Source organism: Phragmites australis, chromosome 3 (genome assembly GCF_958298935.1).
Source record: "Phragmites australis chromosome 3, lpPhrAust1.1, whole genome shotgun sequence".
NCBI classification, from domain to species: domain Eukaryota; kingdom Viridiplantae; phylum Streptophyta; class Magnoliopsida; order Poales; family Poaceae; genus Phragmites; species Phragmites australis.
Window position 1 is genome coordinate 24,622,795 of NC_084923.1, and position 69,899 is coordinate 24,692,693.

The following is a 69,899-nucleotide window of genomic DNA, read 5'->3' on the forward strand; positions in this document are numbered from 1 at the left end:
TCTATATAGAAGACAATATATGTCAATTGTTGTAAAAGTTTAACGTTTATTTAATAAAAGTATTGTTTTTGTTACTTCATTTGTGACGTCCTTATGTGTGTTGAACATCCTAGGCACACATAAGTTGTATCTGGTTTTGTCCGTTAAAACTGGGTGTGACAGCAAATGCGAAAAGAAACCTAAGTAGAAGAAAGACAGCAGTCTGCCTGAGCTATAAGTAACATCATTCTCTAATATTGTGAAAATTGAGAATTTGATCAGAGCTTCATCTCTAAGCCTATCCAAGCTACACATATTTGAATATATAACTTTTCATCACTGGTGCTACTGCTAGAGCAATGTGATATTATCACTCATTAACTATAGTGGCTGAGTAATCCATTAGAAGTTACTACAATGTAGCTAGATTAGAAGTACATGACCACACTAACAAGCTATCACCAACCCTAAATACAACATTGCTGCTACTACCAAGGAGCATCTCAATTAGGAGAGCTATTAAGCATACAGAAACATGACATGTCCTTGATCCCTTTGGCAGATAGCAAAATGATTCTGTGGCTTCTTCTTTCATATTGATCAGATCACTAAGCCAAAATCAAGTACTTCTTTCATATTGATCAGATCACTAAGCCAAAATCAATTACTTCAAATAGGACTAAGATGTTCATACTAAAATTATCAGAACTACTGAAATATTTACAAATCATTTTGATTTAGGTATCAAAACTTTGGATGAATAGAAACAAACAACACTAGAGATTCACCAGGATTTTACCTATGTAATTCCAGAAGTCCATAAACACAAACCATCTCAAGCAAAAACAAGTGCAGCCGGTTACAGAAGGAATGTAATTAATGATAAGAAGATAACTAGAAGAAAACACAAAACATGAAATAATCCTTTCCACTTACTATTTTTTATTAGCCAAATTAATCGTGAGGTAGCTTCTGCATCCATGAATATCTCTCTATTTTGGGTATCCCTGAAAACATCAAAAGCATCAACCTTCTCATCAGTTGACAATCCTTGCATTGTGTTCATAATGGCAATGCAAGCTTCGATAGAGAAATCATCCTCTTGTGACTTAGCTTTAGCCCTAGCTTGTTCTACAGCCTACTCCTCTACTTGTTTTGTATTAGATTCTAGGTACTTTCCCATCATATTAGCCATATTTGCAGTTTGCTTGCGTTTTTGTCCAACCTTTCCCCCTTTCTCTCTTGGGGCAGCATCCCCTCTCTCTCTCTCTTGGAGTAGGCCTTCTTGAAGTGGAACTTCTGAATTCTGATTGATATAGTACCATCACCTCCTCCTCATCATCATTATCATGTACACCATGAGAAGGGTCATTCTTCGTGTCTTGTGCCTCATTATCATTGACTTGTGTGATACTAGGTTGGGTTAGCTCAACAAAGGTAAAATTCATGGTTCCCTCAGTAGTATGGGCAGCACCAAAAATTTAACAATAGAGAAGGGTCATTCTCAGTTCTTTGCTTCATCATTATTGGTAAGAATATTTAAAGATTCAATATTATTATGTTACCATCATACAATTCTCTCAAAGCATCAAAGAGAGGAAAAAGCTTAGTCTGAAACTTCTTAACTTTAGGGAAGGACTGTTTAATATAAGAAATGCAATGGCTAATTAGCAAAAGAGGTTAATATAAAGTTCACATATAACAAGAATCAACATCTCTAATATCATGATTTAAAACAAGAATTAGATAAATAATTAATTTACCATGATGATATTATCACAGATGGGTTGTTCTACTTCTATCATGCACTTGTGCTCATTCCAATGTGCCCCACTTTGTTTCTTGGCCTCCTTAAGCATCTTATATTCTCTCTTGAGCTCCTTCTCTTTATCTTGAATTTGGGACTTTGAAAAAGAGACAGATGAGAACATCTCTTGGAAAAATCTAACAATTATGTTCCATGCTTCTAATGACCATCCATTTTGACCCATGTAGTAGTCATTATTGTGTTGATGAAGCAATTCAACAAAACCCTTTTCGAGTCCAATGTTCCAAGATGCTCTAGAACGGTCTACGGGACACAATATTGCACTAAATTTAGAATGATTCAAATAATACTTATGAAAAACACGGAAGGACTTTCAAGCAAAAGGAAAAAACAAAAGCAAATACCTTTTGTTGACAACACCTTCTTCTTCTGTATGGTTGCCAGTTTCGGTGATGCTCCCTTCTTATGTTGGCTACCACTACGTGGCGATAGCTTCTTTTTGCATAAATGCAGCTTGCATCATGTTGAATCTTGGAGAACCTCTTCCAAATGTCATGGTTGTACTATTTCATTGAATGCATTGAAAACAAAATTACATCTGATTGTTTATCACAATTATATAAGCATCTGAAACCTAAATTGGGGGCAATTTGCTAGGTACCATCGTAAAAGTTACAAAAGTTAGAAAATACCATCGGTGTGAGGATGACATGTGGGTTATGGACTCATATGTCATCCTTACAACCGATGGTATTTTTCAATATGAGCATTTTTTGATGGTATCCACCTATTTTTTCCTAAATTTAAACATCCAAACGAATGGAAAAAGTGCAAATATTTCTTACACCCATCTATCATGACTAGTTATGACTATAATCGTCCCACATTTGCATGGCAATCATATCTCTAATAGAATTTCCATATCTATTTGACTGCTAAGTGACAACACATCATTGTTGTAGTCATTGTCTCCTCCGGGAAAATCAACACATTCTTCAAGTGATAATTTGTCCGGTTGGTCATTGAGCCACCCATCATCCCCATTGTGCATTCGGATAAGATTGTGGAACACCACTGCTGCCATTGGTATCTTCACTTGGTTCTTAATAGGATGTAGTGTTCTTACTTTTAAGATAGGGAAGCGTTCTCCAGAACTCCAATCTCCCTCTCTATGTAATTCTGCAATATAGAATGACGATGATTGAACAACTCCTTGTAGTTTCTTGGTCATTGGTGACCACAACCAAACTCTTTCAAGTGGTATTGGACACCACAATAGGGTGCAAGGAAGGATGGTGTATTAGCATAGCCACCATTGACAAGAACGAATTTTTCTTGAGGAACATTAAAACCTCCAAGTAGTGCAGACCTAAGTACCCTAGAATCTATGGTGAATCCATCCCAACCACATGATACGAAGTGAATTTCAAGTCAAAATCGCAAGCTAGCATGACATTTTGGCTCAATGTACCCTTTCTATTCCTATAAGGAGCAGCCTTTTCTTGAGAAATGGTAATAGGAATGTGTGTGCCATCGATAGCTCCAATGCAATTCTGAAAGACCAAAACATGCATATGACTAAGCTGAATTATTTAGGAGAAATAGAAAAATATCTAACGCAAGAGTGTGAAAATGTTCACCTCAAAGTAAGGGAAGAATCGTAGATCACTGCTAATCTTTCAGTGAGTTGCGATTGCAGCATTAGGCTTTAAAAATCTATTGGTAAGAGCTCGGATTATATCAAACACTACCTTAATATACCAGTGGATAGTTTCTTCGCTGTGCTAAAATTCATATTGCAGGTCCTCATAACTTGCATTATGGGACAACATGAACATGATGAAACCTAATTTCTCCTCAACTCGAACTCCTCTTGTGTCATGTAAGAGATTCTCTGTTCTAAGGAAGTTTGCAATCGCTAAGATATTAAGTTCCATACAGAATGCAACAAGACAATTCTTCTCATGTCCCTCAAGTATTTCCTTTAGACGCTCCTTGCCAGGTAACCTAGATGTATGCCTTCGTCTTTTCTCTCTCCCTCCACTAGTACCCAACAGATGGAAAGCAGGAAAAAGAAAGAATATTATCTCATCACCGTCCTAGTTAGATGATCTATCATCGAACCCATTTTTCTACAAAATAAATATTAATTACAATTTAACCCAATCAAGATTGCTCAAGATAGAGCAACATATTGGCAATAAGTAGTAATATGCGTGATGGGGTTGATGTGGGGTGGGACGACGACGTGCTGGGAGAGGGGTGGGGTAGGGACGACGACGTGCGAGACGGTAGTGTGCTAGACAGCAGGATCTACTGCTCACCACGCAAACCCATAGCAGTACCAGTAGGTGCGGGAGGAGGAGAAGAGTTGGGGAGGAGAGAGGATCTCACCGGCTAACTTCGCTAGGGGCAGAGGGAAGGGCGTCGCCGGAGTCCAGAGTCGAGGAGAGGAGTAGCGCCGCAGTCACTGGATCGAGGAGGAGAGTAGCTGGCGCTGCGGCCTCCAGCACTAGATGCGAGAGCTGTCCTGTTCCATGCCTCGATGGAGATTTTTTTTCCCTCGGTTCGGTGTGGATTGTCCCGATCCATGATCCAACCAATTACAATTTTTAGACACCCCCTAGTCTAGGCCATACGTGTATAAAATTTTCTAGCAGTCCAAGATGAGGGCTCGATCCACGCCAATACACGGGCTTCCAAACGAGGCCTAAGGGGTGGGGTTGCTTGTTTCGCTTGTCATGTAGGTGCCCGATAAGGATTTTTTTAATATATATTTAGCAACTATTAATATAAAATAGACCATCGTTTCAGAAAATAATAAAAAATAGGTGCCTGTAACTCCAAAAAAATTAGTTTTGTGATTTTTTTGAACCGGCTGGCTAATTTTAATTATTAAAAGGTACATTTTAAACAAATTTCCTGATAGACTCCTCCGTTTTGATAAGTCCGGTGGGCTGGGCCTGTGGTTCACCAAATGTGCCCTGAAAATTAGTCACTGCTGGGAATGCCTTGGCCCATGCCAGTCGCCAAAATATGATATCTGCAAGAACCAAAAACATGGAAGTGAAAATATGTAGAATACCAAAACAGCCATGTTGCTGGAAGCAACATAACAATATTATTGAATTGAAGGGGAAAGTCACACTTACTTTAAATGCATCAATTTTAAGAATTTTGTAGGGTGCACAAGTCATAATCCAAAATTTGCCACTATAGTCCAAAACTGATTTTGGTAAGGTCATGCATGGTGTACAAATTGCCACTATAATACAAAACTGATTTTGATCTAAGTCACCGAGACAAAGATTTCCAGAATGGCCCTCACCATTTCCACAAGCAGATAGAAGAAGATTTAGTGACCTCCACAGAGAAATCATCTCATCTTCACGAAGTGTGTATTCTTCGGGAACAATGACAGGGCAATGAAACATCATTCAGGCGCACAGGCATGTGATTCAAGCTCAGTTTAAGCGCCAGCATAATTCCACTGTGTGTCTTCTCCATGTCCCATAGCTCATTTTCCAAGACTTCTGACCATCCTTCCTGATTTGCTTTGTAACGCAACATACTTCCTACTTTCCTGGTGTCCTAACTGCTTATAGTAAGCCTTTGCACTTCTCAAAAAACCCTTCTACCAATTTTGAACAGATCTTTTTGGAGGATGTTTTCCTAACCTTCAGATGCTATTTGTCTGATCAGCGATGAACCAACAATATGAGATAATTAGTCTGATGCAATCATCACTGCATCACCGGATAATCCAGAGTTAAACTTCAATTTTTTCTAGCAATCCCCCTTCTGCTAAAAATAAACTGATGCTCTCACCACACTATCATCGGACTATCCGGTGTAACACTCCGGCCTATAGGTTCAACGATTGGAACTATCAGCAAGATTCGTGCTCCTCACTCGTTGCCGGATCCATGCATGAAGAGATGCACGAGAGGTGTGTGGCGGTCTAGGCGATGGAGATAAGGAATTGACCACCATCGAGGTGCACAATCACCCTTCCATGTACCCAAATGTGGATAAGATGCATATGGCGCTGGAGGAGGAAAGGCAACGCGGATGCAGCAGTACTATGACAATGGAGAGGGAGCAAACTTTTCCCAATTTTGGCTGCAATCTTGTGTTGTTCTTTGCTCCAATTTCTGGTGTGATTGTTGTCCATATTTGTACCAATTACACAGCAATATGTGTTCCAGTTTGTAGAAATTTGTTGTATCCTTTTTGTTTTCCGCTCATCCCTTTTCCTCCTCAACTCCACCATTGTGCATTGCTGATGTTGTGAGCTTCGTCATCATCTTCGCCCCCGTTGTGTTGTTGTGGATGCAGATGCCAGAGAGATGCAAGAAGGCAGCAGGATGTGTTCCGGCGTGAAAGCCGCCCATCTCTCTCTTAGTTGCCAGGCCTTGCACCGGCGCGTCGGGCCTGCGTGTACCCCTCTGCGTCATCGGGGCCTCGCACTGCGCCAAGCCGCCCCGCCCTCCAGTCCGGACCGCTCCTGCCTGAGCTTGGGTTGTTGGAGGAAGATGGAATATGCATGGGTTATTCTGCGAAAAGGGAGGCGAGTTGCAGGTTGTTTCTTGCAAATGTGCATGGACACAGTTGGGAGGGTGATCCAGTTCAATCCTAGACGTCAGTGCATAATCCAGCAGCTGAGAATGGAATTTCCAAGTTTCCAACACTTGACATTTTTGCACCTGATATGCTCCCTTTATCTCAAGATGTCCACTATTTGCAAACTTCGTTTAAAAAAAAAAAAGAACGTGGAGAAGATAATGTAGCCTCAAAAGTCTGTCCCATAATATGATGTTAGCCAGAGATTTCTCGACCAAGATTGCAACGATTCAAACTGAAATTAATTCGTTTGAAAAATTCACATGGATTGTATCGAGTTACCATGAGTCCACTGTACATGCACAAGAGAAGAGAAAACCACATGTAACTGTTCTTGACTGACTCATACAAGACGCGTCACTACCTTCGGACTTTCCTTGAGCTTTTCATGCAATCCAGCCAGCAGTTGCCTGTCATGGCATACAACTGATGCACTTTACCAAGATGGCAGCTTGTACATCTATAGCTGTCAAAATTGGAGCAGGAACAATAGTTAAGCTCTCTTATTTCCTCCTTTCGAAGTCAACCTCCTGTTAGGCTCATCGTTTTCATCAAGTACACTAGACATGGTTACATAGCAATATAATGGTTACGACTCAAAACAAGGCTGAAATCTGCTAACAGAATAACAGAGTACATCATAAACTCCAAAGTAACCATGACAAACCTGAGGAGAAAGGATACTTGCCTTGTATAGAATTGAGAAACGCAGTTTGGACATTGGAGATCCTGAGAAGAAGTCTGCTCATCAGCTCAACGATTTGTTCAGTCATGGCAACCTTCTTTTCCATCCTGCAGGTCCTACCACTGCTTCCTCTCCTCTCGATCGCCGCATCTCACGACATTTTACCGCTGAGATCCTCACTCTCCATCGACAAGCATGAAACCAACATCCTGAGGTCGACGGACAAGACAAGACCATTGTCTGGACCGCAAACCGTGGCCGCCCTGTGCACGACAGAGGGTCGGCAGTCACCCTGCGGGAGGGCGGCACCATGGTTCTCACAGACTATGATGGCACGGTGGTGTGGCAAGCAGAAGGAAACTTGGCAGGCGTGCAGTACGCTCAGCTCCTGGACACTGGAAACCTTGTCATGAAGAATTCCAGTGGCATGCTTGTGTGGCAGAGCTTTGATTCACCCACACACACTATGCTTCCCACCCAGCGCATCACTGCAACTACAAAGCTGGTCTCCAGCACTGGGTTGCATGCCCCAGGTCACTACATATTTCATTTCACAGATTCATCTATACTGTCGCTTATATATAACGATGCTTAGGTTCATGAAATATATTGGCCAGACCTTGACATAGGAGAGTATCAGAATAACAGAAATCGGAATAACAGTACAAGGCTTGGGGGTGTTGATGATACCGGCAAAAAAATTTCGAGTGATTTCGCCAACCAGCAAGCACTTGTTGCTTCTGGTGAAGGTCTTGGGATCAAACGAAGGCTTACTCTGGATCCTGATGGTAATCTCCGACTCTAAAGCTTGAACAGCTCAGATGGGAGATGGTTGGTTTCCTGGGTTGCAATGTCTCAGCCTTGCAATATTCGTGGTTTGTACGTCCAAATGGGATCTGCCACTACTTGCCTGCGCCTGCATGCTCTTGCCCACCGGGCTATGTGATGAGCAACCCTGGCAATTGGAGCGAAGGCTGTAGGCCTGTAGTGGACATCACCTGTGCTGCTGAGCAAGCACAATCTTTCAAGTTCTTGCGACTTACGGGCACCGACTTTTGGGGATCTGATCAAAAGCTTGTCGAGCATGTATCCTTGCAGGCCTGCAAGAACATATGCATGAGTGATTGCACCTGTACGGGCTTTCAGTACCAGCAAGGATCAGGGACATGCTATCCAAAGGCTTTCCTTTTCAACGGGAAGGCGTACATGACTCCTACAAAATCATCACTGATAATGTATCTCAAGCTCCCCGCGAGCGTTAATATTTCAGGTATCTCAATTCCCCAAACCAATGTTCTTGTTTCAAGAAAGCGCCATCCTGACTGGCCAGATGAGCACAACGACGATGGAACTATTTCCAGATGTTCACAAGACAAGACAGGGAGAAGCAAAATGGTTTTACTTCTATGGTTTGTGGGTGCAATTTTCGTCCTTGAAATTTTCTTCATTGCATTCATATGGTTCTCTGTTTTGAAAAGGGAGTTGGGAGCATCAGAAATACAAGCAGTTGAGGAAGGCTACAAGGTGATGACTAGTAATTTCAGAAGATACAGTTATACAGAGTTGGTTAAGGCAATCAGAAAGTTCAAAGATGAGGTTGGAAGAGGAGGCTCAGGAACCATCTACAACGGAATTTTGGATGACAATCGAGTGGTGGCTGTTAAGATGCTGGAAAATGTAAGGCAATGTGAGGAGTTTCAAGCGGAGCTGCGCATAATTGGGAGGATTAACCATATGAATCTGGTAAGAATATGGGGCTTTTGCTCAGAAAGCTCCTACAGGATGTTGGTCACTGAGTATATTGAGAATGGATCATTAGCTAATATCCTATTCAGAGACAGCATTTTGCTAGAGTGGAAGCAGCGGTTTAATATCGCGTTAGGTGTCGCAAAGGGTTTGGCTTATCTTCACCATAAATTTCTCGAGTGGGTCATCCACTCGAGAACATACTGTTGGGCCAATCAGAATGTGTCGCGAGTACGAGGAACCATAGGTTACATTGCTCCAGAGTGGATAAGCAGCCTGCAAATCACGTCCAAAGTTGACGTGTACAGTTACGGAGTTGTGCTTCTTGAACTGGTGTTGGGAAAACAAGTTCTGGACCTGAATATTGTGGCAACATTCCCTTAGTCACGCTTAAGTTGTGGTGGCGTTTTTGTTCGCCACAACTTAGGCAAGATAGGCATGAATGTTTGGCATAACTTGGCAACTTTTGGTTGCAAACCAAACAGGAATATCTAACTCATACATTACTAACTATTTTCCAAGGATACGGATTTATTATTTGGTATCTTATATCTGGTAGGTTTTACCCCTGCACTATTTTATATATTATGCTTCAATATGCGCAACCTTTTTTCTGATGGAGCACAAAACACATCCCTTGATAAATTAAAAAGAATGAAACAATCACAGGCATTATAAAACAAGTACATTGAAACGGTTCCAGTGCTATTCATTTCACTTTTGTACCAATATAAAAAACGAGAGAGAATTCATGACCCAATGTGATAATACATCAGACATGCTAATAATGAAATATGTACAGGCATATAACATACATATGTGCTTGTAGGCAATAGACACAAGAAACTTCTGAATTCTGATCAAGTGAGATCGCAAACAATTAGTCGGAAAACATATATGTAGTGGAATCATATGGATGGAGAACACTTGCCCCTTATCAATTTATTTGCATTATTTCGAGTTCATTTTAGTAAAATGACCTTAATGTAAACCAAGGTTTATGAACAAGAAATGAATGGCCGTATAAATGAAGTTAACATGAAAAGGAACTTAGGAGGAAGATTGGTAGAATATCCAGACAATTAAAATGAAAACAAGCATACAAATATAGAGGTCAAACAAAGAACCTTGTGAGCTATGATTGCAAATATAGGATTAAAAAGCGAATTATACTGAGCAAATAGGCCATTGGCCATTTCAACACAGAATCTAGTATTCATGCCGGTTGAAGAGTAAGGGGGCGTACCATGCAAGTTGCTAATGGAATGCATCTACTAAATGCTTGCATAGTTGACAGCACTGAAAGTAAGTTTGGACTCCTGTTGCAGAGGAAAGGGAGACATATACAGTACGATATCTGCAAGAACCAAAAACATGGAAGTGAAAATATGTAGAAGTTAAGTAACAAAACAGCCATGTTGCTGGAAGCAATATAACAATATTATTGAATTAAAGGGGAAAGTCACACTTACTTTACATGCATCATTTTTAAGAATTTTGTAGGGTGCACAAGTCATAATCTAAAATTTGCCACTATAGACCAAAACTGATTTTGGTAAGGTCATGCATCGTGTACAAATTGACACTATAATCCAAAACTGATTTGTCTGACCAGCGACTAAACAGCAATCTGAGATGCCCATTCCCGGTGACTAAGGTAAGGTCAAATGCAGGCATTGTTTCCACACTCTTGCCACTTCCTCATGGCAAGCAGTAACTATGATCATACAAACACCTGCAGTGAACAATGCTGAACACTACGACTGCAAACAGTCTGAGATGCTTATTCCAAATATTGTCCAGTACAAGCTGAACACTCTTTCTATCAATATGATTCATGCACCCTGAAGATCGACAAATCCTGTTATATCAGACCACTCTATCAAACAAGTATGGATGCTACCTGTCATGTTATCAACATCCAAACGAACTGATACACAGACCCAAGAATTTGTTCTTAAAGATTGGCATACCCCAGAATCATTGGAGGACAGTTGTGCTAGTTTTGTCTTGTCAACCCCCCCCCCCCCCCCTTCCGATTACGGCTGAAACGGACATAGGGCTAGCTTTAGTTCTGCCTCCTGACAAGAACATTTCTACCGTGTTGTGCCTGCCCAGTTCTCTTCCAACAATGCTCGGCTCAATACAGCTGAACTTGTATGCCCCACTCTATGGTTATCAGGATCAACCGGGCGCAGTTTCAAAAAAACTGAGGTCATCAAAGTCCTAAATAATCTCATCAAACCTCTCCCTAATTTACCTTGCACCATCAGACAGTTCTTTTCCCCCATTTTTTGAGATGGTCAGACAAAGTCCTGTGGAACAACAGGTATTGCAGCAGCATCAGAGTTGGTGTGACCTTTTAATCCCAAGAAGTTATTATCTATTGCATTCAAAATCACTGATTTGTCTTTACCTCATGACCTGCGTCAAGTCCCTGAGCCGCAGCCTCACGGTTGTCTCTAGCGTCGTGCAGCGGCGCGTTGATCCGGTTCATCGTCGTCTCAAGCTTCTTGAGGTGGTCGTGCAGGGGCCGCCTCGACTAGGCCCGTGGGGATGTCTTGCTGGCCGGCAGCAGCAGGTAGCACCAGGGGGTCGCCTCCCCTCCTCCAAATCCTCCTCCGGGCTCCGGCGAACACCACCACCTCGCCCGGGAAGCGCATACGACCGCCACGACCATGGCATCCACGTAGATTGTCATCCTCGGCCGCAGCTGTTCGCCGGAATCGGGGATCCGAGCACCAGAGACTCTCGTGAGCCACGACGTCGCTTGCATCTTCGGAACCCCTCATCCAATCTCTCGTGAACCAGCATTCCGCCGTCGGAGCTGCTCATCCCGCCGGGAGGCGCTGCCGGTGAGTTCCCTCTCCCCTCCGGCCATGGAAACCTCGATGGCGGCCGGCATGGCGGCGGGAGGCGAGGCAGCGAGGGTGCCGCCAGCTGCGGGTTAGCCGGCGGGTGTTGGGAGGGGATGGAGCGGGCGCGGCGGAGGCGGAGAAGCGGAAGCGCGGGAGCCGGCGGTGGGTGGCAGCGGCAGCGAGGATGGCCAGCGGGCGGTGGACGGGGTTGAGGCGGCGGCGCTGCAGGCGGAGGGCTGTGGGGAGGCGTCGGTGGAGCGGGGGCGGTGTTGGTCTGGATGGGGGTGCGTCGGGAGCGCCGATGGGGGAGCGGCGGCGCCGGGAAGAAGGCAGTCAGGGTGGGCGTTACGAGTGCTAAACCCAAATACGCGGCTTGTACGCGTATAGCTACGAACCGACATACCGCTACGTACGCTCTACGCTACCGTATACGCGAATAAAAGGGAGGAGGCGGGCCCGAGGCGCAGTCACATCAAACTCTCGGGCGGTTGGAGTCGGCGCTTCAGACTGCAACTTAACGGTTCGCACTCTCTTCCTCTCTTTCTTTGATTTCGATTCCGTCTTCTTCCGTTTGTTTTTCCGTTCGCTTTCTGTTTCCGTTTCCGTCCGTCGAATAGCCTGTTGTACGTTCCCGTTTGCGTGCGCGTGGTTCGGCAACCATGGCCGCCGCCTGCACGGCCGCCACAGCGGCTGCTCCGCCGCTGCTCCTGACCCCGCGACGACTGAACGCGATCGAGCGGCAGACCTGGGGCAGAAAGAAGCCCGACCGCGCGTCGTCAAGCGAGAGCTGGACGAGAGACAAGCTCCTCGCCCGCGCCTCGTCCAGCATTCCCGGCCGCGCGTCCTTGAGCGAGAACTGGACAAAGGACAAGGTCGAGCGCGCCGGGCGCTCGCCGTCGAGGGAGACCACTCGGATCGGGTGCAAGAGGTCCCCGAGCCGAGCACCCTCCGCTGACCGGACCGAGAAGAAGGCGAGGCCCAAGGACAATGGCGCGGACTCGGCGGCGTACTACTACGCAGGCCCGGCGTTCATCAAGTCCCCGGACCCGAGCGAGTTGCCGGTTCCTGCGTTCATCAAGTCGCCGGACCCCAGCGAGGTTCCTGTGCCGAGGTTCTTGAAGGCAGCTGACAACAACTGAAGAGCAATCATGCATGTTAAGATAGCCTAGCTGAATTAGCCTATCGCTCATTGTAATACCCGAAGCTGTGTAACGAAACGAATAAAGGAATAAACGATGGATTAAAGCCTGAGCTGAGCTCATTCCTTTCTGTTAAAGAACTAGCTAGTGTGACCGAACGATCCAATTAAACGCCATAAGCGCGCGAGGTCGCTGTCAAGTGCGTAGACCGTCTCTGCCTCGCGCCAAGCCCAGACGCCGGAGCACGCGGCGCATCAGAAAGGGGCTTGAACTGCTCGGCGAGGGGGCCGGCGCATCAGAAGCGTTGGAATGTCGGACGCCCGCGAAGCGCCATTCCCCTCCCCGTCCCTGGTGCCTCCCCCTCCAGCAGCAGTCCAGCCGCGCCTTGGCCATGTCCAGTCCCTGGTCTACGCAGAAATGATTACGGCCCGCTCCATCTTCTAGAATCTATACCATTATTCGTGGCTCCCGCCCAGCACGTACCCATAGGCCACGTCACCCCGTGCCCTTCTATCGTCCAATCCCGATCGTGAGCATGTGTGCGCTCGGGCTGGCGATGCGCGGGTTTTACTAAGCCTCTGCTGGTGTGTGCCAGGTGCTGCATTCCCATTCGAAGAAGGCAAGAAAATATCGTCGTTGTGCTCTCCTCCTCCTCTCTCGTTTGCATCGTCCCCTTCCATATCTCCCTCAGTCCCTCTCCCTTACCACACCGCCGCGCCCCTCCCCACCTCGTCGCCTCCCCTCCCAAAGATCCGGCTGGCCGTCCTGCACCGCCGCCTCCTCTCCACGAGATTCGGGTCACGGTAGTGCCTCCTTGCTTCGATCGCGTGCTGCTGCTACTGCTGCTAGGTGAGCCTCCTTGCCTTCACTTTTCGGTTCTTATCCCCATTCCTTCAATTGGTGTCACGTGTGCCTGCGGTAGAGCCTCTTTTTCTTGCCTTTCTTAGTTTTCTTTGGCCTTCTTTGATATGTTCTTTGGACGCAGCGCAGGTACGTGTTGTGCCTTTTGTTTTGGTGGCGGTGAGTGGATCTCTTTCTTATTATTTTTCATATGGATTTTGGGATATGTATTTAGTGCTCCCCACGTTGTCCCCCTCACCTCCTCCTCAATGGTATGGACGGATCGGACGAGGCCGCGGTCACCGGAGAGTAAGCCAGCGGGAGGCCTCCGGCGTCAGCATCTGTCTCTCCTAGTGATGAGACCCTCCGTGGGGTTCTCTGTATCTTCATCGGCGACATCCACTCCTCCGCATCTGCAGGGAGCCACCGCGCCGGATGCTTCAGATGAGTACTGCGAGAGTGCATCGTGCCTACGCGAGGTGCCCAGAAACTCAGTGCGGGGCTTGCTCGTGTGTGCAAGCCAAGGCAGCAGCCTCTGCACCATCCTCGTCATCTTGGTGAGCCCACGATGCTCATTCTCTCTTTTCTTAATTCATCAGTTAGATTAAATATTCATGTCTTGATTTTTTTAATAAACTTCCTTACCTTCAGTATTATGGTTAGAGTAGATGCTTGCCTAGCGACATGCTTGGTGCAGATTTTGGTTCATTATCAGTAGAATAACGGCAATAGTTACATGTTGTAGCACTCTCCCTGGAACCTATTTGTTTTAAGATAAATGCCTAGAGGTGCTAAATATTACTTAGATGCAGCAAACTTTTAGTATTTTCCTAAGTTGGCATATTAAAAATTTCGCTAATAGTTGGCATGTCTCCTTTTGCTAGGATGTTAGCTATGGTGTTTTTCCATCTTTGGAATGTGCTCAAAACATCCAGTAATTTCTTATACTCAATTATTTGCATCATTGTTGGTCTTATTCACCAATTAGATAAAAGATCAAGCATGGTTCCATGTTGAGTATTTTTCTAGCATGTATATTGTTGTCTCTGTCAGCTTTGCTTATCTCCAATTTATATCCTAGGCAATGGAAACACAAATCTGATATGGCATATTTAAGATTATCATATGTGGTTCCTTCCCAGATTAGGTTAGTAAATTGAAATGGATTTGATTTATCATGGGTTTATAGTTTGGTTATGCTCAGTTGAAATCTGGCAAAAAGATGTTGATCGAATTATTTTAATCTTATACTTAACTATTTGCAATAGGATTATAAGATTCCCATCATTTCATCTTTGGACCTTGAGTTCAAATACCAAGTTCTCACCTATGCAGGGTGCTGGCAGAGCTCAAGCATAGTATATGTTAATGGCTAGATCAGCTCTTATAACCCAGGCTTGCCAACTTTTTCCCTTTCTTGTTGTTTTGGTTTCCTCCTGCACATATATAACCCTTGATTTTTAATGAAAAATGCACTATAGGAACTACCTAGCAGTTTTGTGTCAAAAGATTATAAGATTGCCCCCCTTTGGATTGTTGCAGTGTCTTGTCATTGTGCACAAATTCAGTAGCTTTACATAATGAAGTCATTCATTTCTGATAAGAATAGGAGTGTAGGGAATTAGAAAATTTGTGGTCTATATTTATTTGAATTCATCCTGATTTGGGTTGGTCCTTGGTTAAGACAAGACCAGAAAGGCCAATAAAAAAGGCCAGTTAACCGATATGGTGTGAAACCAGATTTTTTTTGTGTGTCATCTTATTGTACCAATATTGTCCTTCATATCATCTTGAGTTCATTTGTGCCATGTTATTGTACCAACATCATCTGGTTGTTAGATATTATTTGGATTTTGAGCTGTAGAAGGAGCTTACAAGGTTTTTTTTTTTTTCACATGGAACCAGAGATATACCCTCAGTAATATGCATTTTGCTTGGGACATCTAAGCTTGCTGCTAGCTAAAACTGGTCAATGATCCTCTTCATGCCTGTGAGGAACTTCTTTGTTCATTCCCGTCGGTTGTTTCATCCACTTTTTGCTTCATAGCATAGTGATGTTTGTACGTTATCAAGGAGGTACAGGGCTTCATGGAGCCCATGTAATCAAGTAACTATCTCGTCTGGCATCTTAGAGGAATTGTTTTTGTTACATGATAATATCTTTTTTATATGTAGACCATGGTCAAGTTTGGTGAATGTTATTTCCTGAAGCCTCATTTGTTTATTCAGGAATGGGCATTTTGCTCATTTTTAGCAATGCTAAAGATAGTATTGAGTTCTCATAATTGTTTCTAAACTATGTGATGTGATGAAGATTGTAGCTACCAGTTTTGTCTGACAATTAAGATTTTTGGCTGTGCCAAGGTTTTTTGCTTTATGTAGAGCCAATGCTTGGTTTGCAACTATTTTTTTTGAAAGAAATGCTAAACTTCCAGAACAAATGTCAAGATCAATATTTGTGTAGAGATGTGTACCTATTTGTTTCTTTGCACAAAGATTTGCTCAGTTTCTGGAGAATGCGCTCATCATAGTTGTTATGGCTGCTGCAGGTATCCTCAATGCATTATGTCTTGACCTCCTCCAGAGTACATGCATCAATTCAATATGGATGGCTTTAATGTCCTTAATGCACGAAAGCAATGTAAGTGTTTCTTTTGTTGGAGGAATTGGTTTGGCTTTGGTGTGAGGTGAGATTTGGTTCTACCATTTTTTTTGTTTCTTTTGGTTAGATTCTTTCATCTGAGATCATGCTGAGTTGTAGCAAGACCCCTTTGTCCTTTTGGCCATATTCGTAGTAAATATGAACTCAATTATTAGTGCAGCGAATAACCATAATTATCTATTGAATGTCGTTTCTTTTACATAAGTGCAATCCATTATTTCTCAATTTTTGCATAGGGCAAGTACATAGCTTAGATTATTGAAAGCAAATAAATTTTATATTGAACAAAATAAATGTGGACTATCACATGATTTTTGACAGATGATTGTGTCCCTCATTTTTGGAGCTTAGGAGTTTGGGAGCAGTACCTATTGTGGTATGTGACTATATAAAAATTTGGTCTATCCTAAACCATAATTCACCGAATCTAGATGGCAGATAAAGTTAATCCATCTGCTATAATATATTATTTGTTCTGGGAGTTAATTTACACCCGCCCATAGTGAGAAGCAATTATTATAGATGTGTTTTTCTTTGTTTATCTGCTATTGAAAACTCATATGTTCGCATTAAAACTATCAAACCCATTGGTTCTCGTGACTAGACATTGTCTTTCTAAAGAGTACAAACTACGTTCTGTTTGGGTTGCTGAATTAAATTTGAAAACAGTTTTTTATTGTGTATTTTGCACAGGAATGCAAGTAATCATTCCTGCACACTATTTTGGGACAACCACCAAAGATCTAATGAGATTACAAAGGTAAGCCGTTACTGCTCATTCTTCTTAGTTGTTTGTCGTACAAGTTAAGGATCATACAGATTAATGGATAATAAACTACTAAATATTAGCCATTAATTTAGTATGTGCTACTTAGCTATCTCCCCGCCAGACTTGTTCAGTCAATTTAGCTTCATGATTCCATTTGAAGGAGAATTGTGGTTCTTGAAGGTGCGTAAATTTGACGCGTTTAAGCATGTGAGCCTAGAAGCCTTGTGTGAGGTATTGTTTGCAACATGTGGATCTTACCATATGTCCTTGAATGTTAAACCACTATTGAGTACGAGGAGTATGGGAGAGACTAACTTCGAAAAAACCATCAATTTTATAGTAGGATGCCTGAAAGATCATGAAATTTATAAATAGATGTGAACTAACCATGTAAATGTCAGATAGCTGTACATTGCAGAAAAGAAGTAAAGTAACAGAAATTACAGATGTCATGTAACCTTAGATGTTTGCCTGCCACCTTATACATTCTTAGTTACCTATACTACCTTTGATTCCCGATTCTTTTTATGTGCCAACACTGTATTTTTCTCAAGTGAGGTAATGAACGTTGTGTTTTTGGGTTCACGTGCACAAGGTTAAAAATTGGGGCCAGTACTTAGATAAGGACACATGTGGGCATGAGAATTCAGAACTGAAAACAACGATCACTCTGTCTAAGGAGGAGATGCACGAGGGTTTTCTCTTTCCAACTATTCTTCCTGTTTCTGTTTTAGCATGAACAAGTTCGATATAAGTTCTCTATCCTCAAATGTATTTTTTATGATTGAGACGTCCTAAGTTTCTAATTATGTGCGCAGACTATTTTTAGTCTTAGAACTCTGCAGATTTGCGACCTATCTGCATGAGGCATTTGTTTTATCATGCTATATATCATATAATTAAGTAGATGCTTGCCAAGGGATAAAAGGTGGCTCCAAGCTGCTGTAATACAGGGAAATTAACTTTGGTCTACATATGCCAATTGTGGTTTCCTAGAGGTAGTTACAGCTTGCTTCATGCTCATATGATGTCTTACATTGTTAAAGTTACTTCTTATAGGTATCTACTCGTTACATATATGTCCATGTTTTAAAATTGTTTGAACGCATTGTGCTCTGTTTACTAGACAGCTGCCCCCAACCTATAGAACCTTCTACATTTCTATCTTATAGATAACCATGAGCTTAGTCTGAGAACAGAGAGCCCAGTTACATTTTAGTATCTCGTTATGGATTCAAGATGTTTTTCTCCTCTCATCTTTGTCAGCTATCTCACCATCAGAGGATCTTATGTTCTATAGGTATGCTTCTTTATCTTTGTTCCTTCGATTCATCATTGCTTCCCTTTTTTATGTTGTTTGGTTTTGTGCAGCGCTTGTTCTAGCTTCCTTGGAGCTTTCATGGAGGGTGTAAAATTTACCACTTTTTTGGTTTAGGTGCCCACTATCATCTTATGGTCAATGTTGGTCGACCACCCCACGAATCAGCCATAAAGCCTTGTACGGTGTGTGTACTGGCATATCTGAACGGCATGTCAAGAATGCTTGCGTGGCTACCTTGTCTTGGTCGTTGATTGCATAAATCACAAGAGTAAAAAAGCTCTTATGCAGTTATACTTGGGAAAATCTGTTCCAAGAGGCAGTTGTTGTTCAAAAGAATTTTGTTACATCCGTTGAACCTCTGCTCGAGAGTTATTTGCTCAGGTTTCTCATGCTTGTGCTAATGAGCTGCATGTTGTGCTTGACCCAGGCTCATTTGAAGGTACGTGAGTTTACATGCGATATCAAGGGATTGGGCTGATGCCAGCGCAGGCTAGCACAGAGAATTTGGGAGCCTCTATTGTTGATACATATTGCAAAATTGTCTAGCCTAAGATCTGTACATAGGTGGTGTTTTTGTGGTAGATGACAAATATCTATATGTAGTGCCTTTGGCTTTTGGTTGTACCGTAGTATCCAATAGCTCTATCAAACCGTCATTCGTTTTATCCCATGTTCTGCTATTCGTGTAATATACATAAAACTCGGATGTACAGACTATTAATTATCTTATTCTTTGTAATGTCATTGTTTCCTCTTAACTTCTCTATATACTCCAGTACATTAATTCACATATTTGCTCCATCCTCAACATACGAAGGTTCATAGCCAATCCACAAGGGTGCCCCATATAGTGTTCCTGCTTTAATCTCACTTCGCATTCAGCAGTTTATTAGCAACATTTCTATTCATATCGCAGACAGAGCTTAGACCCTTCATGGATACCACTCTATGCTCAAGGCCTGGCTTTGTAGCATGTTTTCTCTCACAGAGCTCAAGATCTGGCCTTATTGTATGTTGCCTATCGTGGGCGGCGCGCAAGGCGTGCCGATCTCCACTAGTAACATAATAACGACAACGTAACAGGTAGCATGACAAGTCCTGAGATTTGTGAGCGAGCAGTCCAGTGATACGATGCAATTCATCAGAGCCTTTCACCTGGAATTCTCCCATTTTGCACTCTTCACAACTCGATGACATGTTCGACAACACATTTTGCAGGCCTGTCGACACCTTCTCTTTTGACCAGAGTTTCTCAGACTCTACGTCTTATTTTATATTTTCTGTCGCTTGGTCTTCTCTGTCTTGCACCGCTTCTCGCCGAAAACACAGGCAGCAAATTGATGCAGAAGTAGCTCACCAGTTGCACCTTGCGGCTGCAGGTTTCAGCAACCAGCTCACTGGAAAAATAAAACAAAACAAGAAAGGATGCAAGTAAGAGCACAGTTTGATCTACAACAAACTAAGGGCATTTTCTTGCTCGTCAACTAATATATTTGGAGGATAGAAAAGATGACCCATCAAAAATTTGCACCAGAACATAATACATCCTAACTAGCAATACACTGCAATAAGCATGGTCAGTCTGCCCTCAGACATCAGAAGTTGTCATCATTCTTTACCGTTCTTCAGAACATTCAAATGACAAAAAGTATCACAAGTTCTCGAAGCAATTGGAAGCTTACCTGTGAGTTAAGCAAATGAATGATCGAGAACAAGCTAGACATGCAACTCAAATATTGGCTAACCAATCGAACAACCGGGAACATTACTTCAAGAACCAGTTTATATACAGGTATTAGTCACTCGTGCTACATTTTCAATCTTGGTTGGGTCCTGGTGATAATAACTGTTATTTGAGTAGAGTGAATTTGCCAGAAATATTTGGCGCGATACAACAGATAATATGGCTTGTCAAGGTTTGAGAAAGTGTTCAGAATGGTCTTTTGTGCGCAGAAATGCATACCATCTCACTTCATAGTAGAACTTGCATTTGGGTTCTGTACGGCTGCAATGGCTCAACTGAAGACAAAAATCTTTGCATTTGGGGATACCTGCATGGTGATCCCTCATCCAAGGATGTCTCATCAGTTATCACGAGCAGACTCCAGTTCCGAATCTTCAAGCGGGCGCGGCGACTATGACGGAATAAAGACCACCAGGATGGCGGTGGCAGCACTAAGATCCAGACACCTCTCATAGGCCCGTATATTTGGAAGACCTTCAAAATGGAAAACTTACATCAGAAACATTCTCAAGAACAATTTCTATAGCCTCGTTATCATCCATTAATAGCATGCTCACACTCAATTCTGAATTGGTCATGAATTGGATCTCTTCCCGTACCACAGAAATATATAACCTTTATAAGAGAACCACGATAATTCTTTATTGAATGAAACTTCTCTTAGCTAATCAAATAACATGCTATCAAAAGTACTTATAACTAGTTAACTAATCTAAGGGTTCAGCATCAATAAGTGCTAGGCGACAGCATGAAGAAAACTGAAGGCACTTCGATGCACATCCATGAAATCAAACATCGGCCATAACCAGTGAGGCAACATGAGTAATTTCCCAAGTAACATCAAAGATGATAGATAAGTTACATACAAAATGAATACAGAAATGTGTATCCCCAGGTCTCCTCCCAAATATTTGTTGGCAAAGAGTTCAAGGTCTTCTATCAAACGATTGAAACCTGAGGCAATACCTACTAATAAAAAGGGAACAACAATAAGAAGATTTCATCTGACAAGTGAAATCACTTGAAAATTTCAGTAATCATTAAGGAAAGAAAAAAAAGCAAAATTTATTCTCGATACATATCAATATGGTACATGCAGATATTACATCAAAATATGGTCAACAGATAAACTAATTAGCACCTTCCTAGAAGCTCTACCATCTTATTTAACTGAACATAAAGTTTGTAAAAGAGGTGTATTGTCTGAAATGTATGACACTAACGCAGAATGTGCTGAAGGGGGACCATGGTTCATCCAAGCATCAATGTGTAGAAGCATTCACCCTCTCTAAATAGCACACACGGCACCTCACTTTTCTGCTCCAGGATGAGCTTTGCCTCATATTATTACTCAGAGCCCTTGGGTTGATTGGTAATAACAGAAGCATAATCAATCATCATGAATTGTTAATCACTTAGGATATCTAGATTACCCCTACACAAGAAACTCGGTGAAGCTTAGCAATACACTTGAAACCCACTTAGGGATATCCAGAGAAATGATATGGTAAATTTAAGGATTATCTAGATACGGAATGGTCTAAGATGATGGCTGAGAATCTCACTTAAGCAAAGCTGTATTTTTTGCATGGGTCCAACCTCCCTCTCTCCGCCCTCGCACCCCACCCCGCCAGCGGCCACCATGACCGCTCCTCGATCCCCCTCCCCGGCGTCGACCACTCTAGCCACACCGTCCACCCTAAACCCTCTTGCTGTCCCGTTTAGTCCCGGGTTGGCCAGGCTGTCGCTATCTGGGATAGACTTGCTTGAATGGATGCTTTTCAGCCCCTCGTCTGTCAACTTCAAACTCCGGCGGACTGTCATCGTCTAGGTTGCCATCCTACCGCGTGGCTGCCAAGGGCAACACATCTCCGTAGGTCCAGCGTGGACACCAGTCTCCTTCGGTTGGAATCCTAGACGCCGCTTATCGGGCTGAGCAACTATGTCTTTTGGCCCGCTCGACCCCACCACAGTGTCACTAGCCCCCGCTGTCCGGTGGATAGGCCCCGCTACCCCGCGGATTGGCCCCAGGTCGCTTGGTCGCGGATGCCTACGGGTGGTAGCAGGTCATCAAGAAGAAAAGAGATCGGAATCGCGCTATGCGCCTGCAGCCGCCGCCTTCCAAACCGGTTCTAGTTGATCTGGTCGAGAGATGATTCAATTGCCTTTCTACAGACCACGTTGCAGCTGTTTGCCGGAACCCGTCACATTGCTTGAGGTGCCGGTAGGAGGGCCATCTGGCTCGCCACTACAAGCGACCTCGATCTCCACCCATGGCTCCGTCAAGGCTGCACAACCTTCAGGCCTCACACCTCCCTCGGCCGGGGAGAGGCCCCGCCAGCAGCCTTGTCGCACTCAACATTGTCAGCTTTGTCCCCATTTGCCTCCACGGAGTTGCCGTCGGCGCCCTCTCTCACGCTGTCGATTGCGAGAAATCAACTGCTTCAGTTAATCAGGTGTGCTTCAGCAAGTGCAAGTCAGGGCATGTACATGCATGCACTCATGTGCCAAGAGAGGGGAAAGGCACAACACTCAGAAAAGACGGCAGCGATGGACTGACTACATGCGCTGATTTTTGTTTCAGGCTTCTGCACGCATATAGATGGCGGCAACCGACGCATTGCGAGGCAAAGCGCATGCAGGCGAGCGACGGTGATTACGTGGTTCAAGGCTGCGTACAACCAAGGCAGGCTGACCTGATGTTACTCTAGCCCCTGGGATAGAAATCGTGGTTGGATGTCGTGGTCGTGCACTGTGGATGCTGTGGTCGAGCGATGGAGGGCCGTGGTCGGATACCGTGGTCGAGGGCTAGCTGTGGATGTCGTGGTCGGGCTTTCGAGTGATTGGTCGGGCTGCAGCGCCGGATTTTTTTTTTGGCTGCCGGTAATTGAAGGCCTATAATGATTAGACTAGGGATATGATAGGTAATGAAAAATAGAATATATGTGTTTGGTTGAAAATTAGAGATAGAGATGTGATTTCTATAGTAAAACAAAAGGTTCCCTTCGTTTTTGGGAAGAGGATAGCAAGAGATTAACTCAATAGTTGGCGTGACACGTTTTCATGTCTAACACACTTTTTAGCGATTTCGTGATTTGTTCGGCTTAGCTACAGCCGAATTTGTTTCCCTAGACAATTATTCCAATTGATCTATTTTTTCGCCGCCGCATTAGGCCTATAGGCCGATCGCGCGTAGCGCGCTGCCGTCCGCTCTAGCTGCTGTGCTGTCCGCTTGCGTCCGCATGCTACCGTCCGCCGCTGCCTGCTTGCATCCACGTGTTGCTGCCTCTGCTACCGCGTGCTCTGTCGCTGCTGCACGCTAGCTGCTCACCTTCATCGACTCCGAAGAGCGTGGCGTGGACTGCCGGTTCCTGCTGCACGCTAGCTGCTCACCTTCATCGACTCCGAAGAGCGTGGCGTGGACTGCCGGTTCCTGCTAGCGATCGCCACGTAAGGAAAAATTGCCTGCTTCCTGGGCCCGTGACTGTGACAGGAGGAAGCCAGCCGAAGTACCAAACATCATCAGAGAGCTCTGGCTTGTTCGGTGCTGTGCATTTGGTCAGCTCGGTTCCTGAGGCCCGGCTGCAATCTGACCGAGCGTCAGCAGAAGGGAACTCGGCCGGCGTGCAGTACGCTCAGCTCCTGGACACTGGAAACCTTGTCATGAAGAATTCCAGTGGCATGCTTGTGTGGCGAGCTTTGATTCACCCACACACACTATGCTTCCCACCCAGCGCATCACTGCAACTACAAAGCTGGTCTCCAGAACTGGGTTGCATGCCCCAGGTCACTACATATTTCATTTCACAGATTCATCTATACTGTCGCTTATATATAACGATGCTGAGGTTCATGAAATATATTAGCTAGAGCCTGACATAGGAGAGTATCAGAATAACAGAAATCGGAATAACAGTACAAGGCTTGGGGGTGTAGATGATACCGGCAAATTTTTTTCGAGTGATTTCGCCAACCAGCAAGCACTTGTTACTTCTGATGAAGGTCTTGGGATCAAACAAAGGCTTACTCTGGATCCTGATGGTAATCTCCGACTCTACAACTTGAACAGCTCAGATGGGAGATGGTTGGTTTCCTGGGTTGCAGTGTCTCAGCCTTGCAATATTCATGGTTTGTGCGGTCCAAATGGGATCTGCCACTACTTGCCTGCGCCTGCATGCTCTTGCCCACTGGGCTATGCGATGAGCAACCCTGGCAATTGGAGCGAAGGCTGTAGGCCTGTAGTGGACATCACCTGTGCTGCTGAGCAAGCACAATCTTTCAAGTTCTTGCGACTTTTAGCTGACGAATCTTGAAGTATGCACTAGGGCGATGGAAGTATGCACTAGGGCGATGTTCTATGTAATGAATTGCCTACAGGTGGAAACACTAAGCAGGATGTGAGTTACTGGAATCTAATTCTCGAGTGTTACTTGACATTTTTTTTTAGGGCTCTAGTGTTACTTGATTGCATGGCTGTATATGTGTATGGTTATGTACTGCTATTGATTACATGTGAAAAGAATCAACTTGTACTAAAATTTCTTTGGTTTTCTATTGACTGCTAATGTTCTGCTTGATAAGAAATAGCATACATAGTTATTCACTTTATGCAACTTCCGTTAGAACTTTGGCAGGATGCCACAGTTTCTTAGGCATCCTTAGGCAAGTGCTTGGTTCTAGCCAAAGTTTAGTCGTGCCAAACTTTTTTCTAACTGGATCCCACATGTCATGGACACTAGAATTGTGGCAACATTCCCTTAGTCACGCTTAAGTTGTGGTGGCGTTTTTGTTCGCCACAACTTAGGCAAGATAGGCATGAATGTTTGGCACAACTTGGCAACCTTTGGTTGCAAAACAAACAGGAATATCTAACTCAAACATTAGTAACTAATTTCCTAGGATACGGATTTATTATTTGGTATCTTATATCTGGTAGGTTTTACCCCTGTACTATTTTATATATTGTGCTTCAATATGCGCAACCTTTTTTCTGATGGAGCACAAAACACATCCCTTGATAAATTAAAAAGAATGAAACAGTCACAGGCATTATAAAACAAGTACATTGAAACGGTTCCAGTGCTATTCATTTCACTTTTGTACCAATATAAAAAACGAGAGAGAATTCATGACCCAATGTGATAATACAACAGACATGCTAATAATGGAATATGTACAGCCATATAACATACATATGTGCTAGTAGGCAATAGACACAAGAAACTTCTGAATTCTGATCAAGTGAGATCACAAAAAATTAGTCGGAAAACATATATGTAGTGGAATCATATGGATGGAAACACTTGCCCCTCATCAATTTATTTGCATTATTTCGAGTTCATTTTAGTGAAATGACCTTAATGTAAACCAAGGTTTATGAACAAGAAATGAATGGCCGTATAAAAGAAGTTAACATGAAAAGGAACTTAGGAGGAAGATTGGTAGAATATCCAGACAATTAAAATGAAAACTAGCATACAAATCATAGAGGTCAAACAAAGAACCTTGTGAGCTATGATTGCAAATATACGATTAAAAAGTGAATTATACTGAGCAAATAAGCCATTGGCCATTTCAACACAGAATCTAGTATTCATGCCGGTTGAAGAGTGAAGGGGCGTACCATGCAAGTTGCTAATGGAATGCATCTACTAAATGCTTGCATAGTTGACAGCACTGAAAGTAAGTTTGGACTCCTAATTGTAGAGGAAAGGGAGACATATACAGTCCGATATCTGCAAGAACCAAAAACATGGAAGTGAAAATATGTAGAAGTTTAGTACCAAAACAGCCACGTTGCTGGAAGCAAAAACAGCCATGTTGCTGGAAGCAATATAACAATATTATTGAATTAAAGGGGAAAGTCACACTTACTTTACATGCATCGTTTTTAAGAACTTTGTAGGGTGCACAAGTCATAATCCAAAATTTGCCACTATAGTCCAAAACTGATTTTGGTAAGGTCATGCATGGTGTACAAATTGCCACTATAATCCAAAACTGATTTCGATCTAAGTCACCCAGACAAAGATTTCCAGAATGGCCCTCACCATTTCCACAAGCAGATAGAAGAAGATTTAGTGACCTCCACAGAGAAATAATTTCATCTTTACGAAGTGTGTATTCTTCGGGAACAATGACAGGGCAATGAAACATCATTCAGGCGCACAGGCATGTGATTCAAGCTCAGTTTAAGCGCCAGCATAATTCCACTGTGTGACTTCTCCAAGTCCCATAGCTCATTCTCCAGGACTTCCAACCATCTTTCCTGATTTGCTTTGTAACGCAACATACTTCCTACTTTCCTGGTGTCCTAATTGCCAATGGTAAGCCTTTGCACTTCTCAAAAAATCATTCTACCAATTTTGAACAGATCTTTTTGGAGGATGTTTTCCTAACCTTCAGATGCTATTTGTCTGACCAGCGACTAACCAGCAATCTGAGATGCTCATTCCCGGTGACTGAGGTAAGGTCATATGCAGGCATTGTTTCCACAGTCTTGCCACTTCCTCATGGCAAGCAGTAACTATGATCATACAACACCTGCAGTGAACAATACTGAACACTACGACTGCCAACAGTCTGAGATGCTTATTCCAAATATTGTCCAGTACAAGCTGAACACTCTTTCTATCTGTCACGACCCCAGCTAACAGATGACCGAGGGCGAAGGAAATATCGATGAGAAGGAGCACGCAGAGCTGCTCTCTTGAACCTGGACGGAGCCGTGATGGCAACGTCGTCACAGGCGAAAAGAGTAGAGGAGAATGAACTGAGTCTTTTTCTTTTTCCCTTTTCAATTGCTCACGGATGGCTTACATATATAGCCTCCGACCTAACAATAAAATCTAACTTTCCAACTAACTACTAACCTCTATCTCTTATCTGATCTCAGCAAATCAATCTAAATAATCCAACTCTAACAATCTGCTAACCAACTCTAATAATCCTAACTACTGACGAGACCAGTTCAGCCACAACTTGAAGAATCCTGGGGTGACTCCTGTGGCCGGGAACGGCGACGCCGCGCATACTGCTGGCCCCACATGACATCTCTCCCTCCCTCGGGAAACAGCTCGTCCTCGAGCTAGAACGTAGGATAACACTTCCTGAACTCTTGGACATCCTCTCATGATGCTTCCAGTGAAGGCTGGCCCGCCCATTGCACCAAGACCTGCCACACACTGTGGTAGAGACGAGAACGTAGAACCCGCTCCGACGAAGGGATGACGCTGCCATCTTGTATCAGGGGAAGCTGCGGCGGAGCATCGGGTGGAGAGCCAATGAAGGGCTTCAAGAGACCGACATGGAAGACCGGATGGAGATGTGCGCCCTGGGGCAGCTCTAGTCGATAGGCCACTGTTCCAATCCGCTCAAGGATTTTGTAGGGTCCATAGAACTGAGTGGAAAGCTTGCTTGCTGGTCTATGGGGCAGAGATGTAGCAGCCTGGTGGTGAAGTCGCAGCCATACCCACTGCCCGGCTTCGAACTTCAGAGGTCGATGCTTATCGTCATAGTAGTGCTTATCATGCTGTTGGGCCTGCAACAACCGTTCAGGAACTTCACGGAGGAAGGCGTCATGGTCAGCTATGTCTGGTCGATAGCCTGCACCCTCACCGATCCTGGATCGTAGGAGCGGACTGTGGGAGGATCTCGCCCATAGACCACACGGAAGGGGGTGTCCTGCAATGCCTCAGACTGCCCGTCGGTTTGTGGGTGGAATGCTGTGCTCATGAGGAGACGAACTCTGGAGAGCTTGAAGAGCTCCTACCAGAATCGATTGGTGAAGACTGGATCACGGTCGGAGACGATCGTGGCTGGCAGGCTGTGAAGACGCACAATGTTGGTGAAGAACGCACGGGCCACGGTCTCCGCCGTATAGGGGTGCACGAGGGGCACAAAATGCACGTATTTGGAGAAGCGGTCAACCTCCGTCATGATGACTGATTTGCCATGGACCTTTGGAAGCGCCTCAACGAAGTCCATGGCGATGTCTTCCCAGATATGCTCCAGGGCAAGCAGGGACTATAAGAGTCTAGCCGGATGCATTGTAGGAATCTTGTGTTGCTGGCAGATTGCATAGGCGCGAACGAAGTCCTCCACATCACGCCGCATGTGTCCAGAAGAAATCCCGGCGAACCCGATGCAGTGTCTTCTGGACGCCCTCATGTGCCGAAATGTGAGCCGCTGTGGCGATGGCCTAGGTGAGTGGTGACGAGTTGATGATATACACCTTCTGGTTATGCAAGATGAGCCCGTCAAGGGCCTGCTTGTACCTGTGCTGCTAAGGCCACCCATGTTGGGTCCATGGCCGTCTCCTGGCGAACATCGTTGAAGAGGTCGAAGCTTGGCCTGGAGATGGTCATCATGCTGCCGTGGTCTTCTAAGTCGCGACATGACCATGCATCTGACACAATGTTGAGCTGACCGGGCTTGAACTCCACCTGAAAATCATACCCAAATAACTTACTGACCCAACGGTGTTGAGGGAGCGTGGAGAGATGCTAGTCCAACAGGTATTTCAAGCTGAAGTGGTCGGTCAGGACCCGGAAGGGTTGTCCCCACAAGTACAGTCTCCAATGGCGCACGGCGTATACCAGCCCAATCAGTTCACGCTCATATGCCGCGAGTTTGGCATGACGGGCTGAGATGGCCTTGCTGAAAAAAGCGATAGCTCCTTCGCCTTGATGTAGAACGCCCCCAAAGCCGGTGCCCGATCCGTCGCACTCCACGATGAAGGTTGCCTCAAAGTCTGGCAGCTGGAGAATTGGTGTTGTAGTTAGCGCCGTCTTGAGGCGATCGAAGGCGAGCGTAGCGGCCTCAGACCACATGAATCCCTCCTTAAGCAGGTCGGCGAGGGGCGCGGCGATGGAGCTGAAATCCTTGATGAACTTACGGTAGTAACCCGCAAGCCCCAAGAATCCCCGTAATGCGCGCACCGTCCTCGGGCGTAGCCAATCCAACACTGCCTTGATCTTGGAGTCGTCCATGGCCACGCCGGCCGCTGAGACCACATGCCCAAGATTGGCCACCTTTTCTTCCCCAAAGTGACATTTTGATCGCTTGAGGAAGAGTTGGTGTTCGCGTAAGAGTTGCAGGACTGCACGGACATGGCGAAGATGATCCGCCCACGAGTTGCTGTAAATTAAGATGTCGTTGAAGAGCACAAGTACAAATTAAGATGTCGTTGAAGAGCACCAGTACAAATCGCCTGAGGAAGGGCCGCATGACTGCGTTCATGAGAGCTTGAAAGGTCGCTGGTGCGTTTGTGAGGCCGAACGGCATGATGAGGAACTCAAATAGGCCCTCATGTGTGCAGAACGCCATCTTCGAGATGTCGGCCACATGCATCCGGACTTGGTGGTAGCCCGAGCGCAAGTCCAGCTTGGTGAAGAACCTTGCGCCCTTGAGCTCGTCCAAGAGCTCGTCAACGACCGGGATGGGGAACTTGTCCTTTATCGTCTTCTTGTTCAGTGCGCGGTAGTCGACGCAAAGAAACCACGAGCCGTCATGCTTCTTCACCAAGAGCACCAGAGACGAGTAGGCTGAAGAGCTTGGTCTAGTGAGACCTTGCTGCACCATTGCCGCACACTGGCGCTCCAGCTCGTCCTTTTATATGGGGGGTTACCGATAGGGCCTCACAACCACTAGAGGCACGCCAGGTATAAGATGGATGCGGTGGTCACAGTTCCATGGCGGCGGCAATCCGGTCGGTTCCGTGAAGAGGTCCTAGAACTCATCTAGCAGGGCCTCCATCAAGAGAAGGGTTGAACAGGCGCGTAGGGAATGGTGAGGCCTTCTTCCTTCTAGGCCGGTCCAGGTGACTTGGTTATCGCATTGCCAGAACGTCAGAGTCATCCGGTTGAAATCCCAAAGGATCGGCCCTAGGGTGCGCAACCACTGCACCCCGAGGACCACATCACGTTCGCCCAAGGCGGTGATGAACAGATCGACACGAAAGTCCTCCTCGCCGATGCTTGTGTCGACGCAACAGCATACCCCTGGTGACGGAACACGGTCACCATTGGCAACTGCGGCGCTGAGACCCAGACGCGGCCATGGGGATAGCCCAGCTAGCGCGGCCACCTCCTCCGAGATGAAGTTATGGGTGGAGCCGGAGTCAACGAGAGCATAGAATTGGTGGCCCTCAATCGTCACAGACAGTCGAATGGACTCATTGTGACGGATGCCTGCTAACGCGTGCAGTGAAATCTCCAGCTCGTCGTCGTCTTCCTCATACCTGCCACCGTCCTCAGGAAAATCAAGGACTAGGTGGAATAGCTTCTTGCATTTGTGGTCAGAGGTGAACTTCTCAACGCAATTGTAGCATAGCCCCTTGGTGCGGTGGTTCGCCATCTCTGCTAGCGTGAGGAACTTGAAGCAACGAGGTTTTCTTGTTCCGCCGCTCGAGGCGGACTCACCCGTGGCCATGTCCTTGGACACCGAGGACGCGCGTGTCGTGGAAGTCTGACTCTTTGTAGGCTTGGAGGACGCCTGCACCTGGGCGCGCCGCTCGAACGCGCGGGTGAGGCTCATCGCTTCTTCCAGCATCTGCGGCCGTCGGAGTGAGACGTCTGTTTGCAAGGGGTCCATCAAGCTGGCGACGAAGATTTGTGTCTATTATCGTTCCGTCATGTCCTCGCAGCGGCAGAGCAAGGCCAAGAATTGTTCCTGGTATTCGGCCACCGTGCCGGTCCGCCGCAGCTGGGTCAGCTCGCCAAGATGGTTATCCTCAATGGGCAGCCTGAAGCAACTATTGACGTGAGCAACGAACTCTGGCCACGATGGTGTGCCATGGTCGCATTCCAGCCAGAAGTACCATTGCTAGGCGTTGTCTTCCATGTGGAATGAAGCATACCACACCTTGCATGATCCTAAAGAATTTCTCACAACGATTAAGCCATGGAAGTGGATCGCTTTTACCATCATAGCGGGGAAAATCGAACTTGTGTAGGCGCAGATTTAGTTGGTCGCCCGGCGACTGCTCTTCCCGGGCCAAGGACTTGGCTCTAGCCTCGGCGGCGGTGGTCGTTCCACTCATGGAGGTTCCTTTGGGCGGACTGCTATTCTCCACGCAGAGCTGCTCGCTTGAGCCTGGACGGAGCCGTGATGGCAACGTCGTCCCAGGCGCAAGGAGCAAAGAAGGAGAATGAACTGAGTCTTTTTCTTTTTCCCTTTTCAATTGCTCACGGATGGCTTACATATATAGCCTCCAGCCTAACAATAAAATATAACCTTCCAACTAACCACTAACCTCTATCTCTTATCTGATCTCAGCAAATCAATCTAAATAATCCAACTCTAACAATCTGCTAACCAACTCTAATAATCCTAATTACTGACAAGACCAGTTCAGCCATGACGGGAAGAATCATGGCGCGACTCCTGCGGCTGGGAACGGCGACGCCGCGCGTACTGCTGGCCCTACAAGACACTATCAATATGATTCATGCACCCTAAAGATCGACAGATCCTGTTATATCAGACCACTATATCAAAGAAGTATGGATGCTACCTGTCATGTTATCAACATCCAAACAAACCGATACATAGACCCCAAGAATTTGTTCTCAAAGATACCCCAGAATCATTGGAGGACAGTTGTGCTAGTTTTGTCTTGTCAACTCCCCCCCCCCCCCTTCCGATTAAGGCTGAAACGGACATAGGGCTAGCTTTAGTTCTGCCTCCTGACAAGAACATTTCTACCGTGTTGTGCCTGCCCAGTTCTCTTCCAACAATGCTCGGCTCAATACAGCTGAACTTGTATGCCCCACTCTATGGTTATCAGGATCAACCGGGCGCAGTTTCAAACAAACTGAGGTCATCAAAGTCCTAAATAATCTCATCAAACCTCTCCCTAATTTACCTTGCACCATCAGACAGTTCTTTTCCCCCATTTTTTGAGATGGTCAGACAAAGTCCTGTGGAACAACAGGTATTGCAGCAGCATCAGAGTTGGTGTGACCTTTTAATCCCAAGAAGTTATTATCTATTGCATTCAAAATCACTGATTTGTCTTTACCTCATGACCTGCGTCAAGTCCCTGAGCCGCAGCCTCACGGTTGTCTCCAGCGTCGTGCAGCGGCGCGTTGATCCGGTTCATCGTCGTCTCAAGCTTCTTGAGGTGGTCGTGCAGGGGCCGCCTCGACTAGGCCCGTGGGGATGTCTTGCTGGCCGGCAGCAGCAGGTAGCACCAGGGGGTCCGGCGAACACCACCACCTCGCCCGGGAAGCGCGTACGACCGCCACGACCATGGCATCCACGTAGATTGTCATCCTCGGCCGCAGCTGTTCGCCGGAATCGGGGATCCGAGCACCAGAGACTCTCGTGAGCCACGACGTCGCTTGCATCTTCGGAACCCCTCATCCAATCTCTCGTGAACCAGCACTCCGCCGTCGGAGCTGCTCATCCCGCCGGGAGGCGCTGCCGGTGAGTTCCCTCTCCCCTCCAGCCATGGAAACCTCGCTGGCGGCGGGAGGCGAGGCAGCGAGGGTGCCGCCAGCTGCGGGTTAGCCGGCGGGTGTTGGGAGGGGATGGAGCAGGCGCGGCGGAGGCGGAGAAGCGGGAGCGCGGGAGCCGGCGGTGGGTGGCAGCGGCAGCGAGGATGGCCAGCGGGCGGTGGACGGGGTTGAGGCGGCGGCGCTGCAGGCGGAGGGCTGTGGGGAGGCGTCGGTGGAGCGGGGGCGGTGTTGGTCTGGATGGGGGTGCGTCGGGAGCGGCGAGGGGGGAGCGGCGGCGCCGGGAAGAAGGCGGTCGGGGTGGGCGTTACGAGGGCTAAACCCAAATACGCGGTTTGTACGCGTATAGCTACGAACCGATATACCGCTACGTACTCTCTACGCTACCGTATACGCAAATAAAAGGGAGGAGGCGGGCCCGAGGCGCAGTCACATCAAACTCTCGGGCGGTTGGGGTCGGCGCTTCGGACTGCAGACTTAACGGTTCGCACTCTCTTCCTCTCTTTCTTTGATTTCGATTCCGTCTTCTTCCGTTTGTTTTTCCGTTCGTTTTCTGTTTCCGTTTCCGTCCGTCGAATAGCCTGTTGTTCGTTCCCGTTTGCGTGCGCGTGGTTCGGCAACCATGGCCGCCGCCTGCACGGCCGCCACAGCGGCTGCTCCGCCGCTGCTCCTGACCCCGCGACGACTGAACGCGATCGAGCGGCAGACCTGGGGCAGCAAGAAGCCCGACCGCGCGTCGTCAAGCGAGAGCTGGACGAGAGACAAGCTCCTCGCCCGCGCCTCGTCCAGCATTCCCGGCCGCGCGTCCTTGAGCGAGAACTGGACAAAGGACAAGGTCGAGCGCGCCGGGCGCTCGCCGTCGAGGGAGACCACTCGGATCGGGTGCAAGAGGTCCCCGAGCCGAGCACCCTCCGCTGACCGGAGCGAAAAGAAGGCGAGGCCCAAGGACAATGGCGCGGACTCGGCGGCGTACTACTACGCAGGCCCGGCGTTCATCAAGTCCCCGGACCCGAGCGAGTTGCCGGCTCCTGCGTTCATCAAGTCGCCGGACAACAACTGAAGAGCAATCATGCATGTTAAGATAGCCTAGCTGAATTAGCCTATCGCTCATTGTAATACCCGAAGCTTTGTAACGAAACGAATAAAGGAATAAACGATGGATTAAAGCCTGAGCTGAGCTCATTCCTTTCTGTTAAGGAACTAGCTAGTGTGACCGAACGATCCAATTAAACGCCATAAGCGCGCGAGGTCGCTGTAAGTGCGTAGACCGTCTCCGCCTCGCGCCAAGCCCAGACACCGGAGCACGCGGCGCATCAGAAAGGGGCTTTGGTGTGAGGTGAGATTTGATTCTACCATTTTTTTTTTTGTTTCTTTTGGTTAGATTCTTTCATCTGAGATCATGCTGAGTTGTAGCAAGGCCCCTTTGTCCTTTTGGCCATATTAGTGGTAAATATGAACTCAATTATTAGTGCAGCGAATAACCATAATTATCTATTGAATGTCGTCTCTTTTACATAAGTGCGATCCATTATTTCTCAATTTTTGCATAGGGCAAGTACATAGCTTAGATTATTGAAAGCAAATAAATTTTATATTGAACAAAATAAATGTGGACTATCACATGATTTTTGACAGATGATTGTGTCCCTCATTTTTGGAGCTTAGGAGTTTGGGAGCAGTACCTATTGTGGTATGTGACTATGTAAAAATTTGGTCTATCCTAAACCACAATTCACCGAATCTAGATGGCAGATAAAGTTAATCCATCTGCTATAATATATTATTTGAGTACAAGGAGTATGCTTAAACGCGTCAAATTTATGCACCTTCAAGAACCACAATTCTCCTTCAGATGGAATCATGAAGCTAAATTGACTGAACAAGTCTGACGGGGAGATAGCTAAGTAGCACATACTAAATTAATGGCTAATATTTAGTAGTTTATTAGACAGAGTGATCGTTGTTTTCAGTTCTGAATTCTCATGCCCACATGTGTTCTTAACTAAGTACTGGCCCCAATTTTTAACCTTGTGCACGTGAACCCAAAAACACAACGTTCATTACCTCACTTGAGAAAAATACAGTGTTGGCACATAAAAAGAATTGGGAATCAAAGGTAGTATAGGTAACTAAGAATGTATAGGGTGGCAGGCAAACATCTAAGGTTACATGACATCTGTAATTTCTGTTACTTTGCTTCTTTTCTGCAATGTACAGCTATCTGACATTTACATGGTTAGTTCACATCTATTTATAAATTTCATGATCTTTCAGGCATCCTACTATAAAATTGATGGTTTTCTCTTTCCAACTATTCTTCCTGTTTCTGTTTTAGCATGAACAAGTTCAATATAAGTTCTCTATCCTCAAATGTATTTTTTTATCATTGAGACGTCCTAAGTTTCTAATTATGTGCACAAACTATTTTTAGTCTTAGAACTCTACAGATTTGCGGCCTATCTGCATGAGGCATCTGTTTTAGTCATGCTATATACCATATAATTAAGTAGATGCTTGCCGAGGGATAAAAGGTGGCTCCAAGCTGCTGTAATACAGCGAAATTAACTTTGGTCTACATATGCCAATTGTGGTTTCCTAGAGGTAGTTACAGCTTGCTTCATGCTCATATGATGTCTTACATTGTTAAAGTTACTTCTTATTAGGTATCTACTCGTTACATATATGTCCATGTTTTAAAATTGTTTGAACGCATTGTGCTCTGTTTACTAGACAGCTGCCCCAACCTATAGAACCTTCTACATTTCTATCTTATAGATAACCATGAGCTTAGTCTGAGAACAGAGAGCCCAGTTACATTTTAGTATCTCGTTATGGATTCAAGATGTCTTTCTCCTCTCATCTTTGTCAGCTGTCTCACCATCAGAGGATCTTATGTTCTATAGGTATGCTTCTTTATCTTTGTTCCTTCGATTCATCGTTGCTTCCCTTTTTGATGTTGTTTGGTTTTGTGCAGCGCTTGTTCTAGCTTCCTTGGAGCTTTCATGGAGGGTGTAAAATTTACAACTTTTTTGGTTTAGGTGCCCACCATCATCTTATGGTCAATGTTGGTCGACCACCCCACGAATCAGCCATAAAGCCTTGTACGGTGTGTGTACTGGCATATTTGAACGGCATGTCAAGAATGCTTGCGTGGCTACCTTGTCTTGGTCGTTGATTGCATAAATCACAAGAGTAAAAAAGCTCTTATGCAGTTATACTTGGGAAAATCTGTTCCAAGAGGCAGTTGTTGTTCAAAAGAATTTTGTTACATCCATTGAACCTCTGCTCGAGAGTTATTTGCTCAGGTTTCTCATGCTTGTGCTAATGAGCTGCATGTTGTGCTTGACCCAGGCTCATTTGAAGGTACGTGAGTTTACATGCGATATCAAGGGATTGGGCTGATGCCAGCGCAGGCTAGCACAGAGAATTTGGGAGCCTCTATTGTTGATACATATTGCAAAATTGTCTAGCCTAAGATCCGTACATAGGTGGTGTTTTGTGGTAGATGACAAATATCTATATGTAGTGCTTTTGGCTTTTGGTTGTACCGTAGTATCCAATAGCTCTATCAAACCGTCATTCATTTTATTCTATGTTCTGCTATTCGTGTAATATACATAAAACTCGGATGTACAAACTAATTATCTTATTCTTTGTAATGTCATTGTTTCCTCTTAACTTCTCTATATACTCCAGTACATTAATTCACATATTTGCTCCATCCTCAACATACGAAGGTTCATAGCCAATCCACAAGGGTACCCCGTATAGTGTTCCTGCTTTAATCTCACTTCGCATTCAGCAGTTCATTAGCAACATTTCTATTCATATCGCAGACAAAGCTTAGACCCTTCATGGATACCACTCTATTATGCTCAAGGCCTGGCTTTGTTGCATGTTTTCTCTCACAGAGCTCAAGATCTGGCCTTATTGTATGTTGCCTAAAGTGGGCGGCGCGCAAGGCGCACCGATCTCCACTAGTACATAATAACGACAACGTAACAGGTAGCATGACAAGTCCTCAGATTTGTGAGCGAGCAGTCCAATGATTACGACGCAATTCATCAGAGCCTTTCACCTGGAATTCTCCCGTTTTGCACTCTTCACAACTTGATCACATGTTCGACAACACATTTTGCAGGCCTGACGACACCTTCTCTTTTGACCAGAGTTTCTCAGACTCTACGTCTTATTTTATTTTTTCTGTCGCTTGGTCTTCTCTGTCTTGCACCGCTTCTCGCCGAAAACACAGGCAGCAAATTGATGCAGAAGTAGCTCACCAGTTGCACCTTGCGGCTGCAGGTTTCAGCAACCAGCTCACTGGAAAAATAAAACAAAACAAGAAAGGATGCAAGTAAGAGCACAGCTTGATCTACAACAAACCAAGGGCATTTTCTTGCTCGTCAACTAATATATTTGGAGGATAGAAAACATGACTCATAAAAAATTTGCACCAGAACATAATACATCCTAACTAGCAATACACTGCAATAAGCATGGTCTGTCTGCCCACAGACATCAGAAGTTATCATCATTCTTTACCGTTCTTCAGAACATTCAAATGACAAAAAAGTATCACAAGTTCTTGAAGCAATTGGAAGCTTACCTGTGAGTTAAAGCAAATGAATGATCGAGAACAAGCTACAGGGGACATGCAACTCAAATATTGGCTAACCAATCGAACAACTGGGAACATTACTTCAAGAACCAGTTTATATAAAGGTATTAGTCACTCGTGCTACATTCAATCTCGGTTAGGTCCTGGTGATAATAACTGTTATTTGAGTAGAGTGAATTTGCCAGACAAAATTGGCGCGATACAACAGATAATATGGCCTGTCAAGGTTCGAGACAGTGTTCAGAATGGTCTTTTGTGTGCAGAAATGCATACCATGGCCTGTCACTTTATAGTAAAACTTGCATTTGGGTTCTGTACGGCTACAATGGCTCAACTGAAGACAAAAATCTTTGCATTTGGGGATACCTGCATGATGACCCCTCAGGCCTCATCCAAGGATGTCTCATCAGTCATCACGAGCAGACTCCAGTTCCAAATCTTCAAGCGGGTGTGGCGACTATGACGGAATATAGACCACCAGGATGGCGATGGCAGCACTAGATCCGGGCACCTCTCATAGGCCCATATATTTCGAAGGCCTTCAAAATTACATTTTGAGAGGGGGCTGCTGTCACTCGGCACACGACGACGCGCTGCATCTACAGTAGGGATATAAGTAGGTACTCAATGGGTACTTCTAGGTTGCTACCCTTCACTTTCTTAGCTTAAGTAGGTGCTGTGAAAGTGTATATTTAGTTCAGCTGTGTGAGGTTTGGGTCAACCCAAAAATGCAAAACTTACATCAGAAACATTCTCGAACAATTTCTATAGCCTCGTTATCATCCATTAATAGTATGCCCACACTCAATTCTGAATTGGTCATGAATTGGATCTCTTCCTGTACCACAGAAATATACAACCTTTATAAGAGAACCACAATAATACTTTATTGAATGAAACTTCTCTTAGCTAATCAAATAACATGCTATCAAAAGTACTTCACTTATAACTAGTTAACTAATCTAAGGGTTCAGCATCAATAAGTGCTAGGTGACTGCATGAAGAAAACTGAAGGCACTTCAATGCACATCCATGAAATCAAACATCGGCCATAACCAGTGAGGCAACATGAGTAATTTCCCAAGTAACATTGAAGATGATGGATAAGTTACATACAAAATGAATACAGAAATGTGTATCCCCAGGTCTCCTCCCAAATATTTGTTGGCAAAGAGTTCAAGGTCTTCTATCAAACGATTGAAACCTGAGGCAATACCTACTAATGAAAAGGGAACAACCATAAGAAGATTTCATCTCACAAGTAAAATCACTTGAAAATTTCAGTAATCATTAAGGAAAGAAAAAAAAAGTAAGATTTATTCTCGATACGTATCAATATGGTACATGCAGATATTACATCAAAGTATGGTCAACAGATAAACTAATTAGCACCTTCCTAGAAGCTCTACCATCTTATTTAACTGAACAGAAAGTTTGTAAAAGAGGTGTATTGTCTGAAATGTATGACACTAACGCAGAATGTGCTGAAGGGGGGCTATGGTTCATCCAAGCATCCATGTGTAGAAGCATTCACCCTCTCTAAATAGCACACACGGCACCTCACTTTCTGCTCCAGGATGAGCTTTGCCTCATATTATTACTCAGAGCCCTTGGGTTGATTGGTAATAGCAGAAGCATAATCAATCATCATGAACTGTTAATCACTTAGGATATCTAGATTACCCCTACACAAGAAACTCGGTGAAGCTTAGCAATACACTTGAAAACCCACTTAGGGATATCCAGAGAAATGATATGGTAAATTTAAGGATTATCCAGATATGGAATGGTCTAAGATGATGGCTGAGGGTCTCACTTAAGCAAAGCTGTACTTTTTGCTTGGGTCCAACCTCCCTCTCTCCGCCCTAAACACCCCACCCCGCCGGCGGCCACCATGACCGCTCCTCGATCCCCCTCCCTGGCGTTGACCACTCCAGCCACACCGTCCACCCTAAACCCTCTTGCTGTCCCGTTTAGCCCCGGGTTGGCCAGGCTGTCACTCTCCGGGACAGAGTTGCCTGAATGGATGCTTTTTAGCCCCTCGTCCGTCAACTTCAAACTCCAGCGGATCGTCGTCATCTAGGTTGCCATCCTACCTCGTGGCTGCCAAGGGCAACACATCTCCGTAGGTCCAGTATGGACATCAGTCTTCTTCGGCTGGAATCCTTCAGCTGAGCAACTACGTCTTTTGGCCCGCTCGACCCCACCACCGTGTCACCAGCCCCGTTGTCCGGTGGATAGGCCCCGCTACCCCACGGACTGGCGCCAAGTCGCTTGGTCGCGGATGCCAACGGGTGGTAGCAGGTCATCAAGAAAAGATACCGAAATCGCGCTCTGCGCTTGCAGCCGCCGCCTTCCAGACCGGTTCTAGCTGATCTGGTCGGGAGATGCTTCAATTGCCTTTCTACAGACCACGTTGTAGCTGTTTGCCGGAACCCATCACGTTGCTTAAGGTGCCGGTAGGAGGGCCATCAGGCTCGCCACTGCATGCGACCTCGATCTCCACCCATGGCTCCGTCAAGGCTGCACAACCTTCAAGCCTCACGCCTCCCTCGGCCGGGGAGAGGCCCCGCCAGCAACCTTATCGCGCTCAACATTGTCAGCTTTGTCCCCATTTGCCTCCCCGGAGTTGCCGTCGGCGCCCTCTCTCACGTCGTCGATTATGAGAAATCAACTGCTTCAGTTAATCAGGTGTGCTTCAGCAAGTGGATCAAGTCAGGGCATGTACATGCATGCACTCATGTGCCAAGAGATGGGAAAAGCACGACACTCTTGTCTGCATGCATCAGAGAAGACGGCAGCGATGGAAGCCCTAACTACATGCGCTGATTTTTGTTTCGAGCTCCTGCGCGCATACAAACGGCGGCGGCCGACGCACTGCAAGGCAAAGCGCATGCAGGCAAGCGACGGTGATTACGTGGTTCAAGGCTGCGTACAGCCAAGGCAGGCCAATTCGATATTAATCCAACCCCTGGGATAGAAATCGTGGTTGGATACCATGGTTGAGGGCTGTGGATGTCGTGGTCGGGCTTTCGAGTGATCAGTCGGGCTGCCACGCCGGATTTTTTGTCTGGCTGCCGGTAATTGAAGGCCTATAATGATTAGACTAGGGATATGATAGGTAATGGAAAATAGAATATATGTGTTTGGTCGAAAATTAGAGATAGAGATGTGATTTCTATAGTAAAACAAAAGGTTCCCTTTGGTTTTGGAAAGAGGATAGCAAGAGATTAACTCAATACTTGGCGTGACACATTTTCATGTCTTAACACACTTTTTAGCGATTTCATGATTTGTTCGGCTTAGCTACAACCGAATTTGTTTCCCTAGCCAATTATTCCAATTGATCTATTTTTTTGCCGCCGCATCAGGCCTATAGGCCAATCGCGCGTAGCACGCTGCCGTCTGCTATAGCTGCTGTGTCATCCGCTTGCGTCCGCCGCTGCCTGCTTCCGTCCGCGTGCTGCTGCCTCTGCTATCGTGTGCTCTGTCGCTACTGCACGCTAGCTGCTCACCTTCATGAACTCCGAAGAGCACGGCGTGGACTGCCGGTTCCTGCTAGTGATCGCCACATAAGGAAAACTTGCCTGCTTGCTGGGCCCGTGACCGTGGTGCTTGTTTGCTCGCTTGTAGAGGAGTTTGTTCTAGAAGCGTTCGAGAACGTCCAAGATCAAGACTTCGGAGATTTCGAGCAACTCATCGGAGAAGGCAAGTGTCCTTGAACATTTTGCGCCTACTTTATAAAGTTTTGATTTACAAATTGCATGATCGTCAACATGATATCCCATTGTTAGGGTTTACTAGTTTTTCCTCAATCTTCCTTGTAACCGTAGATGGGTTTTTCATGTTGGGAAGAATGTGCTTAGTGATGCTTCCTCATGGGTAGTATAGTTGAATTATGTTGATATTAATGAACCTTGGTAAAAGTGCTTAGCCTAAGATAGTAGGGTTTGGGCAAGTTGGCATGTTGGTTGGCATGTGGATGTGTTCCAGGCAGAATTGTGGGCTTTCAGATATTTGGTTATTACCCTGTTGATGGGTTGATAGCAGTCTTGCCCAGACCATATTAAGGACCTGTTCGTGGAGCAACCACCCAAGAAAACAGTACAACCACAAGCCCGATATGGGAGGGCCTAGCCCAGTAATTCGTTTTTCTCTCAGCATTATGAAAATCACTTAGTGATACAGGGACGGAAGGGTGTACTTCCTAGAACCGTAAGACGCAGGAAGAGGCTTCTGGGGTGGAGGGTGTACTCCACTTATGTACGATGGTGAAACCTCAGTAGGTCATCACGTGCTGAGAGAGGCGTTGGAAAGAGTTTGCAGTGGAATCCTGGCTGCATACCTCGGAAGTGTCTAAGTATTTGATCGACACAGGCAAAAAGAAGGACACGTCTTGTAGGTAAAGAGTACGACTTCTGCAGAGTGAAAACTGAATATTCAGCCGTGCTCACGATCATGAGCGGCATGACCTCCTCACATGATTAGTCGGGTGGTTCTTCGGGTTAGACTTGGGTTGGAATTGGTGGATCACAGTGGTGGGAACTGTGATTCCAGTTAGCTTTGTTTAGAGGTGGATGGAACCTCGGTTGTGGAGCAAAGTGGTGGGAACCTTGGCTCTTGCCTTAGAGAAATATTCACATAGAAGTAGTTCGTCTTTACAACTGTTTACAAATAAAATAGCATTTATACCAATAAACCTTTTGAGTTAAGCCTACCTTGATTTTTGGCCTCCATATCATAGTTTTTCCCACATTTGCTGAGTATTCTATGTACTCACGCTTGCTCTCTCCTCCATAATCATGTCGCGGCTCAGAAGCTGAAGACTACGAAGAGTTTCCTGAAGATGGAACTGAGTTTTAGGCAGGCGGCTTTTCGGTCGACTTCCTGTGGAGATTGGGTTTCGTGCTGAGTTTAATTTCTGCTGCTTTGTAATATACTTTTAGACCCTTGGGGTTATTGATGTAATAAAATACGTTGTAATAATGGATATTACGCCTGCTACTCGCTTACGACGTCACTACGTGTATGTATCTTGATCCTGGTATACATGTAGTTTACATTCGGTTTGGTCTTAAAACTGGGTGTGACAGTTCCGTGAAGAGGTCCTGGAACTCATCTAGCAGGGCCTCCATCAAGTGAAGGGTTGAACAGGCGCGCAGGGAATGGTGAGGCCTTCTTCCTTCTAGGCCGGTCCAAGTGACTTGGTTATCCCATCGCCAGAACGTCAGTCATCCGGTCGAAATCCCAAAGGATCGGCCCTAGGGTGCGCAGCCACTGCACCCCGAGGACCACATCACGTTCGCCAAAGGCGATGATGAACAGATCGACACGAAAGTCCTCCTTGCCGATGCTTGTGCCGACGCCGCGGCATACCCCCGACGACGGAACACGGTCACCATTGGCTACTGCGACGCTGAGACTCAGACGCGGCCATGGGGATAGCCCAGCCAGCGCGGTCGCCTCCTCCGAGATGAAGTTATGGATGGAGCCGGAGTCAACAAGGGCATAGAATTGGTGGCCCCCAATCACCACAGACAGTCACATGGACTCGCTGTGACGGATGCCTGCTAACGCGTGCAGTGAAATCTCCAGCTCGTCGTCGTCTTCCTCATATCTGCCACCGTCCTACGGGAAAATCAAGGACTAGGCGGAATAGCTTCTTGCATTTGTGGTTAGAGGTGAACTTCTCAACGCAATTGTAGCATAGCCCATTGGCGCGGTGGTCCGCCATCTCTGCTGGCGTGAGGAACTTGAAGTGACGAGGTTTTCCTGTTCCGCCGCTCGAGGCGGCCTCACCCGTGGCCATGTCCTTGGACACCGAGGACGCGCGTGTCGTGGAAGTCCGATTCTTTGCAGGCTCGGAGGACGCCTACACCTAGGCGCGCCGCTCGAACGCGCAGGCGAGGCTCATCGCCTCTTCCAACATCTGCAGCCGTCTGAGTGAGACGTTCACAGGGGGTCCATCAAGCCAGCGACGAAGAATTGTGTCTGTTGTCATTCCATCATGTCCTCGCAGCGGCAGAGCAAGGCCAAGAATTGTTCCTGGTATTCGGCCACTGTGCCGGTCCGCCACAGCTGGGTTAGCTCACCAAGATGGTTATCTTCAATGGGCGGCCCGAAGCGATGATTGACGTGAGCAATGAACTCCGGCCACGACAGTGTGCCATGGTCACATTCCAGCCGGAAGTACCACTGCTGGGCGTTGTCTTCCATGTGGAATGAAGCATACCACACCTTGCGTGATTCGGGCATTTGCACACCCCACAACGATTAAGCCATGGAAGTGGATCGCTTTTACCATCATAGCGGGGAAAATCGAGCTTGTGTAAGCGCGGATTCAGTTGGTCGCCCGACGACTGCTCTTCCCGGGCCAAGGACTTGGGTCTATCCTCGGCGACGGTGATCGTTCTGCTCGTGGAGGTTCCTTTGGGCAGATCGCTGTTCTCCACGTAGAGCTACTCGCTTGAGCCTGGACGAAGCCGTGATGGAAATGTCGTCCCAGGCGCAAGGAGCAGAGGAGGAGAATGAACTGAGTCTTTTTCTTTTTCCCTTTTCAATTGCTCACAGATGGCTTACATATATAGCCTCCAGCCTAACAATAAAATCTAACCTTCCAACTAACTACTAACCTCTATCTCTTATCTAATCTCAGCAAATCAATCTAAATAATCCAACTCTAACAATCTGCTAACCAACTCTAATAATCCTAACAACTGACAAGACCAGTTCAGCCACGACGGGAAGAATCATGGCGCGACTCCTGCGGTCGGGAACAGCGACGCCGCGCGTACTGTTGGCCCCACATGACACTATCAATATGATTCATGCACCCTGAAGATCGACAAATCCTGTTATATCAGACCACTCTATCGAAGAAGTATGGATGCTACCTATCATGTTATCAACATCCAAACAAACCGATACACATACCCAAGAATTTGTTCTCAAAGATTGGCATACCCCAGGATCATTGGAGGACAGTTGTGCTAGTTTTGTCTTGTCAACTCCCCTTTTTCCGATTAGGGCCGAAACGGACATAGGGCTAGCTTTAGTTCTGCCTCCTGACAAGAACATTTCTACCGCGTTGTGCCTCCCCAGTACTCTTCCAACAATGCTCAGCTCAATACAGCTGAACTTGTATGCCCCATTCTATGGTTATCAGGATCAACCGGGCGGAGTTTCAAACAAACTGAGGTCATCAAAGTCCTAAATAATCTCATCAAACCTCTCCCTAATTTACCTTGCACCATCAGACAGTTCTTTTCCCCCCATTTTTTGAGATTGTCAGACAAAGTCCTGTGGAACATCAGGTACTGCAGCAGCATCAGAGTTGGTGTGAGCGGCGATTAAAAAGCGAATAATACTGAGCAAATAGGCCATTGGCCATTTCAACACAGAATCTAGTATTCATGCCGGTTGAAGAGTAAGGGGACGTACCATGCAAGTTGCTAATGGAATGCATCAACTAAACGCTTGCATTTGACAGCACTGAAAGTAAGTTTGGACTCCTGATTGTAGAGGAAAGGGAGACATATACAGTACGATATCTGCAAGAACCAAAAACATGGAAGTGAAAATATGTAGAAGTTAAGTAACAAAACAGCCATGTTGCTGGAAGCAATATAACAATATTATTGAATTAAAGGGGAAAGTCACACTTACTTTACATGCATCATTTTTAAGAATTTTGTAGGGTGCACAAGTCATAATCTAAAATTTGCTACTATAGTCCAAAACTGATTTTGGTAAGGTCATGCATGGTGTACAAATTGACACTATAATCCAAAACTGATTTTGATCTAAGTAACCGAGACAAAGATTTCCAGAATGGCCTTCACCATTTCCACAAGCAGATAAAAGAAGATTTAGTGACCTCCACAGAGAAATCATCTCATCTTTACGAAGTGTGTATTCTTCAGGAACAATGACAGGGCAACGAAAACATTCAGGCGCACAGGCATGTGATTCAAGCTCAGTTTAAGTGCCAGCATAATTCCACTGTGTGCCTTCTCCATGTCCCATACCTCATTTTCCAGGACTTCTGACCATCTTTCCTGATTTGCTTTGTAACGCAACATACTTCCTACTTTCCTGGTATCCTAACTGCCAATGGTAAGCCTTTGCACTTCTCAAAAAAAACCCTTCTACCAATTTTGAACAGATCTTTTTGGAGGATGTTTTCCTAACCTTCAGATGCTATTTGTCTGACCAGCGACTAACCAGCAATCTGAGATGCCCATTCCCGGTGACTAAGGTAAGGTCAAATGCAGGCAATGTTTCCACACTCTTGCCACTTCCTCATGGCAAGCAGTAACTATGATCATACAAACACCTGCAGTGAACAATGCTGAACACTACGACTGCCAACAGTCTGAGATGCTTATTCCAAATATTGTCCAGTACAAGCTGAACACTCTTTCTATCAATATGATTCATGCACCCTGAAGATCGACAAATCCTGTTATATCAGACCACTCTATCAAAGAAGTATGGATGCTACCAGTCATGTTATCAACATCCAAACGAACCGATACGCAGACCCAAGAATTTGTTCTCAAAGATTGGCATACCCCAGGATCATTGGAGGACAGTTGCGCTAGTTTTGTCTCGTCAACTCCCCCCTTTCCAATTACGGCCGAAACGGACATAGGACTAGCTTTAGTTCTGCCTCCTGACAAGAACATTTCTACCGCGTCGTGCCTGCCCAGTTCTCTTCCAACAATGCTCGGCTCAATACAGCTGAACTTGTATGCCCCACTCTATGGTTATCAGGATCAACCGGGCGCAGTTTCAAACAAACTTAGGTCATCAAAGTCCTAAATAATCTCATCAAACCTCTCCCTAATTTACCTTGCACCATCAGACAGTTCTTTTCCCCCCATTTTTTGAGATGGTCAGACAAAGTCCTCTGGAGCAACAGGTATTGCAGCAGCATCAGAGTTGGTGCGAGCAGCGATACCTTTTAATCCCAAGAAGTTATTATCTATTGCATTCAAAATCACCAATTTGTCTTTACCTCATGACCTGCGTCAGGTCCCTGAGCCGCAGCCTCACGGTTGTCTCCAGCGTCGTGCAGCGGCGCGTTGATCCGGTTCATCGTCGTCTCAAGCTTCTTGAGGTGGTCGTGCAGGGGCCGCCTCGACTAGGCCCGTGGGGATGTCTTGCTGGCCGGCAGCAGCAGGTAGCACCAGGGGGTCGCCTCCCCTCCTCCAAATCCTCCTCCGGGCTCCGGCGAACACCACCACCTCGCCCGGGAAGCGCATACGACCGCCACGACCATGGCATCCACGTAGATTGTCATCCTCGGCCGCAGCTGTTCGCCGGAATCGGGGATCCGAGCACCAGAGACTCTCGTGAGCCACGACGTCGCTTGCATCTTCGGAACCCCTCATCCAATCTCTCGTGAACCAGCACTCCGCCGTCGGAGCTGCTCATCCCGCCGGGAGGCGCTGCCGGTGAGTTCCCTCTCCCCTCCGGCCATGAAAACCTCGAAGGCGGCCAGCATGGCGGCGGGAGGCGAGGCAGCGAGGGTGCCGCCAGATGCGGGTTAGCCTGCGGGTGTTGGGAGGGGATGGAGCCGGCGCGGCGGAGGCGGAGAAGCGGAAGCGCGGGAACCGGCGGTGGGTGGCAGCGGCAGCGAGGTTGGCCAGCGGGCGGTGGACGGGGTTGAGGCGGCGGCGCTGCAGGCGGAGGGCTGTGGGGAGGCGTCGGTGGAGCGGGGGCGGTGTTGGTCTGGATGGGGGTGCGTCGGGAGCGGCGAGGGGGAGCGGCGGCGGTCGGGGTGGGCGTTACGAGGGCTAAACCCAAATACGCGGCTTGTACGCGTATAGCTACGAACCGACATACCGCTACGTACGCTCTACGCTACCGTATACGCAAATAAAAGGGAGGAGGCGGGCCCGAGGCGCAGTCACATCAAACTCTCGGGCGGTTGGGGTCGGCGCTTCAGACTGCAACTTAACGGTTCGCACTCTCTTCCTCTGTTTCTTTGATTTCGATTCCGTCTTCTTCCGTTTGTTTTTCCGTTCGCTTTCTGTTTCCGTTTCCGTCCGTCGAATAGCCTGTTGTACGTTCCCGTTTGCGTGCGCGTGGTTCGGCAACCATGGCCGCCGCCTGCACGGCCGCCACAGCGGCTGCTCCGCCGCTGCTCCTGATCCCGCGACGACTGAACGCGATCGAGCGGCAGACCTGGGGCAGAAAGAATCCCTACCGCGCGTCGTCAAGCGAGAGCTGGACGAGAGACAAGCTCCTCGCCCGCGCCTCGTCCAGCATTCCCGGCCGCGCGTCCTTGAGCGAGAACTGGACAAAGGACAAGGTCGAGCGCGCCGGGCGCTCGCCGTCGAGGGAGACCACTAGGATCGGGTGCAAGAGGTCCCCGAGCCGAGCACCCTCCGCTGACCGGAGCGAGAAGAAGGCGAGGCCCAAGGACAATGGCGCGGACTCGGCGGCGTACTACTACGCAGGCCCGGCGTTCATCAAGTCCCCGGACCCGAGCGAGTTGCCGGCTCCTGCGTTCATCAAGTCGCCGGACCCCAGCGAGGTTCCTGTGCCGAGGTTCTTGAAGGCAGCTGACAACAACTGAAGAGCAAGCATGCATGTTAAGATAGCCTAGCTGAATTAGCCTATCGCTCATTGTAATACCCGAAGCTTTGTAACGAAACGAATAAAGGAATAAACGATGGATTAAAGCCTGAGCTGAGCTCATTCCTTTCTGTTAAAGAACTAGCTAGTGTGACCGAACGATCCAATTAAACGCCATAAGCGCGCGAGGTCGCTGTAAGTGCGTAGACCGTCTCCGCCTCGCGCCAAGCCCAGACGCTGGAGCACGCGGCGCATCAGAAAGGGGGCCGGAGCATTGGAACAGGGGATCGACCCTGTAACACGCAGCTGAAGCGTTGGAATGTCGGACGCCCGCGAAGCGCCATTCCCCTCCCAGTCCCTCCCGCGACGTGTTGGACGGATTGCCTTGACGCGCAGGCCGGCGGCGTGTTCCTGGTGTCTGCTGCGCGCTCGCAAGTGGATGACATGTGTCCCGCCCTCCAGCAGCAGTCCAGCCCCGCCTTGGCCATGTCCAGTCCCTGGTCTAAGCAGAAATGATTACGGCCCGCTCCATCTTCTAGAATACATAACAACGACAACGTAACAGGTAGCATGACAAGTCCTCAGATTTGTGAGCGAGCAGTCCAATGATACGATGCAATTCATCAGAGCCTTTCACCTGGAATTCTCCTGTTTTGCACTCTTCACAACTCGATCACATGTTCGACAACACATTTTGCAGGCCTGCGTTTTTGTCAACCAAATGAAACGATTGCTTTGTTTTGGCACACTCACATGTCACATGATCATCAAATGTCTCTACGTCTTATTTTATTTTTTCTGTCACTTGGTCTTCTCTGCCTTGCACCGCTTCTCGCCGAAAACACAGGCAGTAAATGAAGCCGCAGGCAGCAGATAGGTGCACTGATGCAGAAGTAGCTCATCAGTTGCACCTTGCGGCTGCAGGTTTGAGCAACCAGCTCACTGGAAAAATAAAACAAAACATGAAAGGATGCAAGTAAGAGCACCGCTTGATCTACAACAAACCAGGGGCATTTTCTTGCTCGTCAACTAATAAATTTGGAGGATACAAAACATGACTCATCAAAAATTTGCACCAGAACATAATACTCCCTCTTGTTACAAATATAGGTCGTTTTAGCCTCTTCAACTATTCTCTAAATATAAGTCATTCTCGAACTTCTATACACTTTTTTCTCTCTTGTTCCAGTCTTGCTCTTGTTTAATAAATGTTACTACTCTTACAAATGAATGAGTTATCTTTTTCAATACAGAATAAATGAAGGGCAACAAGATCATTTAATCTACTTTTTTAATACTTGTGCACAAATCTAAAACGACTTATATTTGCAATCAGAGGGAGTACATCCTAACTAGCAATACACGGCAATAAGCATGGTCTGTCTGCCCACAGATATCAGAAGTTATCATCATTCTTTACCGTTCTTCAGAACATTCAAATGACAAAAAGTATCACAAGTTCTCGAAGCACTTGGAAGCTTACCTGTGAGTTAAGCAAATGAATGATCGAGAACAAGCTGCAGGGGACATGCAACTCAAATATTGGCTAACCAATCGAACAACCGGGAACATTACATCAAGAACCAGTTTATATACAGGTATTAGTCACTCGTGCTACATTTTCAATCTTGGTTAGGTCCTGGTGATAATAACTGTTATTTGAGTAGAGTGAATTTGCCAGACAAAATTGGCACGATACAACAGATAATATGGCCTGTCAAGGTTTGAGAAAGTGTTCAGAATGGTCTTTTGTGTGCAGAAATGCATACCATGGCCTGTCACTTCATAGTAAAACTTGCATTTGGGTTCTGTACGGCTACAATGGCTCAACTGAAGACAAAAATCTTTGCATTTGGGGATACCTGCATGATGACCCCTCAGGCCTCATCCAAGGATGTCTCATCAGGAGCACTTTTACAATACACCAAAATCAATATTATCCATCCATTTGTGAGAATCTGATGGTTTAGATTGAATGTATTATGTACCACTAGTATAAATAGTATGTGTTGGAGATATGATTAGTATAGGGTATTTTTGGGAGAAAATTTAGATTGAGTTAGGCACGTCATGTGGGCAGCCCGGCCCATTCTGATCGAATCATTTCGTGCAGCTCGGTTAGGGTTGGGGGCGCGGCGGCTGTCGGACGACGCGCGCTCGCGCTCGGTTAGGGTTGGGAGCGAGGCCGGGCGACACGGCGAATGCCGAGGCGGTGGCGCGTGGCCTCGGCGGACGGCGGGCTCAGCGATGCAAGGAGTCGGTGGTGGCGCAAAGACGAGGCGGGTGACGCGGGGAAGGCCGAGTCCGCGGCGCACGGCCGAGGCGGATGGCAGGCTCGGTGGCTGCGCGCGGCAGAGGCAGCTGGAGGCGACGCAGAAAGGTCGAGCCGGCGGAGCGAAGCCGAGCCATCACTCCGGCGACGCGGGAATGGCGCGCCGGCGGCATGCGGCCGAGGCTGCGCGCCCTTTTCCCTACCCCAGGCTCGACGACCGGCACCTCCGCGCCGCGCTCTGGGTCACGGATAAGGCACGGCTCTCAATCGGTGTGGCCTGTGGCTTATGCCCGTCCGTCCGGGTCGGTTGGTTTCGCGGCGCGCGCCAGGTGCTCGGCTGATTGCTCGGGTCCCCTGCAGTTCGTGGAGGAGACGTGGGGCAAGGCGGAGAGGCAAGTGACGGACTACACGCTCTACACGGGCGGGCTCGGGACGGCTCCTGCTGTTCAAGTCCTTCCAGGTGACCGGCGACCGCGGCGACCTCGCCATCGCCACCGACCGGTAATTCGTGGTCATGTTTTGTACTGACTGGATTGATTGGATCTTTCTGGTAGTGGTTGATAATTATATGAACGGGTGTGGCCTGGGTGTGTAAAGCGCAGGTTCTTGACGTTCATCTGTGGGAGGGCTGGTCTGTGCGCTCTTGGAGCAGTGATCCGAAGCATTGCGATGATCAGCTGCTTGTCACTCAGTATCTGAGCTCGTTTGATGAGGTGAGGCTTCTGATAACCATAATTTGTGTGTTTTAATCGACGAGTTAACTTTTATATGCAATGGGAGTTATTGCCTACATGTCTGTATAAGAAAAGATGGTATGCTTGGTGGTCCTATTGTTGTAGACTGAGTTGTTTACACTTGAAATTTTGTAGATAATGGTCACTAAGAAAGTTCCAAATTAGTTCTTGCATGTTTGCATTTGAGATGTTAAAAAAGGGAGCGAGTTGCTCGTGTTGCTTGATTTGATTTGGAAAAAACCCCTCGTGCTTTGATAGTTCTTCCCCTGAATCGCATAATTCTATGAGATGAAAACAAATGGTATAGTAAGATGAGTATAAGTTATGCAAATTTGTGGTTGTGAAAACATACGGTAAAGTAAGGAGAAGGTTTAATTGATCTTGGGTATAGGCACTTGGACTGATATAGTTAAGACGTAGGAGGAATAGGTTTATCTATAGAGAGTCCATCATCTTCATCGCCCTCTTGTGCATCACTTTTTGAGCTAGGTGCATTGCCTTTGGTTATATCGATAACATTCAGGGGAGATTTGACCAACAGGACCGGTAATTGCTCCCTAAATTTCTTGATTTCCTCCTGCATAGTCGGATTGATAGAAATAGTTAGAATAACTGTTTCAAGCAGGGGTTATTTTATTGTGTGCGGAAATGAATAATGTAAGAAACACCTGTGTAAAATTGTGATCCAGTCTAGTTCCTGTCCAGTGTTCCATGAATTTGAGCATGAAAAGACCGCAAGATGCTCTACAACATAATGAGCCCATTTAATAGATCATTAAATAATGAGGAAATTTAGCGTTACATGAAGCGGATGATGTAGAATGTACACGTCTTTCTGCATTGGAATGCGTATTTGTTCTGTGAGTGGCCAAGTTGTTACTCGAAGGTCCTTCCACTTTTGGGTTGATATATTTTCGTCGTCTTGGAATGTTAAATAGTTCTCCAGTCCTTGAAGCTGTTAATTGAAAAAATTAGAAACAGGTGCAAAATATTGAAAATTGTGAAGCAAGTAGAAGTATGTAAGTAGCAGTAGCTTACCACATATGTTAGGTCGTCACGGTTCCCAGGACCACTAGAGTCCAATACATGTATTTGACGCTCCGGGGCATTGATAACCGCTAAGTACCAATGTGCGTTTACAATATTAATGGGAAGGAAAACCTGACCAAGCGTTGTTGTAAGTTGCAGCCATAGATAAGCAATCTGTAGCAGGGCTGATTTGGAAGGGAGGGTTGTGATACCATATCATGGTCCTGATAGCAGCACGCCAGATTTGCTATGAATTGACGATGTTTTATCGGTTCTCCTTTTATATCTAGGTTTTTATCTCTTTTGAACATGGCGGTAATGTATGCATTCTCTATGTAGACCTTTCCACCTTCCCTGTAACCTAGATGGTCCGTAGTCCGTAGACAACATACATAGGCATTTACGACCTGTAGTTGGAAATGTTAGATTAGGTGGTAACGATAAAACAAGAGGGCCTGGATTTGATGTACGTACGTCACTATTCACGTATCTGTGATGATATAGCAGGCACTCCATGTTGGTTTTGTTCACGAGGGCATCATTCATGTCCACCAATAATTTCTTCTGCGGTGAGGTTTTGATGTATTCGAAAATGGGATAATCTTCTTCAGTGCACATGTAATCTGCAATATTAAAGTAGACAAGGAAAGTTAGGGGGCTAGTTTAGCAAAAGAAAGGAGGACTAACTATGTTACAATTATTCACCTTTTGAGATAAGTATCTTTTTTTGGGGCTCTGTTGGTTTGGTAATTTTTGTACCATAGTAGAGGAAGTCATCATCCTTGCGACGGATTGGTTTTGACTCCCTTCCAGAACGAGGCCTCTGTCGCTTGGAAACAGTGGAGTGTATAGTATGTTCGTTCCGTTTGCGAGTTTGCTGAGTTGCATTGCTTTGTCACAATGTGCTAATTTGCTGAAGACGATTGAAATGAATAAAATGTGAAATGTTGCTGCACCTTTGTCTCTGACTTATTTTCTGTACTGTTGATCCCAGCTGACTGTTTCTTCTTAGGTCCAGATTCAGATATTTGTAATACATCATCCTTTGTGTTGTTTTGTAATGTTATAAAAGAGTACATAAATCTCAATCGTTCAAATGAATAAGATGGTAATTAGTGGCGAACCTTTGTGTATGTCTTTATTTTTTTATATTTTCTCCCGTCTGGTTGGTTCTTCTTAACACCAGGTTCCTCATTTTGTAACGCATCCGATGTTTGCAGGTTGTTAGACTTGGCTGCTTCTCTTTGACTCTCACTCTACCAATGTGAAGGAAGGAAGCATGGGTTTAATAGGAAATCGTCAGGTGGCATTGTAAAAGGTTGCAAGAGGCTTACCTGGCATCCTTTCATGAAGGCATCAAAGCGTTTGTTTATTGATTGAATAGCTTGCGTATTTTCCCTCGCCCTGTCATCAAATTTTTTATCCAGTCGCAGAAATTGCATTTGCACTGCCTTCATGAAAGCCTTTATTTCTTGTAGTGACTGCGAAACTAGGAGATTGTTATATGAAATTTTTACATGTTAGGGGAACCGTGTGAACTAAACAAGAACCTCATATAAGTTGGTGTTAGTTGCTTGCGTGTCATTGTCTGATTGATGATTTTGACACCTTTCTTGATATGTGTTGGGATCTTCAGTTGTAGATGGTTCTTTTGGGGGTTTGATAGGTTTCCTGATGTCGTGAATAATCTGTTACAAAAAGGATTAACTGGATTGGATTACCAAGGCATAGGTAACATAAAATAGACATTGCCAATTATGTGTAATGTTTCTCACCTGTCCGTATCCAAATCCTTTGATATTTGTAATATCTCCTCGTATTCTTGCCCTTTCTTCTGTCCAGTACTGAATAAGTGGTCTATCGCGTCCAGTGGCAAAACTGGTTGGATCAAGTTCATGTACACAAAACTTCTCCCAATACCACAGCTGCAGGTTTTCATAATACATGTGAAAGTAAAAATATTGGCTTTGTAACTACAGTTCTGTTCATGAAAAAAAGTGCATAGTTACCTGTAGCAGGGCTAGGTTACCCTTTAGATTGGTTGGCGAGGTCTTTTTGTGGAAGTTCTCTATGCATGATATCAAATGATTTCGAGTAAGGCTAGCCCAGTTGAGTTTGCGAATGTCTTGTACATTCTCCACTAGGTTGAGGTAATCTGAAGCAACATGCTGCTGCAGGGTGGGGCAGATAAAAACACCAATAGTGTATAGCACGACTCTCCGGATGAAATTATCATCGTGGGTCTTGTTTTTGTTGAAGTAATCTGTCAATGAAATGAAAGAAATATTGGTCCCAGATTTGTATTGGCTGAAACGTTGAGGTAGATTTTTTTTTGGTGCTTCAAATAGTTCCTCTCCTTTAGATGGCAGCCCAATTAGATGATCGACGTCGTCGATGGTCATTGTTAGCATATGACCTGCAATGTTGAATGCTCCAGATTTGCTATCATAGCTTTTGGCAATGCTTTGGCACAATTCGCGACGAATTTTGACAGGGTGAATCTTAAATAATTCTCCAAAGCCTATTTCTTCTATAGCTCGTCGTTGTTCTATGCTGAAGGTCTTGAAAAGAATAGCTAATTTTTGTTGTGAGCATCTTACAGTTCCCTGCTTACCAATAAATAAAAAAAGTACAATTATGAACACTTGAGGTACATGTACAAGTAATTGAGAAATACTTAACTTTTACAAGTAACTGAGAAAGATGTACATATGCATCAAACAGAATTCAGGTACTACCTAAAGAAAATAAGTAATCAACGTTTATCATTCTACCTTATGCATAACAGCATCACTGTCATTTATTTAGGATCATGCTGCCAGTGACATGGCTTAGTGGAGTTTATGGCATAACAGCATGTGGATGTTTTATCTTGTATGTTTCCTAACTAAATAAATGTATTCAGAAATTTAACATATATTATCTTGAATTGTTGTCTGTTCAAAGTGACCTAATATAGTTCATTGAATTGCAGGTCTAACATTGAAGAAATTGACGAAAACATGAAAGGCCAAAGAAAACAGGAGAGGCCAAAGGTCATTGTAGTTGTCAGTATGGCTGCTAGTTAGTTGATGGGTTTGGAATTGATTATTGGGTTGAGGTGCTTAGTACCAATTTATAATGTGTATGCATGAATGAAACGATGAAGGATCTGTATTTGATCATAATGTGTTGGTACGTACCGGTTGTTTCCTTGAAATATTAGTATTTTTCGCCTTTGCAGATGGCTCGTAATTTGGCAACATATCTATTGCGTTGGTGACCAGATTGGGGTGTTGATCGGAGTGCTGATACATTGTCTGGAGAGCCTGGGCAGCGGGCTGCAGGCAGAGAAAGGCAGCGGCAAGGAGATGGATCCTCGCAGGCAGAGAGAGGCAGCTGGAGGGAGAACGCGTCCTGCAGGCAGAGAACGGCAGCGGCAGGGAGATGGATCCTCGCAGGCAGAGAGAGGCAGCTGGAGGGAGAACGAGTCCTGCAGGCAGAGAAAGGCACCGGCAGGCAGAGAACTGCTGCGGGTTGCAGGCAGAGAAAGGCAGCCTGGGCAGCGGTAGATCGATGGATCTCGGCAGGCAGCAGGAGACATCGATGCTGGATACAACTTTATCAATGCTGGATCCTGAGACATCGATGCTGGATACAACTTTATCAATGCTGGATACAACTTTATCTATTCCGAGAGAAAAAAAAAAGTCAAAGATAAATATGACATAATCTGTTCTGAAATATTTGAAGGAAATAAATCTTGGAGACAATTTGTTGGAAATATCTTGTGGAAAAAAATCTTGGAGATAATCTTTTGCAAATATTTTGAACCTGTTATTTGATGCTCTATTTTATGTGCATTCGCATGGATTTCGGCCGAGAAAGGGCGCTATCACTCTTTTCCAGGAAGTCAAACGTTGGCAAAGAAGGCAAGAGTAATGTAACCATTACATAACCATGTAGTTCAAAGAAAAGAAAACCGTGGATTTACCATACATTATCTATACTACCATCTTATTATCATGTTCACAAACAGATCTTCGCAAGGACAGCATGCATTACATTACAAGCAACAGAGCAGTCAACAGGTGTAAAAAGATCCTGACCCAAACCTCGCTGGAAGGGAGGCACAAAACCAACATAGGGATGATACACCTTTTCAGACGAAATTGACCAGCTCAGTTCCAATAATTCCAGTTCTAAATTTCATGAACTGAACCTCTGACTTTACAACCAATAGAAGGGAGGCACAAAACCAACAGAGGGATGATACACCTTTTCAGACGAAATTGACCAGCTCAGTTCCAATAATTCCAGTTCTAAATTTCATGAACTGAACCTCTGATTTTACAACCTATTGGCCGTACATCTTCCTCATCATAATCTTAGTGCCTACATTTAATAAAATTAAAAAGCGCATATTGTAATTTACATTTTCCCTTTCTTGCAACCGTCTCCCTGTGCAGCATCTTATTTACCAGCCTTCTTCGTACCTTCTCCCTGGTCAGCTCCTTTCGTCGTAGGTCGTTTCCCTGCTTTGTTGAGTGCACTGGTCATCAAGTGCACTCCCAATTTTCGCCTGAAAATGTCTATGTATTCCTACATATACATGATAAATTACCGAAACATGCAAGGATGTGTGGAGTGATTCAATACAAGAAGAGTGAAACCAATAAATGCGAACAGGGAACCTGGTTAATTTGTTCTCTAAGCTTTTGTCCGGTCCAGTACTCCATGTATTTGATCGTAAAAAGCCCACATGATGACCTTCAAGAAAGGGTAGTATTAGAATATAATTCATTGTTACTACATTATTATTAATGATATTAGTCATTGGTTGCTTGTACCCGTCTCTTTGCCTGGCTATGCGTTTTACTTCGTTCACCTTCCAAGATGCAACTTCGTAATCTGGCCACAAATCGGATTCAACAGCATTCGAAGCTAGCTCAAGGCATTGTTCAATCTGTTTTAGCTGTGAACAAGCAAGACTTATGTGATTTACAATTACACTCATTTCGTATATCAGATAAGTTACAAGCATAGTGTGTACCGTATATTTCAGCTCAGCACGTTCTTGCTGCGGCTTTCCAAGAGAGTCAAGCACTTGAATCTCATGTTTTTTGGTGTTGATCACCGCAAGGTACCAATGGGTACGTTCCCGATTTATTGGTAGGAAAATCTACAGCAAACATAGATATATTTAACTGTACTTATGGCATCGATTTAATAGGTGTGCAGGGTATGTAATTTTACCATATCATGTTGAAGGTACTTGATCCCAAATTGCTTGTGATCTTCTCTCTCTTGCCCTCTTATCTCGTATTTGTAGTATGCGGGTCTATATAGAAGTTGGCACGTGAAGGTTGTTTCAATATACACCCTTCCATCAGCCCTCATGTCCTCTTTATTTTGAGCTTTGAACATGTGGATCCATGCATCGATTATCTGGAGTTCGATATACGATAAATAGTCAGTTTTGATATGTTCCTGAAAGGGACAACAAATTTTGAATAAAAATACTTACATCATCTTGCAAGTACTTTAATAACCCATCCACCAAATTTGGATCTGTTATGCTTTCCATGTCCACCTTGGTTATGGTCACATCATAGATGTGCACCAGAACCTCTTCCCTTGGAAGAGAGTTAATTAAGTCTAGCATATCTTCTTCAAATCTTGTAATTTTGCGAACGCAGTCGACTGAAAAAGTGTACAGTACAAGTTACAGTGGGAAATAACAAATTGCATATGAATCACATTGAATACGGAGTACTTATTGTTATATTTTCTGCTGTGTGAGCCTCCCAACTTATTTTCTTTGTGCACTTTGGGACATTGTAGAAACAAAATGAATCACGATCGCGAAATGCCGGTACAGGTTGCCTCCCAAAAGGTCCTCGCACACGCTTGGCGATGCTTGCATCTTGTTCATCATTTGTTATGTGCCGTTTGAGCTGTTAATTGTGAAAAGTATTTATGCTACACATTATTCATCAATACATTGAGTTATTTTTTGGTCATATACGTACCTGAACAAGTCTGATCAGTTCAACCATTTTTTCCCTTAAATATCCGATACTACTCTTTGTTTCTGCAACGTTGCTGCACAACTCATTGATGTCATGAAGGACTCGACGATCAAGTTCGTTTAGGTGCGCTTCAATCCTCCGCATAGTAAGTATAGTTTGGACCTGCAAAACAATAGTATTTAGTTCAAAAATTTGTGAATCGCTCATGTAATGTAAACAAAATGAATAGGCATTTTTTAACTTTTCCTGAGTACCTGGTTATTGTTTTGGGCTGTTGCCTTAGCATATGGGGTTCCGGGTATGCATGGATCTTTTATATTGGATATTCCCGGATCTTCATAGTCTACATCGTGTACTAGAGGAAGCTCCGGACGCGCCTGCACAAAATTAACATCAGTATTATTTGCGTGCATCTTTGGTAAGGTACCGTTAAACAACATTAACTTCATAGAGCTATCGACTGAGATATCCCAGTACAGCCGTATGAGGATCTGCTCAGTGGAGATGTCCAAAAATTTTGGCCTTTGTGGCACCATATATCCGTATGCGCATAAAAAAAACGTCCAACAAAGAACAATCGCTCAAATCACAGAAGCCCTAGATGCTCTTTGGTAAAGCCCTAGATGCTTTGGCGAAGAAAAGAAATGGCGGTCTGACCGGCGGTCTAACTGCAAGGTGGCATACACGTGGGAATGGCCACGTGTGCCTCCCACGGTCTAACCGAGACCCATAGCGGTCTGAACGACACACCTTAGCAGAGACACTTAAGAGTATCGATTGCCTCTCTCTCTCTCAATTCCTCACACACTCTCTCTTCTTCCCAAACCCTAGAGGAAGAGATAGAGAGAGAGATCTAATTTATAAAGTTCACTATTAAATTTAGATTTTTTTTGCCTTTGGGCAGAGATTTAACGATATTTTTTTTTCAGATTTTCACTATTATTTGTTACAAATATTTATATTTTAACAATAATCCAACCTAGCCGTGATCTAACCGGGACCATCTCGGTCTGACCACAGGCTCAAGTATGGGCCCGATGTCCGACTCTTCATTCCGTCCATGAAATATGTTGGGAAGTTTTGTGTGACCTTAAAGATTGCTAGAAGTTGCAACCCAAACACCTTTGTGGAATTTTAGTTTTAATCGTTATCACAATGGGAAAGAGTTTGTATGCGTGTGGAATTTTAGTTTTAATCGTTATCACAATGGGAAAGAGTATGTACGCGATTGGACGTTACGATGAATTATACGTGTAAAGACGTATATGCTTTTTGGTAAAGCCCTAGATGCTTTGGCGAGGAAAAGAAATGGCGGTCTGACCGGCGGTCTAACTGCAAGGTGGCATACACGTGGGAATATAAATATAATTTTTGTTCATAAGATTGAAATCATGTTTATTATTTGTGAATAGATCTAATTTATAATTTTAATTTTATGTGTTATTCAAATTTGTTTTTTTATCTTGTTTTTTTGAAATTATTATTATTTTTAATATCATAATCGTATCTCATATTATTTTGCTATTTTATAAGAATTTCTAGGATTTTCATAGGATTAACGTAGATGTATAAAAGGAGACTCTAATTAGTAAATGTAAGATAAGATTGGATGTGGCCGACTGACTGCGCATACGCTCTCACGGGATCTAAAGTGAAAAAGAGTACATCACATAAGAGGAATATTAGTGATTTTTTTTCAAATTTGTTAGATTTTTGAGCTCTTGGGTACTGTTTATGGAGGAAAACGAGGGCCAGTGCCATTTTTGAGAACGAGGGTACTGTGTATTAGAGAGGAACTCCGATACGATCTAAACGTTTCTTTTCACAAATGCACAGGCTAACGTGGCTGCTTAACTAAGGGGTGCACATGTGGTGCCAAGAACTCTTGGAATCGTTGGTGCAATTGGATCATTGAACGCACTGAGTATATATGCAGTAAGGAAAATCACAGATCACAGTTTTCGTTCAAACATAATAATAATTACAGCACACAGCGGCGAGTGCAGTGGACGCATACTCGAGTGGAAAGAATGTGTGTACGTAATTGAAGGCTAATGACTCACAACAATAGCTATATGAATCACGATCAAGATAAAATTATACGAAACAGTGTCGTCTTGCTGCTGATTGTAAAAAGATCCTGACAGGACAGGAGAAAATTGACCAGCTCAGTTCCAATAATTCCAGTTCCAATAATTCCAGTTCCAAACAATAGCTATATGAATCACGATCAAGATAAAATTATACGAAACAGTGTCGTCTTGCTGCTGATTGTAAAAAGATCCTGACAGGACAGGAGAAAATTGACCAGCGCAGTTCCAATAATTCCAGTTCCAATAATTCCAGTTCCAAACAATAGCTATATGAATCACGATCAAGATAAAATTATACGAAACAGTGTCGTCTTGCTGCTGATTGTAAAAGGATCCTGACATAAGAGATCAATGTTGTTCTGAGCCTGCAAGAGAGAATACAGCTAAATAAAAAAAATACTGCTCCAAGCTGCAATCGTTATATTCTTCATGATGCCTTGTTCAATGAAGAAGTATCATTACAGACAGTCAGACAGAAGAAGCAGCTTAACATAAACTCCAGATTTTTGAAGCATAACATTCCTTCTTGCCCGACAGAAGAGATCAATGTTGTTCTGAACCTGCAAGAGAGAATAAAGCTAACTTAAAAAAAAAATGCTTTAAGTATGTTGTTCAAGTTTTATATTTTCAATATTCAAGCAAGGTAATGAAGCAACATCTCTTACTGTCTTGTTTGGTACTGAAGCTGCAATCTTTATATACTTCATGATGCCTTGTTCATTTACATATCTGAGAGTTTTTCATCATCGGCACACCAAAGAAAACAAAGGGAAACACATTAGGGATGACTAAATATATTTGTGATCTTTTGGATGTTATCACTGCAGAGGCTTGAACACAAGCCATGATCGAACAGACCGGCACTTCGCCGGCAATTTGGATCAACTGGTGCGTTGCGGACAACAGCGAGCATAGTCGTGGGGATTCTCATGAGACAAATCAAGAGAAAAAAACGGCAGGCTAGCAACGCTGGCATGTCTTGCGTAACTGCAGAATGTTAGTCGTAGTGGTTCTAGTTCCTGAAGCTGATATGGACCTTAGTTCTCCCTAGGGTGTCAATGTTTTCCAACGTTGCAGCGCCTCATCACATTGCTGAGTGACTGTACATGATTTCTTATAGGAACAGAGTTGTAAAGTACTATACTAGTATATGCATATGATGGTTCAAATAGCTTACTTCTCCATGACATCTCTCACCAGTAGCACAGAACAGAATATTTTGGCACATCTATAGAGTTGAGACCAATGTATAGGCATTTCTCATAATTTATAAAAATGAAAAAGGAAATAAGAGAAGGTAATTACAAAACATTTATTTCCGTACCTGAATAGTTAATTCCTCCTCAACCTTTCATGGAATCTCTTCAATCTCTTATTAGATGGAGCTCCTTTCGCAACAATCTTATTTGGATCAAGGACTTCGGTTACAAATCGTTGGTTCGCCCCTGAAAAGTGTGCTGGCAAAGGCCCAAACGATGTTGCCTCCATGCTACCATCATCCCCTTCACCTTCCTCCAAAACCTCATCCAAGAATCGCATCACCCTCTCTGACTGCTCTTCACTCTTTGAAGCTTTGAATAAAGCAAGATTAGCCTTGTTTCGGAGGCCACGAAAACGAGCCATCTGTTCCGATCGCACATGGGTATTGGTAACCCTATCAGATGGAAATGCAATCTTCGCTAGATTTGTCCACCTCTCCACAACACAACATTTTGGAATGTTATCAAAACCAAGAAACCTCATAACAGCAAATATGTGTGCGCACGGTATGGCTTCGCCCTCCATCAATCGGCAAAAGCAAGAAGCATTCTGCATCAATGTGCCATCAAAAATACATATGACATAAACCAGGTCTTCCCTGACACCTTCGGATCCAACTCCATACTTTACAAGACCATTTTCCGGAGTCACCTCTTTAACTTCCCATTGACATAGTCCCCTTATCTGCTCCCTGACTTTCTTGAACATCTTCGGTGTGTAAATACGGGCAGCCTTTTTCTCAAAAATGTCAGCGGATATCCTAGTGAATGGGACTGACAGTGAAGCCTTTGCATCAAGCTCAGCTTCATTCCTACGGATCCGTGATAGGGAGAACTCATAGTGCTCCACTAAATCAACGAGTGACATCTTCCGGTCCAGATGCTTGTGAAGCCTTGAGTTCAGGCTCTCGCTTCTTTGATTGCTCTGCATGCCCAAGAAATGCCTCCCTTTAGTGTATGCTGCGGACCACTTCTTTCTAAGATCATACATCATCACCATCCATATGTCTTCTTCTGAGATTCCATAATTCTCCTTATACTCCATCCAACGTTTCTCAAAATTATCAACTGTCATGGGATGGTACACGAACTTTCTAAATTCGCTAAGCTTCTCCCCGCGGAGGCGATGAATCATATTCTGCTCTATGTGCCAACTGCACAGCCGGTGATCTGCCTCGGGCATAACAATCTCAATGGCACGTGCCATTGCAATGTCCCCATCTGTGATGACCGACTCTGGATGATGCTGTCCCATAGCTTCCAAAAACGCCTCAAGCAACCAAACATAAGAAGATACACTCTCGTCCGAAATGATCCCACACCCAAACACAACCGTACTGCGATGATGGTTAAGACCAATGAAAGGCACAAACGGGAGGTTATACCGGTTCACACGGTAAGTGCTGTCGAAAATGATGACATCCCCAAAGGCGTGATAGTCAATCCGAGACTGTGCATCTGCCCAATTTTTTTTTTTCAGATGCCCTTCATCATCCACACTGTACTTGAAGAAATACTCTGGATCTTCTTCTTGCTTTCCTCCCATATATTTTAGAACAAATTCTGCATCCCTACCTTCAACTCTCTCCTTCTTGTACCTTGCAAAGAAGTTGTACAAGTCCCGCAACAAGAATCCAGTCTCTTCATAGCTACCATGGTTCTTCTCCATAACATCCATTATCTGACATGTACGTAGCCCACCGATGCCCAACTCAATGGCTTCAGCTTTCTGAGCATCATTTAGGCCACGGTGGGACCGCATCACAAACACATCTTCAGGTTTACAAAGTACATGACAGTGACCATCCACAAAATCTTTAACAAACCATAATCCGCTCTCTTCATTCAGCTCGATGTCAAGCTTAGCATTGCAACCACAACGGGTCAGTGCCCGTGGCTCCCTTTGTTGATCAGTTCTTTCAAAAAATTTCAGCAACCTGTGTCCTTCAGATGAGCAGCAGAACCTCCTCCATTTCATCTTCTTTGTACCTGCTTTGTATCTCACCTTCTCCTTTCTAACACTAAACCCTTTCTTTGCTGCATAAGAATTGTAGAACTTGTAACCATCCTTCTCACTCACAAACATCTGATTTACCACACTATTGTATTCCTCGATCTCCTCCAGGCTAACATGCTTTTCCGCATCCATCACTCCAAACTTCCAAAATAAAAGGCACATGGATCAATGCCAATATTTTTGTCGAACAAATAATACTCCTAAATTTCACCATAGACCAATTAAGAGGACCAAACACTACTATATTTGAATTCAGGTTTTTTCCTACCTAAACCATTCAACCAATAACCTAGCATATATTGTACACTTCCAAACCTCGATAATCAAACAAGACAAATGTAACTGAATTCAGGTTTTTGCATAGTACGACACATAATGCACAAGGGATCCAATAAAACATATACAAATGCAACTAATATGTTTCAAAATTACTAACAAAAAACATTATGTAACAAATCAGCAATAAATATAAGGTTTTGGCATCATGATGATTGAATTGCAACATGACGCTCAAGAAGCACCTCTTCGGCAAGCAGTCCCGCAAGGATCATGATGATTAAGAGAAATGAAGTGATGATTTAGTTCAGCCATCAGAATAACAACGTTGTAATGGCATGGTAACAACATTGTGCCGGTACTTGCATATTCAGGAATATGAGTAGACCATGGTGAACTACAGCGAGTGACAGCAGCATGAATTCATTCGCCAGCGACAGCAAGCGATGGGAAAAACCGAAACATATCAGCAAAAATTACAACTTTAATAATTCATACTAAAGCACATATCGCCATTCTGCAGACTGTAATGCATACAAGAACCGAAATATAAATAACTAGTATTGACGGTCACAGGAAACTAATCCAGGCAGAACTAATCAAGTGCTAATTCTATCATCCATCATCTTATGAACAAGAAGGAATGTTACTAGGGTCAATTCCATGACTCACCTTGTAGATCGTGGTACGTTCGGGCCGTTCTCCAAGTGACGAAATCAGGGATGACAGAATATGCGTCGGGACGGACGGCGACGACTGCCGAAGGCGGCCCCGGGACAAAATGCAGGCGTGCAACGCGTGGTGAAGACGGGCCGAACGGGCCACGACTGGCCGCGCCGCGACGGAACGGTGGCGATTAGCAAAGGCGGCGCCGGGGACGACGAGCGACGCGTGGCGGCGCAGGGACGGATCGATGGGCTACGAGAGGCGGCGCTGGGCGGATCCGTGACGGAACGGCGACGATTTCCGGTGCCGGCGCCGGGGCGGACGGGCATGCGCCGGGCCGGAACGGCGGTCCACTTGTGGGCGCGCCGGGGCGGACGGGAAACGCAGGGCCGCGCCGGGGCGGAGGGGCAGTCGCCGTCCCGGACGTGCGTCGACTGGTGCCGCCGCCGGGGCAGCCGGGACACGCGTGGAGGCGCCGGGGCGGAGGGGCAGTCGCCGGGGCGGGAAGTAGTGGCGGCGCCCGACGGAACAAAGGGGCAAAACATGCGCTGCTGATGCGGCTTCGGGCCAACCTAATCCGATGGCACTTAATGTACAATTACTAAAATAACCCTCCTAAATGAACGGTGGATATAAAATTACTAGTGCTTATTTACTAGTGGTGCGGAGGACTGTAAAAGTTCTCCTCATCAGTCATCACGAGCAGACTCCAGTTCCGAATCTTCAAGCGGGTGTGGCGACTATGACGGAATAAAGACCACCAGGATGGCGATGGCAGCACTAGATCCAGGCACCTCTCATAGGCCCATATATTTCGAAGACCTTCAAAATTACATTTTGAGAGGGGGCTGCTGTCACTCGGCACACGACGACGCGCTGCATCTTCAGTAGGGATATAAGTAGGTACTCAATGGGTACTTCTAGGTCACTAAAATTCACTTTCTCAGCTTAAGTAGGTGCCGTGAAAGTGTATATTTAGTTCAGCTGTGGGAGGTTTGGGTCAACCCATTGATCAAATAAAATACCCTTGTATACTGTGCCGTGGCCTCCATGTCCGATAATACGTGTTGAGTCAAAGTTGTTGGTTGCTTTCTCCAGCTCTTCCAAGAAAAATATTCTTGTGTTATGAGTAACACATTCACTGTACAAGATCAGCTGCTCCAAGACTAGGCCTCTGTTTTTTGGGAAGTATGCCCTTCGGATTTTCTTTTGAGTGCCTCTCTTCCATCTTTTGACTAATACAATTGCAGTTAGTGTAAGAATTAGAACTCCAAAACCAATGCTAATCCCAACAGAAATTCCTACATGAGTAATTGCAACAACTGAAAAGTCATGTTTTTGACAAACGGAGTGCATAGAGACAGAAAATGATAAGGAAAGGCCGACATACCTAAAAGAATATTTTGCCTCTTACTGGAAGTGCACTGCCTTCTTACTGGATCAAAAGACATACCATGAGAGCAACAACTATAGCTTCCTTGAAAGTTATAGCACGTCCCATTACAATAGTTTGGTATGGAGCACTCATCAATATCTGCAAATAGACTGGTAAAATGTAAATTGGAGTGGACAATATATCTTGCTTTTGACGATGATCCTATTTGCTTTCTTTTAGTTACACACACATTAATCTACAAATCCCATGCAGTAACATTCAATAGAAAGCATATCACTCTCGTTGAACATGCCATGTTAGATCTCCATATTCCTGTTGCATACCACAAATTTAAATGCATCGGATACATTAACGAATGCGCACCTGTAAGTTCATTTTGGACATAAGGATTTCCTTCAAATCCAAGAGAGCATTTGGAACGATAACCAATATAGAGCTTCCAATGTGTAACACCAAGACACTTGCTGTTCGTGCTAAGGCATGCATAGGCACTGTTATGTAATGCATTTTCGCATGTCAAATTGGTCACTGACCAACTCCAAACACCATACTCATCAGATAAGTCAGACTTTTCCAAACCATAAATTAATTGCTGGCCAAAGTATTCAGAGCCACAATAGTATAGTGATAGATAATTTGTGTTGGAATCGTCAAATTCTGAAAGCTTATCGACATCTAATGTAATATTTGTCACTTCATATTTTGCAGGTAGTCTCCCAATAAGAGTGAGATTGGACGCAATTCAGTTGAAATCTCCTTTTAGCAAAACAGCCTGGCTCAATCCCAGAAGGGAAAGGAATATGTGTGCTGCCGCATGATCTAGAACAATTCATTTTTGGGGTAGGAGTATACTCTGCTCCAGTTAGGAAACATTAATGACCAAAAGTATGTAAAACGATAATAATCAATAACGAAAAGAAGCAATGTAGAGAGAGAGAGAGAGAGAGAGAGAGAGAGAGAGTTGTGTGCGTACCTTGTTTGCAATCATCAGGAAGGTAAGGATTGCCACCATCAAAATTTCCAGAGCAAGCACATGAGTAGCCTCCATTTTCCACATCCATGCAATTGCTATTGCCGCAGGCATACTGCGTGTTATTATCCAACTGGGCGCTTGTACAATTGGGTTCATCTGTGATGGCTGTCGAGAAGTATGCCGAGAAAGCACCAACTGTGCTAGCATTTATCTTACCAGACAGGAGATCCGCAATACTAAACCTATAGGGACGGAAGCTTAAGAAAGCTTTTATGGTGATATCAACAAAAGGGTTGTGGTACTATCTCGTTGCTCTTAACAATGGTCACTCTAAAGCCTCGAAACAGCACCGGGAACGTGACGGTGCAGCAACCCATGCCATTGCAAATCCCTCCTTCTGTTACCATGAGCACGGCGGCCATGGAGGCACACTTGATCGTGCAATGGCCTACGAGGTCACCGGTGTCCGGATGGAACAGGTAAACCCTGATTCCACAACCGAGGAACGCCAAGTTATTGTAAGTCTCAATGTTGAGGTTCCTCCCGGGAGACTCCCAGGACAATTTGTAACGTAGGTGCCAACACCTGGTGCCATGGGGATGGTGTACAAAATAGAGGCAAGGACAGTTCCTGAGAATAGAGACTTTTCACCTCAGTGGTGGTGTTGCCCAAGAAGAGCTTCCGAGGTTTGGCGGCGTTATTGCAGGTGAGTTCGAAGCCTTGCCGGAAGCAGCCAGGCCCGACGCCGAAGGGGTACCAGATGCTCACATCCCCACATATGACCTCGTTTATAGCTAGCCAAAATATAGTGTTAGGGACGCCATAAATAATTAGATTTTATTAGAAAAATAATTTGCTTATACTAATCAAGCAATTATTTATGATTAAAATATGATCTGGTAGTTTATTTAATTAAGTATATAGCTCAACAAGAGGGTAAATTCTAACTTTGGCCCACCTACCAATCATACTTGCACTTATGCTGTTCTACAATAGCATTGGATCGGGATCAAGGTAGTAATTTATTAACTTGGGGACCCATGCAAGTGAGATACAACTCTACTTATCCATCATTTATGGGGATAACGATCAGGCCATCTACTAGCAAAGAGGACAGCACACAGATACTTGCCTCCAGTATATCCTCACGTAAGAGTATTTATGTAGAAACGTATTGTTTTTAGAAAACCTCGATAAAGTTAAAACCGCCAGTATAGTATATACTCTCTCCAGTTACAAATAAGTGTCGTTTTGGATATCAATATAGTCAATGAAATATAATTTTAGCTACTTTCTCTGATTCCAAATATAAGTCTATTAGGATATGAACATGTACAGTCTCCAATAAAGATAAAACGGATGAGATAAATCTAGTCCCATTTTAATCTGGTTTCTATATTTTTTCAGATTATTTTTAGACTTTCGGAGCTTACACTATAACATGACAAAAACATGAAAATTAATTCGAAAAAGGGGTCAAAACGATTTTGCTGTTTTTTCCAATCATATTGTTGGTATCCTTTTTTAATCAGGAATTTTCCGTCAGGATTCCCGTGGGTCCAATTTCCAATCGCTTGTTGCCTCTGCTCGTCTCTAGCGGCTGCTCCTATCGACGCAACAACGCCATACTGCGCCAGTGCACTGCCGCCCATGGCCATAGTCTTCAAGTGCCTACTGGCCGTCACCAACCTGCTATCCCGCTAGCCCATTCGGCTCCAGCCTTCAAGTTATGTTGCCATCGGCCGCCACACTACCCTACGTCCTCCGTCATCCGCCATACAACCTTAGTGTGGGAAGGTGAAGGCCAAAGAGGGGTGCTACCCTGCCCTGCTAGCCGTGGCGTGTGGAAGGAAAAGGCCGAACACGAGGGACGTGAGGAGGTGGATGTGGCGCGTGAGGTCACCGCAGAGACGACACATGGGCCCACACGGCTCCGGGAGCACGATGATCTCAGCTGCCACACGTGCTAGCATGTTGCCACTGTGGTCTCTTCTCTCTCCTAGTCTCTCTAGGAGTCAGAGGACAAGACTCGTCTAACGTAACTATCTTTTGACATAATCACTAACACGTAGATCTTCCGTATCTAGATTCACGCGTTAGTGATGATGTTAGAGAAACCATTTTTGGAGTCGGGACACGGAGTGGCTAGGACAACCAACCAAAGGCAAAGGCAGAGGCAGGGGCAGGTCGGGCCGCCACGTGGTCATGGTCTCCATGCCGCAAAGCGGACAGTGCATGCCACATCGTAGCATTGCTTCAGACTAGGAATTAATTCTTCTGGCAACATTATCAACCAGCAAAATTGGAATCATGAATTGATCTAAAATAAAAATCACAGCAAAATTGGAATCATAATCCATTGGCAATTTCATTTGCCAAAATACATAACATGCATGAAGTATGGCGCGGCAGAAATGGTGCAGGGGTAAAAAAGGCGAGGGCAAAAGAAAAGGAGGTGATGAGATGTGTGGGAGCAATTGTTGTAGTTAATTCGCTCCTCTAAACATATCTGTCATGTACCTATGTGTATGTCACTATCATGTATGAATTCATAGTACTGATATTTTTATTTCAATGTTTCAAGTTATAGATTCATGGTTTTGAGGTTCGGGCTTGCCAATTTTAATCATTGGTTTTTTGTCCGATACCGACATATATTCGTTCGGATTAGTCTGTTTTCGTATAACGGCAATCCTGTGTTTATTGTAATTTTTGGCTTTTCCGCTTTTATTTCTAGCCGGTTGAGAAAATGTAAAAGTAAAAATGGTTAGGGTTTCCGACCATTCTTGTTCATTTTTATCCATAGTCTTCAATATGATACTTTTACTAAAAATATTATGAATGTATTTTAAATAGAAAGAGTTATATATTATGAATGTATTTTTTATGATCAATCCAGTAATATCAGCCTAGTTTTTGGAACCATCCAAATAATATTCTAATTAATCACTAGGAGGATCATTATTCATAATCGCAACCTCGATGATTAAACAGAATATTATCCCGATAGTCCCGACACATGTTTTGTGCCCAAGATCAAAACACATGCCTTCTAACATTTAGCATCACAACATAGCTTAAAAAAGGGCAAGTGATTAACCTTTATATTACAAGTCTTTAACATGCAACCATTTCGACAGTTTACATCAAAAGATAACAACAACTACGCAGCGAAAACATAAACCTATATAACAAAAGAGAGTGGAGCCACATACCCTTAAGCTCTACCCCAAAAGCACGACCTCCAAGAGTAGGATACACTATTCTTGTCCACCACCCTGATCGGCAGGCACGAAGTAGCCAAACACAGGCTTTTTCTCACCAGCAGCACCTGAAAATGCAGGTATGAGTATAAAGGTACTCGCAAGACTTAAACCAT

At 45.0% G+C, this 69,899-nt stretch overlaps 5 protein-coding genes, 2 long non-coding RNA genes and 1 pseudogene across 36 annotated transcripts; 2 read left to right on the forward strand and 6 right to left on the reverse strand.

Annotated features, from left to right (window-relative positions):
- Positions 1-6,483: 6,483 nt before the first annotated feature.
- On the reverse strand, positions 6,484-10,827 carry LOC133912710 (uncharacterized). The gene is made up of 3 exons (XR_009908876.1): positions 10,274-10,827; positions 10,048-10,158; positions 6,484-8,155 (listed from the first exon to the last, which is right to left on the reverse strand). It is a non-coding gene; the product is annotated as an uncharacterized LOC133912710 (long non-coding RNA).
- Positions 10,828-11,947: 1,120 nt separating this feature from the next.
- Positions 11,948-13,057, forward strand: LOC133912709 (uncharacterized). The gene has a single exon (XM_062355584.1). The coding sequence runs from the start codon at positions 12,319-12,321 to the stop codon at positions 12,796-12,798; it is 480 nt and encodes a 159-aa protein (XP_062211568.1). The 5' UTR covers positions 11,948-12,318; the 3' UTR covers positions 12,799-13,057.
- Positions 13,058-13,412: 355 nt separating this feature from the next.
- On the forward strand, positions 13,413-36,241 carry LOC133912707 (uncharacterized). Of its 27 annotated transcripts, none has more exons than XR_009908865.1 (8): positions 13,413-13,647; positions 13,789-14,195; positions 14,523-14,572; positions 15,544-16,325; positions 16,622-16,676; positions 16,994-17,060; positions 35,462-35,495; positions 35,567-36,241. XR_009908865.1 is itself a non-coding variant. In XM_062355577.1 (5 exons), exons 1-5 carry the CDS (start codon positions 13,767-13,769, stop codon positions 35,605-35,607), a joined length of 621 nt encoding a protein of 206 aa, XP_062211561.1. In that variant the 5' UTR covers positions 13,413-13,766; the 3' UTR covers positions 35,608-36,241. The 27 variants fall into 27 exon arrangements, 7 of the variants coding, with proteins under 7 accessions (XP_062211561.1, XP_062211564.1, XP_062211563.1 ...); XR_009908863.1 differs by lacking the exons at positions 35,462-35,495; positions 35,567-36,241 and adding exons at positions 18,336-18,369; positions 18,441-18,811; XR_009908861.1 differs by having other exon boundaries at positions 35,462-36,241.
- LOC133912708 (uncharacterized) lies at positions 19,013-46,971 on the reverse strand. 4 transcript variants are annotated; one of them, XM_062355582.1, is made up of 7 exons: positions 46,230-46,971; positions 44,876-46,121; positions 44,651-44,760; positions 32,001-32,055; positions 25,758-25,869; positions 20,442-20,608; positions 19,013-19,787 (listed from the first exon to the last, which is right to left on the reverse strand). In XM_062355582.1, the coding sequence occupies exons 3-7, from the start codon at positions 44,673-44,675 to the stop codon at positions 19,643-19,645; spliced, it is 504 nt and encodes a 167-aa protein (XP_062211566.1). In that variant the 5' UTR covers positions 44,676-44,760; positions 44,876-46,121; positions 46,230-46,971; the 3' UTR covers positions 19,013-19,642. The 4 variants fall into 4 exon arrangements, 1 of the variants encoding a protein (XP_062211566.1); XR_009908875.1 differs by lacking the exons at positions 19,013-19,787; positions 20,442-20,608 and adding an exon at positions 22,869-23,465 and having other exon boundaries at positions 23,528-25,869; positions 44,876-46,119; XR_009908873.1 differs by lacking the exons at positions 19,013-19,787; positions 20,442-20,608; positions 32,001-32,055 and adding exons at positions 22,869-23,465; positions 44,174-44,526 and having other exon boundaries at positions 23,528-25,869; positions 44,876-46,119.
- Positions 46,972-51,069: 4,098 nt separating this feature from the next.
- LOC133911107 (uncharacterized) lies at positions 51,070-54,423 on the reverse strand. The gene is made up of 13 exons (XM_062353318.1): positions 53,839-54,423; positions 53,605-53,754; positions 53,380-53,517; positions 53,164-53,310; positions 52,954-53,085; positions 52,786-52,872; positions 52,535-52,706; positions 52,304-52,452; positions 52,042-52,236; positions 51,839-51,961; positions 51,628-51,755; positions 51,469-51,544; positions 51,070-51,377 (listed from the first exon to the last, which is right to left on the reverse strand). Exons 1-13 carry the CDS (start codon positions 54,238-54,240, stop codon positions 51,210-51,212), a joined length of 2,067 nt encoding a protein of 688 aa, XP_062209302.1. The 5' UTR covers positions 54,241-54,423; the 3' UTR covers positions 51,070-51,209.
- Positions 54,424-56,114: 1,691 nt separating this feature from the next.
- Positions 56,115-56,973, reverse strand: LOC133911108 (uncharacterized). The gene is made up of 3 exons (XR_009908597.1): positions 56,862-56,973; positions 56,659-56,783; positions 56,115-56,578 (listed from the first exon to the last, which is right to left on the reverse strand). It is a non-coding gene; the product is annotated as an uncharacterized LOC133911108 (long non-coding RNA).
- A 3,300-nt stretch (positions 56,974-60,273) lies between these two features.
- Positions 60,274-64,543, reverse strand: LOC133912711 (protein FAR1-RELATED SEQUENCE 5-like). The gene is made up of 4 exons (XM_062355585.1): positions 64,158-64,543; positions 61,258-63,350; positions 60,599-60,662; positions 60,274-60,493 (listed from the first exon to the last, which is right to left on the reverse strand). The coding sequence occupies exon 2, from the start codon at positions 63,339-63,341 to the stop codon at positions 61,266-61,268; it is 2,076 nt and encodes a 691-aa protein (XP_062211569.1). The 5' UTR covers positions 63,342-63,350; positions 64,158-64,543; the 3' UTR covers positions 60,274-60,493; positions 60,599-60,662; positions 61,258-61,265.
- A 583-nt stretch (positions 64,544-65,126) lies between these two features.
- LOC133910611 (wall-associated receptor kinase 2-like) lies at positions 65,127-67,489 on the reverse strand (annotated as a pseudogene).
- Positions 67,490-69,899: the final 2,410 nt, after the last annotated feature.

What these genes read in the sequence shown, in the direction of transcription:
- LOC133912709 (XM_062355584.1), top strand. Translation starts at nt 12,319, where the DNA reads ATGGCCGCCGCCTGCACGGCCGCCACAGCGGCTGCTCCGCCGCTGCTC.
- LOC133912707 (XM_062355573.1), top strand. Translation starts at nt 13,767, where the DNA reads ATGTTCTTTGGACGCAGCGCAGGTACGTGTTGTGCCTTTTGTTTTGGT. An exon ending in TGGTTTGGCTTTGGTGTGAG is followed by an intron (nt 16,326 to 16,993) that starts GTGAGATTTGGT and finishes TATTTTGCACAG; the next exon opens with GAATGCAAGTAATCATTCCT. An exon ending in GATCTAATGAGATTACAAAG is followed by an intron (nt 17,061 to 35,461) that starts GTAAGCCGTTAC and finishes CATCTTTGTCAG; the next exon opens with CTGTCTCACCATCAGAGGAT.
- LOC133912708 (XM_062355582.1), bottom strand. Translation starts at nt 44,675, where the DNA reads ATGCATTCCATTAGCAACTTGCATG. An exon ending in TTCCATTAGCAACTTGCATG is followed by an intron (nt 20,609 to 25,757) that starts GTACGCCCCTTC and finishes TCCATTTTGAAG; the next exon opens with GTCTTCCAAATATACGGGCC. An exon ending in GATGAGGGATCACCATGCAG is followed by an intron (nt 19,788 to 20,441) that starts GTATCCCCAAAT and finishes TTATTTTTCCAG; the next exon opens with TGAGCTGGTTGCTGAAACCT.
- LOC133911107 (XM_062353318.1), bottom strand. Translation starts at nt 54,240, where the DNA reads ATGCTAACAATGACCATCGACGACGTCGATCATCTAATTGGGCTGCCA. An exon ending in ATTCCAATGCAGAAAGACGT is followed by an intron (nt 51,545 to 51,627) that starts GTACATTCTACA and finishes ATTATGTTGTAG; the next exon opens with AGCATCTTGCGGTCTTTTCA. An exon ending in TGGATCACAATTTTACACAG is followed by an intron (nt 51,378 to 51,468) that starts GTGTTTCTTACA and finishes CCGACTATGCAG; the next exon opens with GAGGAAATCAAGAAATTTAG.
- LOC133912711 (XM_062355585.1), bottom strand. Translation starts at nt 63,341, where the DNA reads ATGGATGCGGAAAAGCATGTTAGCCTGGAGGAGATCGAGGAATACAAT.